The sequence below is a fragment of the Neltuma alba genome, unplaced genomic scaffold (genome assembly GCF_004799145.2).
Source record: "Neltuma alba isolate B1F8T4 unplaced genomic scaffold, ASM479914v2 tig00011507_pilon, whole genome shotgun sequence".
NCBI lineage: Eukaryota > Viridiplantae > Streptophyta > Magnoliopsida > Fabales > Fabaceae > Neltuma > Neltuma alba.
Genome location: NW_021636175.1, coordinates 6,042 through 78,130, shown reverse-complemented (window position 1 = coordinate 78,130; position 72,089 = coordinate 6,042). Strand labels below are relative to the sequence as shown.

Sequence of the window (72,089 nt, the reverse complement as noted above, 5' to 3'; positions counted from 1 at the left end):
TTGTGTTTTTCTTTTGGGAATCTCTCTTGCTTGATTAGTGATCCTTTTAACAAGATAATCAAATATCCCCCAGCTGTCCTCTTCTGCTATGAATTACACGCTTGCGTGGTGAGCCAAAGATTTCGTTATATTTATATATCATTATATATGCTCTGTCGTCAACCGCTGGTGGTCATCATGGTCAATCACTTGGGGACCGCCTTTCCCGCGTGGATGCCTGTCTCGTTGGAGTATAGACAAATATTTACATGCATCCCAAATATTAAGTGATTACTAATTATACATGTTGATATAAAATAGCCAAAATCATTAAGAAGAGTTAATCCAGTTGGTAAGGAATTTGTTTATAATCCACAAAGTCATAAGTTCGAATTTTTGTTGGTAAGCGATTAATAAGTACTTCTGTAAACGTTTTTTGAACCTGAAAGCATGTTCTAATCCTAGTAAGCTTTTGGGATCTAATTCACCTAAGTCGTTTTTTCCTATAAAAGAAAAATAGCCAACATCAACACTAATTAATGAAGATGCTACTGGGGAGATTTAATTTCAATGAGATGCGATAATGTTCAAATATAATATACTAATGATAAATACTATTTTCAGTCCTAATTATGAGATCGAATTTGTAATCTACAAACGAAATGGTATAATTAAGACTATATATAGTACTACAAACTAGATCTTATATTTACCATACTAAAAATATAATGTTTGGCAGCGCTATGTGTAAGAGGAGAGAGATGTTGTGTTTTTGGGGCTTTCTTCATGTGTACGAGGCTGAGGGTAGAGACTAGGAGAGGCAATCAATAAAGCTGTGATTTTAGATCATTTATTGCGTCTTGAAGCATTCTAAAAGACCATGAACCATATTTTTAGAGGGTATTGAAGCAGCATTCCTTAGTTTCTTGTGATTTATGTCCGTGGTTAGTGATTGTAAAATTAGTTTTATTCTGATAAATTTCTAAGATCTCCTATTTGAATATAATAATGCAGCTTGGCCGCCAAAATATAACTAAAAATCAGTCCCACTAGCTCTATATACAAGAATTAGTGAGAATGTCTGCTTTGATTCAATTTAAAAAAATGTTTGCTTTGATTTTAAATATAAAATCTCAATATATTTTGTCTTCTGAATTAATTTTTTCTAAATTATTCCTATTAATTGCATAGATAATGAGCTTTTCATTTAAAAAAGGTATTTTAAAGAATCTAACACCTAATTATTACAAATAAGTAACTTAACTATTTTTTAAATATTTGTATACTAATTATTAGGACCTATGTTTAGAATCCGCGGAAGTACAAGCTAACTATTTTTTGACACTTCAAATAGTTGATTGCCTTGGTATTAGTTTAATTACTATTACTTTCGATCATAATTATAAGATCTAGTTGACTAATTTGAGGAGATTAAGGAAAGAAATTAAGTTAGTTATTTGTAATAAATAGGTATTGTCTTTCCTAAAATATCCTTATTAATCAAATGTATTGGCTAAAACTATCATTATTAAAAAGATTACCTTGGAAAAAATATATAAACATGAGAAACAAAATAGATTGATATCTTATATTTAGGACCAAAATAAAATTCAAATAAGGTCTTAATAGCCGGAGGTAGTACTTACTATTTTTCTTTTGTAAATAGATTGTTCTTCTTCATTTAATTGAATTTGCGTTTGATAAAAATTAGTTAACCTTGCTAAGACAAACTTTTAGCTTTCAGCATTCAATGTCTATTATTAGTATAGTTGCGTACACTAGCAAGATTGATCAGTCCCTTTTTTTGATTTTTTTTGGGCTACAAAATTGATCAGTCCTTCGTTTAGTTCACATCTCTCCCTTCTAAAAATGGCAGAATTCAAAGGGATTATTAATATTAAAATTCATCCCTTCTATAAGATCCCACTAGCCGCCTCCCCCTCGCATGCTCAATGAAACAACACTAGGTAAAATGAATTGATCCTTATGATTACGTAAAAGAAAAAGAGATTAAATGATTATCATAATAATTATTGGATCATACAGAGGAAGAAGCACTATGACCCGAAGTTGACCATGCTGATGGTCCTGTTCGGAAGCGCTTTCCGGACCCGTTTCCGGCACGACCCAACCCGGAAACGGCAAACCTCCTTGCTGGGAGCTAATAGAAGATGCCAACGTAGAAGACGAAGCCGATGACGACGATGACAAAGCTGACGGCAACGTCGACGACTCAAAATGATGAGGCATTGAAGATGACATAATCATCGGATCATAAAAGTTCATGGGAAACTCCGAAAACTGCGACGGCGTATAAAAATCACCAGAAAACGCCGGCTGAGAACTCAGGAGAGAATGGTGGTGAAGAGCTTCGGCATGAACAATCGGCTCGGTGGTCAACGGAATGGACAAAAGGGTACTTGCAGAACCCGAACCACTCAAATGGGTCGCCGCCGTCGTGGTCGCAGGTTGCCGGAGCCTGACGTTTTCTGGGAAATTGAGCTTGGCCTTGTTTCCTCTGAAACGCAGGGCAGCTTCGTCGTAAGCACGGGCCGCCGCCTCCGCCGTCTCGAAAGTGCCCAGCCAAACTCTGGCGGCTTTAAAAGGATCTCTGATTTCAGCTGCCCACTTGCCCCATGGCCTCTGTCTCACTCCTCGGTACTTCCTTCTTCCTTCTTCTGAACCTCTCACATTCTCTGTATCACAGCTATATTCATACACTGCATTTCCCATTTGAACTCTCTCTCCTCTTGAACCTTCTCCTGCAACTGCACGTGTTCATTCACACAATCTTATTATTTCCACTTCTTAATCACTAATAAGACAGGATCGTTTTTTTTTTTTTTTTGGTTATTGCATTGTGAATGCATTCACAACATTCTCGAGATCCAGTCAAATTCAATCAATATGCACCCAAAAATCCCAAGCAGAATATTACTACAGAATTCTCAGAACTGACAGAAACATGCAATTATCTTGGTTGCAAGATTTGCTTGTTTCTATATTCTCATGGAATGTATTGTTTAATATATTCTGAAAATTCTGATGAGAGTTTAGGAATTTTCAAGCAAAAAATGAACCAAGTTGTGTTTCTAACATCTATAAGCTTCTGTTGACTGTTGCAAACACTTCCAGAAACTTTGTTTTTCTTAATTTATAAGCATAAAAACAGGCACGGGGCTATCAACCTCCCAGATTGGAATAAAAATAATAACAAAAAAAACATCAGAATTTATGAGTTTAAATAAAGGGAAAGAATTATTAGAAGTGAATTAATGTATTGCATCACCAACCTGTTTGAATAATAGAAGTGGAAGAGCCTCTAATGATATCTTCTCTACTTCTCTTCAAAACAGAGCTACCACCGTAAGACGAAGAACACGAAGACGGCGTTGTTGAATCCGACGGCGAGTTTAATGTAACAGAGCCACCTTCGCCTCCACCTCCACCGCCACCGCCACCGCCACCGCCAGAAATTTCTCTGGAATCACCAGGAATATCTCCCGTGACAACGTGGGTCAAAGCAGAGACCATAGCAGACATCTCTCTGTCCCTATCCATACCGGGGAAGACGATTGGAAGAGACGAAGAAACAGTAGGGTTTGTTATTCTAACGTTTGTGTGTTCATCAACAACGTTGTGGGAGGTCTGCACAGGATTCCCCGCCTTTAAGAAACACATGAAACAATTAAGGAAGAGGAAGAGTTTGTGTGGGATTACTCTGTTAGATTGCGGCAAAATGAAAACGATGGGAAGAGCAAATCAGTACGCAGATGAAGATTCGATATTTATAAACAGAGGAATCATGGAAATGGAAACATTCAAATTGGTTACCATGATTGAAGAAGAGTCGGTGTCAAAAGGGGGAGAGAGCTTGCATCGTTTGCTTCAAGGAACCTCATTTTTAAATTAATAAGTTAAATTTAGATTAAATATCATGCTATAGGCGGTTTGAAAAATTCCTTTTGCCTTTCTTTGTCTGTATTATATTGTGTGTGTGTGTGTGTGTGTGTGTGTAACCCAAATTATTATTCTGGGATATGATAATATTCGGTTAAATTCATTTAATTAGGGTGGCTTTCTCAATATGATTTTTTTTTTCATTTATAATTCAAACTATTAAATCTTAACCAAGGAGAATTAACTCATTAACTGAGCTCCTTCCACTTGAGTCAATTATTGTTGATCTTTTCTTTATCCAAATAAAATAAATATAACCATTATTAAAAATAAATTGTCTTACATATACTTTGGATTTCAAATCAGCCTAAATATTTTTTGTGTGAGAATTATATGGGTTATTATACAATATCATATGAACCGCATGCGACCAAAGAAAATTAAAAAAAAAAACACAATATCACTACGAATAAATAGTTTGATGTTCTATAAATTTATATCAACGTATATTTAATATATGTATGATATAAAATTTATAAGAAGTGCTAATATTCAGAAGCAATAAATAGATAGGTGATAAAATGATAGCAACAAATTGATTGAGAAGCAAGACTATCGACATCTTTTGCATGTGGTTTGGCAGATGTTCCCTTTAAACCAAAAAAAAAAAAAGTATTGAATTTAACTCTCAAAATAAAGAATATTATTATTATGAGAAAATCGCATAATGCGTATTACAATTTTTCGCGTGGCAGAGGAAACTCACATATCAATCATATTCACACAGAGTTGACTTAAATCAAGATATTTAAAGAGTTACTTTTGCGCCAGATGATTCGAACAATTTTAATCTTTTTTTTAATTAATCTTAAATTTTATGAGATAGAACTCCACTAAGATATTTGTTTCATCAAGCGTAATTATTTTGAGAATGGGTTAGGAGATAGCAAACAAAGGAGAAAAAGTTGAAGGGTCAAAAAAGCTCAAAAGCTCTGGGTGCGGATATAACCAAATTGGCGGTTGGCAGCTGAAGCTAACCATCTCGTCGGCGTTGACATCAACTGGAGATTTCACGGCCGACAAATCGACATCCTTCCTCTTTTTTCCTCTTTTTTTTCGTCATTTTTCTGGGTAATTATGTTACGTTATCACATTAATAGAAGTTAAGCCTAGCCGAAGGGATTCAGATTTCACATTATGAAGCCAAAATATGATTTTTTTTTTTTTTTAACTCAGAGTATTATCTTCAGCCGCTTTAAACTTGAAACTAATTTTTATTAGCTACCTTTCTAAAAAGTGCGCTTCTTGATGGAAAAAAAAACTCATATTTAATATCTAATATAATAGTGCCTTTACAGGCTTGTCATGAAAGAATACTTGTCCTTGGTTTGAAAAAAAAAAAAAAAGGTAAAGAAAGAAACCTTTGACTTCCGTTAATATATGTTCATCATACTCAATAGCAATGGATCCTCGATCTTCACATACGAATCTCTCCTTCACCTCGATTAATCATTTTTGTTAATTTTTAATTATATATATTGTAGAGTTGGAATATAATTCTAGTTAACGTCCGAGCATGTCCTACCATCCTTATCATCTTAAGATAGTTGAGCCACCTTTTTTTCTGCCAATAAAAGAACATTTTATAAATATATATCACAAGGATTACATCCAATGATGAAATACAGATCCCTGCATAGTGCATATTACAACCATGCATAACAGTCATCATCTTTGTCTGAGTCAACTCCTTACATATATATATATATATACATATATATAATTATTATATGCATATATTTACAACTATACGTGCCGTCTACGTTTTCAACTTTCAAAACCAGAAGCCTTTTTCATATAATATAACGATCTTTTTTTTTTTCCAGCCATAAAATATTACGATCTACTGTGATGAGTCTGATCTTGACTGTTACGTACTTTGCTATGAGGGGAGAGATTAATTTATATTTTTGTCTCAATAATATAACATGTTTGCTTAACACTTTTTTTTTTTTTAATCACAATGAGAAGACATTTTGTTGGAGTTTTTTTTTTTTTTTTTTTGGCCAACGTTTGTTGAAGTTCTTGCTTAATAAGGACCATAAGTGCGGAGATTTAGATATCTTTTTGTTCATATCTATCAATATCACGGGATAAATTTGTTATGAAATTCGAAAGAAAAGTATAATAAAAAAAAGTATGCGTGTGCTAATTTTGAATTTTGAATTTCTTTTACTCCTTCCATTTTGGAACATCTAACTCCACGATATAAAAGGAAATAAGAGAGCTTTCGATTTGAAGCTTGAGAAATAGTCAACCAAAGCAAATACGTACATAATAGAATGGCATAAAGAGGATTTTTTTTTTTTTCTGGTGGTCAAACAGGTTGGAGGGAGCTGATATGGTAAGAGAAACAATGGCATGCAACGACCCTGGAATATTTTTTTAGTGTTATATTTTTCTCAGCTCCTTCATTCTCTCAAGTAAGAAGATCGTTGACAATTTTAAATAGAAATTGAATTTTTCTTTTAATAATAAAAAATATTCCTTTTTTGGTGGGTTTGTCCAGTCAAACAGGGTTACTTAAATAGGATGACGAATTTAAATTCAAGTTATTTTTTAAGGTGGGTATGTGAATAAAGGGATCAATTTCTATTGCAAGTTTGGTTGACCAAAATAACTTTAAAGTTTCACCCAATTAACGGGGTACTGCTTTTTGGTGTTAAGCTGTGGTTGGTTACAAACTTACAATTCAACCATCTAGTGTTGCCCTTTTAGTGACTCATGCCTAATTTGGATAAATTCTAACAATAATACTTAGATGAAATTTCTTATATTTATTATGTCAAGTTTTTTAATTATGAATGAATAATTGTGTATTTTGTTATGTGGGTTTACATATAATTAAATGATAATATTTCAAGTTTAGGATACATAGTCATGTATTGAAGAATTTGGCATACTAAATATAATAAGCTTGATGTAAGTATTTTCCAGAAATCAAACTATATTATTCATAATTTTTTTAATAATAGTACAACTTTCTATAATTTTTATAAATACTTTTGCCGATGCTTTAATAAAAGAGTTTCTACAAAATCTCGGTGGTCCTAAACATAGAACACTTTGCAAAAATTTAATAGCATTAAATTATCATCCGTCACAAATGACATTGTTAATTTTATTCAAAAATAAAATAAAATCTCAAATTGAATAGCATTAAATTATCATCCTTCACAAATGACATTGTCAATTTTATTCAAAAATAAAATAAAATCCCAAATTTTACTAGCATAAGTTACATTCTTCCTTTCTTTTTTTCCCATGACCATAAGTTACATTCAATAAATCAAAGAAGTTGTAATTAATGAGATTTTAAATAAGAATTAAACAATCTTTGCGAAAATGTAATTAATATCACCTAATAACTTATAATAAGGCATATCTATTTGTTTCCGGAAGTTAACTCATATAATAAAAAGGTGAGTGGTATATTAGTAATGATGATTCATGGGGATAACTAGTAAGTTTTCTCTCTCTATATATCATTGTGTAATATTTAATTAATATTATTGAGGCAAACTTGATTATCATTGAATGTAATTGGAGGCAGATTTTTTAATATTATTACAAGGTTCAAACATTCAAACGTATATAAGAGGAATGAAATTCCCTTTTTTTATGACCCAATCATTGCAGTAATGAAATAAGTTTTTTGGGTGACACCCCAAACCATGGTTTGGGGACCCAAACCATGATTTGGGGTGTCAATCACCCAAACACCCCCTCTAAAAACCAAAACCATGGTTTTGGAAAAAGCAAAATTTTTTTGCTTTTGGAGAAAAAAGGGAGAGTGTGAGAGCCTATATGATATATATCTTGTTATTTTTTTTATAAAATATTTTTTGATAAACATATTTAATCTTATATTTTATAAATATATATACACATTAATTATTTATTAATTATATTATCTTATGTATTATTAATTATGTTGGTAAAAATATATTATTAACAATTTTATTCCTTCAAATTAAAATATATCATAAAATCTATTTTTTCTGTAATTATCATATTAACTTATGTCTTTTTTTTAGTAATTTGTATATATAAAAAATGCTTCTGATAACAACTATCTAAACACTCTCACTTCTCATAATCACTTTTTTACAAAATCTATTCTTCACAGAATCTATTCTACCCAGAATCTATTCTTCAGAATCACTTTTCCAAACCACGGTTTGGTTTCATCCAAACACACCCTTAATTTCTTATGTTAAACTAGGTAATATAAAACCGTTTTGTAAATTGTAATATAAGGAATTTACAATATGAGCTGTATTATTTGTGATTTATAAATAACAAAATTTATTATAGGTTTTGCATTTGAAGTAACTAAAAATATGATTAAGCAATACTAATCAATATATATCCTCTCAAGAACCTCCTTTGAGAAATCAAGTCGCTATCATCTCCCAATTCAACTCAAGGGACAGCAATTGAGAACCGTTTCCAGTGCAGATTTGGATTATGTGCTTTTTTTGGGAAAAAAAAATTCTGGAGTTAATTTTATTTTTCTTCCTTTTTCTTTTCTACCTAGTGTGGTTTTGCTCCTTTAATTAATATAATTTTTTTAAAATGTTTATTATATGTTTCTCTATATACGTGGTATCTTAAATTGGCCTTATAGTTAAAGAGAAATTCCAAAATCGTTTCTTGAGTTTTCTTCTACTATTCATGCAGTTTTAACAACATTTAAGAAATACATATTTAGAAAAATAATTATTATTGTATGTTTTGAAAATAAAATAATGCATATAATACACACACACACAGAATGGCATATGAGTGAGACTATACATGAACTTTGTGTTATTATTTTAACACTATCTCAACAATTCACTTTATAAATGAATATAGATAAAATTTTAAAAAATATCAAAAATGTATGGCTTATTAAAATTTAGAGCATGTATGTATGATTTTCTAGTGGGGAAAACAATAGCATATGCCATATGTTGAGATGAGAAGGACTGACCAATTTCTTGTCGGTTTGTGGATGGGGATGGCACGAAGATGTCCAGAACATTATCAATAAGGTCAAAAGTCAACTCTCCGTTGGTCAAACTGTCATATCGTCCACGCGGGATCACATGTTCTCGTACTTCAATCTCTGAAAATATAAATCAAACTGCGTGCCACCCCGTTAATCTTTTCTATTTTTTTTTTTGCAAATAATATTAAAATATAAATTACATAAATGTTTTAAATGGATTTAAAATTTATTCAGTCACATTATTAGACAGCGGGCTTCTGCTTCTTTTTTTTTTTTGGGTATGAAAATGAAAATATAATCATATCCTTCGACGGGAATAAAGGTAAAAGGCTGTGTTTTTAGACCAGAATAAATTAACAGGCGACGGTCAATGTGTGTTGGTAGTGACAGTAACCTCATTTCAGTGTGCTTACCATAATGGAAATTTTCATGCCAAGACAAAAACATGCTCTCTTGAAAATTAGTGAATAAAATATTTCAATTCGTTTCATCTTTTAAATTTTTATTCTTTTTAAAATTCTGTCAATTTATTATAGAGGTTTTCATATCACCAAAAAAAAAATTATTTTTTAATTGAGAATGTAGTTTTTAATGTAAATTATAAAAAAATGTACTCTTTCTCAACGTCTAATAGGTGGGTTAGAGAGACAAAGATCACTAAGCCAAGTGGTCAGCAACTTTGTCGGTAATCAAAGTTTACTTATTTTTGTTAGATCAAATACCCATTATATCTTTTACAAAGAATTTAAATTCACAACCTTGCTCGTTTTAAAAAGATTTAAAAGAAATATTTAGTGTTATTGGATTACAAGGTTCTGGCACGATTAAAATGTTTAGTTTAGAAAGATCATCAACACATTTTTTTTTTCGTAAATAAGTTGTGAAAACCAAATAAAATCACGTGAAATGAAGAGGTGAAAGGCCCATGATGTGTGCTATTGAAAATAACAACAAAGTTAGGGAAAAGGAAAGAAAAAGAAACCCTAAATTGAATTTGTTAGTAAAAGGAGGGAGAGAGAGACATTAATTGTAAGAGGAAGAAGAAGTCAATATGATAGCACAAGTAGTGCAATTTGCAGCTTGGGGAGGGTAAGTGAATAGTACTTTTATACCGTTCTTCACTTTTGAATTGAAACAACACAACCTTCAGCACGTACACAAATATTCAAAGTTTCAACTATCAAGTGTAATTAATTCATCTCAATTCATTGAAAAATGTCAAATTAAAACTATAACCGTGTTACTTTGTTATTTAGACTTTATTCAAATGGCCCAATTATTCCAGAGATTTAAATGTCAACTTAATTAAGCATGCAAGCATTCAACTTTCAACAAAACGTCATATAAATTTCTGCCCTCACACGATTGTCCTTTGAATCTTAGATGATATATATATATATATATATATTTTTCCTGTTTTCTTCAAAATTTATATTTTTCATCCTTAAACTATAAAAAATGTATGGTATAGTATTTTTGTATAACAAAAAATGCTAAAATTGTCAACAACGTTTGGATCGGGCAAAAGAGACTCGATTTTTTTAACTCAAAATCGAGAATTTAAATTGCAGATAAAAAAATAAGTCTGAGAACAGTTATTTTCAATTAAATTGATAATATTTAAATACTTCTATAGTTATATAGAAATGTATAAAAAAATTAGTCTAATAACAGTTATTTTCAATTAAATTGATAATATTTACACACTTCTGTAGTTATATAGAAATGTGTTAAAATTAGACCATTAAATAATAAATAGTATAGATGTATTTGAAATATAAAGGTAATTAATTGCTTTTTTTTTTCAGAAGTAATTGATTGTTTATATTTATATTTCGAACACAAAATAAAAGCTATGGTACCATAAAAGAAGAGGCCATCGAAATTTCTATTCCAAAGAGATTGTATAAGCAGCATGTAGTAATGGAAACATAATATACTTGCATATTTTTAATTATAATAAAAGCTGAATATATACATAATTAATCAATATGAATATTATTAAATTTTTTAAAGGTCCCTAAGGTTTCTGCCGTGAGAAGATTCTGCGTTAAGTAATGAGTAAATTATGCCTGTATTTTACCTAATCAAGATCACACTTGCGTTTTATTTATATTTTAAGAAAAATCACCATTTTTTATTTACTAGGTTGACTCTTCCTTAAATTCCCACCATAGGAAAATTTACTAGGTTGACTCTTCCTCAATAAAAGATGAGTTACACACCCTAAAATATCATTATTTAATACCAACCCCTCTCTAATATAAGAGCTAATTAGGAGTTTAATTTAGTTTCAAATATAAGACCTCAACCCATTTTGTTCCCCTTATTTATCCAAACTAACCATATTGATTGCATATATTAAGGGAGTTTATATCAAAAGTTAGTTTCAATCCAAATGATTTAAGGGGATATTTTAGAAAAATCAAGACATATTTTTGAGAAATAACTAATTTATTATTTTTCTTAATCTATCCAAATTAGTTAAGTAGATCTTATATTAAGAGTCAAATATAGTAATTCACTTAAGCAAATAGTTGTGATTTTGAGTCTTAGAATGCTATCTTCGGTCCTTAATATAAGAGTTAGTTGACTAATTTAAATATATTAATAAAGTTTGTTAAGTTAGTTATTTGTAATAAATAGGTATTGTCTCTCTTAAAATACTCTTGCTAATTATATGTATTAGATAGAACTACCATTTTATGAAATTTTTACATATACAACTACTACAAGAAGTATTTTAAAAAATGGATAAATATGATAAACAAAGTGAATTGAAATATTATATTTATGACCAAATTAAAAATAAAAATAGTTCTTATATTAAGGACCAGAGATAGTGGATAATAGCATGGTTATGTGGGGGTTATTCTTTGTTCTCGGAAGTTATGAGACATTAAACTTTATTGTCAATAGAGTATAATCTTCGCATCTCACAAAACTTTATTTTTTTAATCATATAAAAACATATATTTTCATTTAAACAAACAATAAATTAACTTTGATTTTAAGTTCAAAAATAAATACTTCTCATATCCTTAACATGAGAAATATTTAATTAATTTGAATAGATTGAGAAGTTAAATGAATTAATTAATTTTAACAACAACTATGATATAATCTCCCTAAAAAACGCCCCTACATAATATTATATTGTATATCAGTTTATAAGTTAGATAAATTAGTATGAAAAAAATTATAAAATCATAAATATAATAAATAAAACGGATTAACATCTTACATTTAGTATAAAAATCAATTCCCTAACTAACTCTTATATTTAAAACCAGAATATCACTGTATCAAACAATTAACGTTATTCACTAAAGCATTTCGGTCAAAAATAATTTAGATATATTTGAACGACCCCAGAAAAGAGTTGATTTGAATCATTTCATAAGGAAAAGTATGTAACCTTTCCATCATGTTACTACGAAATGAAAATCAAATCATTCGGTGAATGGTTTATTATATTTGTTGATGGAAAGTTTCCATTGATTAGTGCTATAATTTCTGCTGAGTATTGGCCTTTGATTTAGTTTATGGTTTTGGGGTTTAGTTTGCTTTAATAATTAATTCTCGACTAATTATTGCGTGGCTTTGACATTTTGAATTTGAACTATACGTTATGTTGAAAAGCACTGTTGGATTCATAACATTGACCCACCAGAATCAGAACAGGCAAGCGAAGAAGAATGAGCTAAAACTAATTATGGCGGTGATTAATTCTCAAGTTGATGCTTCAATTAATTAATTACGTGTATATAATCCCAAACCAAACTCTACCTTAATCTTGGATTCATTTGTTTCTTTTAGGGTTAATATTACTGTTAGTTAATATAGTTTGATTGAATTTTGATTTTATTCGTTGTAATTTAATTTCAAATTATTAGTTTTGATCCTATAGTTTATAATTTTGTGGTCTGAGATTAACAAATAGTCTCTATATTTTTAGCAAGTAGTTTTGGTTTTGGTCTTTATATTTAAATTCATACAAAATTCTTATAAAATTATAGAAATCAAAATCAAAATTAGATCAAACTATGAGGGTCAACAACAATATTAACCATTTTTTGTCAATTGATAATATTAAGTTCTTTACCTAAATTAAGAGAACTATGGCTGACTCGAGTTTAAATAAACTTAATTTTTCATAAGCATATAAAGAGATTTAATATTGTAAATGAAAACAAAATCACATTAAGAAAACTGAAAATGAGAGGAAGGTCTCTTGTGAAAAGATTTCACTGGTAATACTCTTCTTGTTTTAAATAAGTTTTACATTTAGGACTAAAGAGGTATCATACTCATACTTCATATGTACAAACGTCACGAAGTATCAGTACTTTTCATATATAAAAATTGATCGGGTCATTCTCAACCATAAAATTTTTAATATGTTCTCTAATTTTCCTTTAAGAAAATCATCCTGGTTAAGTATGATAATATTGGAATTTCTTATGAAATTTAGGAGTTTGGTATCCCTAGTTAATAGCTCACCTAATTATTATATATAAGCTACATCTAAGGGCGGTAGGCATGTTGGGGAGTTCGGTGCTCCCTTTGAATGAGAGAGCTGAGGAGGAAAAAAATGCCAACCATACAACCAAAATAATTATTTAAAAAAAGAGAGTACTTTTTGAAAAATAAAAGTACATTATTCGTGTCCATTGACCCTTGGAGAGTATGAGAAAAGAAGAGTGAAAATTAATATTTATAATATTCAAAGCGGCACCGGAAAAACGGAGAATTGTGCATCCTATGCTATTATTATATTATGGATGGTTTCGCAAAAGAACATATATTTAATGTGTTATATTTATTTTTTTTCCTTTTAGTATACTAGATGTTTACTGATACATAATATCATATGAAAATTTTTAACTTATCTTGCTTTTGTTAAATCATATCTTTATAATTTGGGTGGTAGTGAGTCATCGGATGCATCATAAAATCATGTATCAATTAATGTTATACTAACTTTGATCTTAAATATAAATATAAGATCTAAAAAATTTACACTACAAATTAGATTTTATATTAAAAAACTAAAGATAGTATGATAGAAAGAACAAGGAATTTCTTTTTTTTTTCTTTTTTGCTAAGCACATTTATTTCCTTTGGTGACAATTTTATCATAGGCATTATCAACACTAAATGTGAGCATACGGGATCCAACCAGGGTTTGGTAAAACAAGGATTGTGGCTTTATGTAACCCGTTATTTAATATTTTTTCTCTCCTAAATATAAGATCTATTTTACAATATAAATTAAAGATAAAATAAGTTTTATGTTTAGAATCAGAAGAATATTTTAATAAGAATGGTCAGCCCAACAAAGTCGGGCCAGCTCAATTAGCAGCAGTTTTGTAGGTTAGTTTGAAATTATGAAACTTGACCCAGTACAGAACTGAGCCAAGTCCAAAAAGAACCATTAAAAAAATATCACTAAATTCTAAATATTCTAGTCCAAGATTCCGTTCGGGCAAATGCACAGTATTCCAACGGATTTAAATTCCTTTGTTGCAAGAAATTTGTAAAGTTTTTTTAGCCAGCAGAATTTGTAAAATTTACACACAAGAAGTTAGGCTAAATTATATCAAGTAAAACTATCAAGTTGTATGTCACATATAAATAATCTTTTATAATTCTTGAAATTTTACAAGAAATCTCCCCAAATTTTCACATTTATGCAGGAAACTCCCATCCTATTAGTTTTGTTTATTATTTCTCTGTAAATAGCTTAAAATTTATGGGCTTTAGTTGCGTATAACTCAAAGTTTGAGAGAGGTTATACACATTAAAAATATATAGTTTAAAAGGAATAAAAGTGATTAGTTTTGAGTTATCTTCATAGACTTGAAAATTTAGAGAGTTTATTTAGTAAGGGAAAAAATTATCAGTATAGTTAAAAAAAAAAAACTATTTACACCTCATTCCAAATTCAGAAAAATTTTATGTAATTTGGCCGAAACTTTATCTCATGTCAACCAGGCTCTCATGTTTTAACTTTTAAGTAAGTAATTGAGAGTTTGTTTATTAAATTTTACCTGGAAAACAGCCTAATTAGGATATATTACGATTTCCTCATAGCATGTCAAGATTTTTTGGGTTAAGCATGCCAAGAAATGTTAGTTTCTAGTATAAACATATTGTTGTACTCCTTTAATCCTTAATATAAGACCTAATTATTGAGTTGATTGTAGTCCTAAATATAATATCTATATCTCATATTTGTCAATTTTTTTCCTAAATTATCCTTATTGATACTTCCTCAATCATAATGAAGTAGAAGAAGGGATGATTTAAGAAGATAATTATATTATTTCAGGAAAAACATGTAATATTTCTTATGATTAACTAACTTATCTAATTTTCTTAATATAATCAAATTAGTTAAATACTCCCTTCCTCCATTATTATAAGATTCAATTTTTTAAATGGGTCTGTTTCTTTTATAAAATCCTCTTTGAGTCTGTCTAAACATTAATACATTATACCTTTTTATTATTTACACTCCTAATTTAATACATTTAATACATTCTCTTTCTTCATTTATCTCACTATTACTCTCTCACACTTATCCATTTATATATAGGGATATATTTGGGAAAAAATATATTTACTACATATTAATTGCTTTTATTGATTTTAACTGTTTTCTTAAACCGCTTAATTTAGTTAAAAGGATCTTATAATAAAGATGGAGGAGTAATGTTTTATATTAAAAACCGAAGAATATAAGTTAGGATAACATGCCACGATAGGGATAAGTTTTCATATATATATATATATATATATATAATAACTCAATGATTAATCTTCATCACATGATATCATTCTGAGACTTCGACTAATCCAATGACTCATTATAAATCCCTATTTCAAAAGATTTATAACGCATTTGGACAGATAAATTTGACATTTAAATCTCGCACTTAACACTACGCATTCAAAATCTTTAGCTTGGGTAGCACAAGAAATTCTAAATTCTAATACTTTAAAATCCTTTACTATAGTTCACATTTGAAATAACCAGGTTAAAGTTTTTGAGATAATAATGTTAAATTGAGGATTTATAATTCAAAAAAATAAAAATAATATAATTTACTTGTTTATCTTCTAAATAATGGGTTTAATCCAAATCCAAATTCAAATTTAAATCGATTTTTCAACCTTTGATTTGTTGGTCAAAACTCAAAAACAAACCTGCCATTCTGCTTATTTACATATATTTGAATATTTCCCTTAAAGAATAATTGTAAACTAATTCATGCCCATGGCTTGCCGCCGTCAAACTCGCCGCCGTCAACTTGCAATAACAGCTTCCTCCCCCTATCCGGTACACACTTGCTCCCCCCCCCCAAAAAAAAAAAGATTTTCTGCGGAATCTAGAATTTAATTGTCATGTTTTCTTATCCTTAATCCTAAACGTATGAATTAGATAAGAATTTAATTTTGATTTTAAATGCACGATCTTAGTCTATTTTTTCCCCCCTCATATTTATCAATTTTTCAAACAAATTTATTTAATTTATAAATTGATTTGTAATCTAATGTTAAAGAGAAATATTTTAAAAGCATAAGTTAATCTTGTTAGAATCATATAATTCTATTAACTTTTTTAATGTCCCAAATTAATTAAATAATTATCATGCAAAGCTCCAGTTTGATAGATAATGTTCTGAGACATCAGTTTAATGTGCACAATTTTATTTATTATTATTCTTTGTTTTCAATATAAGATGTAGTTTCTGGTGCAATTTGCATTACAAACTAAATCATTATTTATAACCAAAGGTAGTGCTTAGACATCACTACGAAGAAAATAACTATAGCACTAAACATAAATTATCCGAGAAGCACCAATAATTAACCAGCGAAACTGATATATACATACAAAGGGTTAAAAACATGTTGAGCTACAAACAAGTACATAGTATTTGACTAGTGAATCAAATAAGGTAGATCCTCGGACGTAGTGTCATTCTGTAATGATCGAAAGGTAATGGCTGTTGTTGTCAGGACGATGCCGTTCGAATGTAGGATTCTTCTTAACTTCCACAAGCCAAACACTCTTCACGGTTTGTCAGAGAGCATACCATTTGTGCCATCTTGGTTCCATCATCCTCCTGTTCCTGTTCCTGTTCCTGTTCCTCCCCTCCACCTTTGGATTTTCCTACATTTGCAAACAGAAATCTTTCTTATCAACATGATCATTAAACAAAATGAAATATAGATCATAATGAATTTCCATACCTTGAGAGCAGAGGTATCAACGGTGAACTTGATGCATCTGCTGCGGCTTGTGATCGGAGATAATACATTCCAGTCTTTAGACCCTATACCCAGACAGATGTCAATAACAATTAAAAAAATAAAATAGATGAGAATGACAAGTTGCTCTAGTGACAGCACAAGCCGTCACGCTTGGACAAGATCCTAAGCTCAGCCTAATGTTAACATATTTATGGAAGTGCAAGTATTAAATTGTATAACAATAAAAAAAAAATACCAGTAAAAAAGCAATCAATCTACAACCCATGGACTCTAGCCGGAAATTTCTAATAATTTGATCCAGGTTTTGAACTTCTGAAAAGTAGAATTACATACCTTGGACCATGCAATAGAAGTGTAAGAAGTAAGCTTTCCAAAGTTAGGTTGATCCATGTGAATGTTAAGCTCTGACTCTGATCTATGTAGCACCCACGATCAACAGCCATATCAACCAATGTCCTTTGCTTTATCTCCCAAACAGTTCTGAACAATACAAATTATGTCGGTAAGAACGCATTATCACCACATTTGGGTGGGTTAAAATAATGCAAGTCTCATACTTGTATATGAGCTTCAGCTCACTGGGTATTTCTGGGAGTTTCTGAACGGAACCATTCTCATAGATGATCTTATTCTTGATCGTGGGAGACCATAGTCCCATCTCAGTCAAGTCATGAAGAAAGGTGCTTGTTCACCCACAACAAATTCACCACTGAGAAATAAACAAGCATAACTTAGAAGGCGAGATAGGGCATTAACAAGACATGGGAAGCTGACAACACAAACCTTATGACCCTTCGACTATAGATATTAGAAGTATATGGCTCAAAACACTCATTGTTTCCAAGAATCTGGCTGGTAGATGCTGTTGGCATAGGGGCTACGAGAAGTGAATTTCTCACTCCATGCTTCGATATCATAATCCTGAGAGCATCCCAGTCCCAAAGCTTTGAGGGTGTCTCACCCCACATGTCTGGCTGGAGGATTCCCTGAGCAATACAAAAAATAATTCAAGACATTTGAAACTTAATAACAATGACTTTTTCTCAAAATGAGAAAAACTGAAAATGATTTCACAATTAGGTATATTATGTATGTATGTACCTTGCTCACAGGACTCCCACTATATGTTTCGTAGGGACCTTCCTTCACAGCCAAATCAGAAGAAGTTTTCAAAGCATGGTAATATATGGTTGCAAAAATCTCCTTGTTCAACTGCTGAGCCTGCATTTCACATCCAAGTAAACTATCAAATCAATGTACATCTCACTCAAAGTTGAGATGACAACCAGCCCCAACAAAATGATTTACCTCTGGTGAATCAAATGCCATGCCAAGCAGTATGAAAGTATCAGCAAGACCCTGAACTCCTATACCAATAGGTCTGTGACGCAAGTTTGATGTCCTTGCAGTTTCAACTGGATAGTGATTAACATCAATTATTTTGTTAAGATTGGTCGTCACCACTGCAGTAACCTGACATCAGCCAAAAGCCCATACAACCATTAAATTAAAATTCAAGTAAAGAAATGTCAGTACAAGGAAGTACAAAGGTTTTTTTCTTTCTTTTTTTGCTTGCCGCTAAAGCACTCAGCTCAAAGCTCAATTAAAGAACTTTAGGAAGATGTGATTTATTTAACAGTAAATGGTACCTCTGCCAGTTTATCAAAGTCAAAATAACGATTCCTAGAGCCTCTGCTCCCAACAAGCTTTGATGGATGAGACTCCATTGGCACACCCTACAGCAAGCAAGATAATGAATTCCAAATTGGAAGTAACCTTGAACAAAAACCAAATAAAAAATCAGTCTTATACATAAAGCATGCTAGAGATGCCCCACCTTCTCTCTTACAAACCGAGGGAGAGCAATTGACGCCAAATTGCATACAGCAGTTTCTGTTGGACTGGTATACTCAATTATCTCGGTACACAAGTTTGAAGACTTAATTGTACCTAAATTTTGCTGATTACTTTTCCTATTGCAAGAGTCCTAGGAAGAATATAAGAGTTTCAGCAAGAGCGGACATTACAAGAGGGACTAAAGCAGAATACTGCAGTAGAAATTTAACGAGTCATGGTAGACGACCTTAAAAAGCATGTAAGGGGTTCCAGTTTCAATCTGGGATTTTAGGATTTCAAACCAAAGATTCTGAGCCTGAACAACCTTTTTTGCTTTTCCCTGTGTTAAGATAAAAGCACACATGATAAGCATCACAGAAATAAACCGGAAAGGTGCAGTCAAAGCATACAATAAATATCCTACACAAACGAAGAGTGAACTTACTTCTCTTTCATAATGAAGATATAGTTTCTCAAATTCCTCACCCCAGCAATCTGCCAGACCAGGTGCTTCATTGGGACAAAACAATGACCATTCTCCATTACTCTGAACTCTTTCCATGAAGAGATCAGGTACCCATAGAGCATAGAACAAATCTCGAGCACGGTGCTCTTCCTGTAATAATAGCACCAGTTTATAAATAATACATATTTGAAGTAAAGTAGTATATGTACAACAAACTACTAATAATAGTTTGGACCATTTTCCCCTGATAGAAATTAAAGAATGCCATCCAATTTCTCTTTAGATCGTTCATACCTTTCCATGATTTTTTCGTAACTCCAAAAACTCAAATATATCAGCATGCCATGGCTCCAAGTACACAGCAAATGCACCTGCAAGTGCAAAGTTTATAAAGAAAAGGCATTTTACAAGAACATGAAAAAATGAATTATTTCCATAGAAAATATACCTTTCCGCTTGCCTCCCCCTTGATCAACATAACGAGCAGTGTCATTGTACACACGCAACATTGGAACAATACCATTGGATGTCCCATTAGTTCCACGAATATAACTACCTGTGGCTCGAATATTGTGAACAGAGACTCCAATTCCTCCAGCTGACTTGCTGATGACAGCACACTCTTTCAAAGTATCAAATATACCTTCTATGCTATCATCTTTCATGCACAGAAGGAAGCAACTACTCAACTGCCAAAACACATAAAGCCAATTTTAACAACTTATTGCTATACTTACGCAAGTAAATAGCATAAAAAAACATGACCAAGGGTTCATAGAACAATGAGATAAATGAATTGATGGGTGGCAGAAGCTTAAGTACTAATCATACTTGAGGTCTTGGAGTTCCAGCATTGAAAAGAGTAGGAGATGCATGAGTGAACCATCGCTGAGACATCAAATGGTATGTTCGGACAGCAGACTCTATGTCATCCTTGTGAATTCCAACAGCAACCCTCATTAGCATGTGCTGAGGCCTTTCCACAACCTTCCCTTGAACCTTTAGTAGATAGGATCTCTCAAGGGTTTTGAAACCAAAATAATCATAGTCAAAATCTCTGTCATAGATAATCTCACTGTCTAAACGAGCAGCATTCTGCAACCAGAAAGGAAACATGACAAACATAAGAACATGACTTGTGTTGAGATATTAACAGCCATGAACAAACTTAAATTGCACTTCCCAACCAATGATACGCACTGCATATAAACGAGCAGCGATCGGAAATGATACCTTCATGATCAATTCATAGACATCATCAGCTATAAGAGGAGCCTTCAAACCAGATCTCTCATTGAAATGATTGTACATGATTTTGACCCTGGAACCACCAGATTGACACTATAGTAAACAACAGATCTGCAAGCCTGGATAACGTAAACAAATATACCATTTGCAGAGATGCTTACGTCTCAGAAAATGACTTTTTAGTGTTCTTGTGGAGATTAGAAACGGCAATCCTAGCAGCCAACTGCAGATATGATCATGGAGAGCGAACATGTAAGAATAAACAGGCAGCAATAAGACCTTTTAAACCATTGATCCATCAGGAAAGCATATTCTCAAGTCCTTTTTCAGTATCCAGGCCCACAGAGCAAGGATTACATATTAACTAAAAGCGATGCAGACAAATCCCATCATCAAAGTCACAGAACTAGGGAAATCAAATTGAATGCAAATCTACAGGCACTCAAGACGTACTTCCCCCAAGATCTAAAATCAACACCGAAACCATAACGAAGGAGAAGAAAAACTCACACAAGCATAGTCAGGGTGGTTGGCAGTCATCGCAGCGGCGGTTTCAGCAGCCAATTCATCGAGTTGGCTGGTAGTGACACCCTTGTAAACACCAGCGCATACTTTTTGCGCCACCATGACGGGATCACAGTGCTCGGTACTCAGCCCATAACTGAGCTTCTTCAACCGAGCAGTTATCTTGTCGAAATGGACCGCTTCTTGGCGTCCATCTCTCTTCACGACATACATCTCTCACGAACCGAAGATAAGCGTTTCTCTGAAGAATTTCTTCGAACAGGTTAAGCGCACAAAGGCACAAGCTGGGTGAGAAGATAAGGCGCCAATAAATAGTAGATAATGGCGGGTGAGGCGTGGGGTTAGATGCTCAATTCAGCTTCCTGTGGAAGTTTGCAATTTGAAATTTTCCCGCCAGATTGTCCTTAGTTTCGAATTGGAGCAGCTGGCTCTTATCCCTTTGCCCTTTTGGACTGTTGACTGTGGTGGCGGGTAAATGGGAAGGGAGCTGGCAGTGCCCGGCCTCGCGAGGGGACCACTAATATAAAGGAGTTAAATGAGCTTAAAAAATGGTTAAAAATTAGTAAATCTAACATTAAAAAAGTGCTTAGATGAATATGAAACCATAATTTTAAAAGTGATTTTTTGAAGTATAAAATAAATATGTGAAAGCGTTTATCTTGGTTTAGAGAAAAGTGTTTTTTAAAAACATTTTTACCACTCGCCAAACACTCCCTAAGTTTAGTAACAATATTTTATTCGGTGTTAATAATACTAAATTTGTAAATAAAAACAAATTTTATTAATATTTTGTATTAACATTTAGTAATTTTCAGTTTTTTTGTTATTTAAAAAAAAAAATAAAGCAAGTTGCAGATATTTTTGGCAAAATATCACAATGATAATTACACTGATCAGGACATCTTCTGGAAAGTATTTTTAATTTTTTTTATAAGATTGTTTACGGTTTCAATGACTATTAAATTTTTTTTATACACGCCCATATTTAATAAGGGTAGTCAAAAAAGTAGAAACTAAAATGATGATAAAATTTAGCATACTTAATAAGAGAAATATTAAAAATTGTTTGAATTTAATGATAACCTTAATGGTTTTTTGTCCTCAATAAATGAATAATTTTTTATTGATATATGTGAATTAATTATAAGTATCTTCTCCTGAACACTAAGAGTACAAATGGAGATTACGGAATGAAATTATAGAAAACTCAAATTGTGAAAAATCCATGATATATTCTATTTCAATTATTCAAAATTGATTTAACCAATGAAAATAAAAAAGATAAAATTAACAATGATAAAAATAAAACAATAAAGAAACACTGACATTTAAAAAAAATAAAAGCTAATGTAACAACTTCTATCATGAAAATAATAAATTAACCCCGCCTTTCATACCCTGTCGATTCATGCTGCTCCCACGGTTCCAATTAGCTTGGAACCTCTCTTCTTCCTTTCTCATCATCTTCCTTTTTCTTTCTTTTTTTCTAACAATTAGATTAACATATTTCAATAGTTTAGATTTTAATTTTTTATAAACTATTTATAAAAAGATTTTAAAACCATTTAGTGCATTTGCAAACTATTAAGATTAAATTTTAATATAGTTTGTAATTATTTTTTTATTAATTTTTATAATTTAATATTTTAATAATAGTTTTTAAAAGATTTAAATTTGAATCATTAAAATATTAATCTAACAGTTAAAAAAAAAGAGAAGAAAATAAGATGTGAAAGAAAGAGGAGATGTTCTGAACAGTAGTCCGAACCCATTCCTCTTCAAAAATATTACCTCAATTTTTTCTCTAAAACAGTATAGTCAATTCTTATATATATATATATATATATATATATATAAAGACAATTTTATATAACATAGTAAAATGAGTAAATAAAAATCGACTAGTCACATTCGATCAATTTGAACAAAGTTCAAATGAATCGAGTGAGAAGCAAGGCTAGAACATCTGCAACATGAAAATAACAAAGAAAATAACAATTAACAAAAAATACAACTGAAAATAGAAAAACATAAAATAAAAAAAAACCATGCAGCAATTTTTCCTATAATATCCACATGATGATGCATAGTTAACAAAGGAGCCTGCCAACTCGCTTTACATTGCTTGCTTAGCTCTTTTAAGGTCCACCACCCATCACTTTAAGGATCCGTTTGGATCAGTGATTGGAAAAGTAGTTTATTAAAAAAAATAGCTTATGGAGAAGTGAAATTGAGTAAAAGTTAAATTGAATAACTTGAATTGTATTTGGATTGGAGTCCAGAAAAATTAGTTTGCAAAAGTAAGATTGGTAAAAAGTTGTTTGGATTATGATTGAGTAAAAGTATGTTTGGTTGTAAAATAACCAAAATGGGTATGAGTTTTAATAAATAATGAAACATGATAAAAAAATTTTATAATATAATGAATTTAAATTAATTTAATATGAAGAAGTGAAATTTAATGGGTGATTTAAAATTTAAAATTTTAAAAAAAAAAATATTTTAAAAACCAGGCTCCTTGGGCAGCAGAGTAATGAGCTTTTATGTTAATATGAGAGGGGTCATGGGTGATGAAAGCTTGGTAAAAAAAAAAAAACAAAGTGAATAGGGAATAATGGTAGAAGTGGGAGAACAATAAAGGAGGAAATTTAAAAAACAAAAAAAAGGACCCTCTAACAGCAGCGCAGTCGTGGGAGAGCTAAGGTGAAAAAAAAAACGAAGAAAGTTGAAATGAGAAAATATGGCAGAAGTGAGAGAAAAAAAACTCTGGCAAAAAATTAGAACATTGGCCCTAACACATCACAGCGGTTAAAAGCCATAATAAGCTCTTCAATAAGCTACAAAACTTAGCTTGAGCCACAACATACGTTTGTCAGCTTAAATTCCATAAGTTCTTTTTTTTTTTTAAAGCCCAACCAAACACCGTGATTTTTCCAATCGGGCTTATACTACAAATAAGTTAGTTTTGAGCCCCCCAAAAGCCCTGCCAAACGGACCCTAAATGGACTAAAAAGGGCTTGGCCACTTTTAACCATCTAGCAAATACAATAGTAACTACTTATACTAGCATGACTAAGTTTAACAAAAAGTACTCATTTATCACAATGTAATTTTTGTTGAAAAATATATTTAGTGCTCGACAATGGTTCGAATAAAATTGTCTCTAATAAAAAGATACAAATGCCTGGCAAAATAATAATAATAATGATAATAATAACTACTTACAATAAGCAAATTTATTCTAGATGTATTTAATGCAATTAGGGCCCTACACACTTGCACAATACTCCCCCTAATCCTTTTTGGGGCAAAATGATATTGTCACGACTTTGCTTCTAAACAATAAAATTCCATTGGGCCAATTGGGATTGAGTTTAGCAAAAGAGATCAATCCTTTACAATGTGACTAATTAAAGTTCGAATCCCCTATTAAGAGAGGTGCCTATATTTAGGGGTGTTTGGATAAAATCAAATCATGGTTTGGAGAATAGCTTCTGGAGAATAGATTTCTAGGAGAATAGATTCAGTGAAAAAGTGATTCTGATAAAGTAAGAGTGTTTGGATAGTTATTATCAAAAACACTTTTTATATGTACAAATTACTAAAAAGGGCATAAGTTAATATGATAATTACATAAAATATAGATTTTATGATATATTTTAATTTAAAGGACTAAAATTGTGAATAATATTTTTTTTACCAACATAATTAAGAACATATAAGAAAATATAATTAATAACAATTAATATGTGTATATATATTTATAAAATATGAGATTAAAAATGTTTTTGTAAAAAATGAATATTTTTTACCAATAGAAAAATATTATTTTATTTTAAAGATTATACATATAAAATACCATGATATTTTTTGACAAAATTAAATAAGCTCACATAAAACAATTTATTATTTATTGTAGTAATTAATAATAAACACACAACACATATATATGATTCTCTCAGGCTCTCCCTCGTACTGCGTCTGAAACAATGAGAAAGAGATGAATAATTGGGGAGGGGTATATCTGTTTGGGCCCAAGAAAACAACAAGACACATATCTTATAGGCTCTCACACTCTCCCTTTTTCCTCCAAAAGCAGAAAATTTTTGCTTTTGCCAAAACCATGGTTTTGGTTTTTTTTATGGTGTTTGGGTAATTCTTTCCCCAAACCATGGTTTGGATCATCACCCAAACACCCCCTTAGTACCTTACAATATCTTGAATAGAATTGCCTTTAATATAAAGATAGTAAGACACGTGTCTGGGGAAAAAAACCTCAATTAGTGAGGGCAATCAATTAGTCGAGGCAACCTTTAAATCTGCTAGTAAGGATCCTGGTAATGTTTTTTAGGCTAATATTGCCGAGCGAGGCAGGTTTAAATTCTTTTATTGGAATTGGGTGGTCCACTTTAGGGAGAAGATCAATGTATTTACCATTCTCTCATGTTGTTTAAAAACAAATTACATAATGTTGCATATTTTTCACTAATCAAGTTCCTTTGAGAATAGAATAAAACGAGGTTGTAAATCATATAGGCTTTGCATTTTTCATTTTGAGCATTATGATGTCACTTTAGATCATGTGAGAACCTCATCACTCAAAGTAGAGAAATTAGCAATCAAGCTTTCTTAACAAGTTTGACTATATTTATTGTCAAAGTTTCTTATGCCACACTGTTGCCAATTTTTGATATCCCCTGGAATGGTGAGTGGAGGTGTGTCTGGGAGCCTGTCTGGAGGAGATGCAAGGCTGCCACCTTCTACAAAGGAGGCCGATGCCTTGGATCAGAGTAGGAAGAAGGCTCGAAAAGATGAAGGAAAATTCTGGTGCCGCGAGTAAAGGATTGGATGGAGGATGGGTTAACCAGTGCTAAGAAAGATGTCGTTATGGGTGACTCGGCGGGACAGGTGCCACCGTTAAAGGAAGCAGGGAGCAAGAAGTTGTATAAGGATGCATTTGTGCAGAATGCCACTACTGATGAGGACAAGGAGGATTGGGAGGATGAAGATGAAGAATAGTGGAGTGATGAGAGATGAAAGGAGAAAATCAAGGTGGAACCAACAGAATAAGGACCGAATGTTATAATTTTCTTGGATGTTAAACAATGTTTGGCTAAAAAGTGGGGGAAGGCAGTAATCATTAAGCTTCTAATGCATATGATTAGAGAGGAATATTTGCACATGAAGCTTATCCAAATCTGGAAATTGCAAGAGGAGATGTTTGACATTATTGACATTAGGTCTAGGTTCTACTTGGTGAAGTTCAAGAAACATGCAGATTATGACTTTGCACAACCAAGGGACCATGGATGATCATGGATCACCATCTAGCAGTGCAACCATGGAGAGAGGATTTTGACTCAGAAAGAGAAACATTAAACGGATTGTGGCCTGGATACGGATTTCACGGTTACCATTAGACTACTATGACGAAGGCATTTTGCATGTCTTGGGGAGTTAGGTAGGGAAGGTCTTAAGAATCAAAAAAGCCACATTAGGTCGTAATAAGGGTTGATTTGCCAGAATCTAGGTTGAGATCAATCTCGTGAAGCCTCTCCTTCCACTCATACTGATTAATGGAATCGAGAAACAAGTGGAATATGAGGGTACATCTAATATGTTTCTTTTATGGATGTTTTTGGCATGACCACGATCATTGCCCCTATCACACAAACTAGTCAAAAGCAATTGATGCACGAAGACTGCGAGATAATAATAAGAAAGAGGGTAACTTTGGCAACATAACAAAATAAGGGACGTTAGAGAAAGGCACAAACTCGTCGGCAAACAACTTTGGCAAGGAGGGAGCCAAGTACGGGGAATGGATGATAGTGCAATAGGGAAGAGTAAGGAAACCGCATTCATGTGATACTAGGAGCGAGAAAGTCATGAAAGATCCTTGGAAGGAAGGCGGCACAAGAATCTCGGGATCTTGATTTAAGGCACTATCTGATGATGCAGGGGAAAATGAAGGAGTGAGCATTCAAGGGCAAATAATCTAGGCACCATTGACAGATATTTCAAATCAAGATAGAGCGTACAATCATAGGCATAAAAAAATAAAAGGGTGTCTGATAATATAAAGGAGCCAAGACAATAAAACACAATGACTGTTTATCAACAGAAAAAAGATGAATTGGGCCTCGATAAAGGTGAGCATTAGGAGTTGGGCCAAGTGGGTACCCAGGAAGAAAAGTCTAACTATATGGCTTTGGTGGTCAATGGAGATCAATCTATTAATGAAAAGGTAATCCTATTGGGCTCGATAACCCAAGAAGCAGATGACCCAATGGATCCAGGAGAAACAAACAAATGTGGCTTTATGATTCATCATAATCCTCTCTCTGTTGCGTAGGCCCCAGTTGATAAGATTGGTCAGAACGAGTCCTCAGATGAGGACATGAAGCTCTAAGCTTGTCTACATGCCCTTTTGCTTTTTCCATGTGTTGTTTTATGGATTGCCTAATATGGAATTGTAGGGGAGTTGGAGGCCATGCATTCCCTCGACTCTTGGAAGATTTGCTAAAGATGCACAAGTTTCAGTTTCTTGTGCTGTTAGAACCGCAACAATGTGTAGATAAGGCTATCAAAATTAGTAAATGTTTGAAGTTCAAGAATTTCATATTGATTGATGCTCAAGATTTTAGTGGTGGAATATGGTGTTTCTAAGGAGATGATGCTACCTTTCGGGTACTCTTAAAAACAAACCAGGCTCTACATGGGGTTCTCCATGAAGGAGATATGAATGAGTATCTCTTGACAGTAGCGTATGGTAGCCCAAGGTTCAGTAATAGAAGAAAGTTGTGGGATGATTTGTGACAGATTAGCTCGAACATCTTGGCTCTTTAGTGTGTTTTGGGTAACTTTAACATTGCCCTTCATGAAAATGAACGAGTCTCCAAAGCTCTCCAAAACACAGGCATTGATACCCTGTTTAGATGTTGTGTAGCCAATTGTGGACTCTCAAATTTAGAATTCTATGGGCCCTCCTTCACTTGGAGTAGTAAGGAGAGTTTTAGCAAAATTGATCATGCACTGGTTAACAATACGTGGAGACAGAAGTTCCTTCACAGCCGAGCAATTCACCTACCCAGGTGCAAATCTGATCATACTCCCTTACTTTTGAAGTTTGACGAGTGCTCTCCTTAAGTGCAGAAAAAGGATTGCCCTTTTCGTTTCTTCACTACATGGATCACACATAAGAGGTTTGGGGACTTCGTGAAGAGCTCTTGGGGTGATGCTACATGGTGTGACAATGTAGGTGCATTCACTAAACAAGTGTTGCAGTGGAGCAAGGAGGTGTTCATGCATATTGGACACTAGAAAATAAGGTTGAACAAACAACTTCAGGCGTTAGAACGTCGTACAGCTCACCAACCGAACTGTAATGGGTTAATCTTGGAACGTTTGGAAGCAGCTTGAAGAGCTCCTGCTTTAGGAGGAAATCATGTGGCTCCAAAAGTCCAAGTGCAACTGTTGTTCCTTCAGAGATAGGAATACTCACTATTTTTACTCAATGGTGAGTAGTCGATAGAAAGGGAACTGCATTGAGGCCCTCAAGCTAAATACTAAAGAGTGGTCATATGATATTGATGAGATTATGAAGCCAGGAATGAAATATTTTGCTAACCTTTACAAGGAGGAAGGTGCTAATCCACTTTCAATCATCTTTGATATTACATACCCGCGAATCAATGATGAGATGATGTACTAGCTCAACAGTAGAGTCTCGACGGTGGAAATTAAACAAGCATTATTTGATATGGGTCCTTTGAAGCCCCAGGTCTGGATGGGCTAAACCCACTATATTTTCAGAGCCAATAGGAAGTAGTGGGACATTCGGTTATCGATATGGTTAGCGGGATCATGGTTGACCCGAAAGAAGTTCATCATATTAATAATACTTCGATTATTGTTATCCTAAAAGTTGATTCTTCTGAATCCTTTCACGACTTTAGACTAATCAATCTCTATAATATTATCTATAAGGTGGTGACTAAGGCTCTATCCAATTGACTCAAGAAAATAATTCTAAATATCATCTCTCCTAACCAGGGTAGTTTTGTCTCTAGTAGACATGGTATAGATAATATTATCCTTGCACAGGAAATCATTCACTCCATGAGCCATAAGGGAGGAAAGAAGTGTTTTATAGCCCTCAAAATCGACCTAGAGAAGGCTTATGACTAGTTGAGATGAGGTTTTATTATATAGTGCTTGGAGGAAGTGAGGCTTCCCTCTTAGATGGTTAGGATTATTAAGGAATGCATATCTTCTCCCTCAATGAGTTTGATGTGGAATGGGGAAAGAGCTAATGCTTTCTCCCTAATATAAGGTATTAGATAGGGAGACCCGCTATCTCCTTACATGTTTGTTATTTTAATGGAGCGATTGGCCCATTTGATGCAGGTTAACATAGGAACGACAATTTCTCATTTATTCTTTACTGACGATCTCTTTCTTTTTATGGAAGCCAATTTAGAGCAAGCAGGTGTTGTTAAAGCATGCCTTGGTGATTTCTGTGAGTTATCTAGAGAGAAAGTTAATGCTCAGAAGTCCAGGATCTTTTTCTCTGCTAACGTTAATCATACTAGGAAACAGGAGATCAGTGGTTTTCTTGGTTTTACTTTGACGAGTGACTTGGGAAAATACCTGGGATGCCCTTTCACCATAAGAGAGTCACCAAACAGACTTACCAGTGTATTCTGGATAAAATGGATAGTTGTTTATCGAGTTGGAAAGCAACATCTTGTCCTTTACGACTAGACATACCCTTGTATCTACGGTGGTCTCCACTATCCCATTGTATGCTATGCAAACTTCTCCGCTCCCCTACTCAGTTTGCGATGGTATTGAGAAACGTGGTAGATCATTCCTCTAGGGTAATACAGACCATAACAAAAAGCCATATTTAGTGGCTTAAGAGGATATATGCCATGGTAAAAACGAAGGTGGGCTAGGGCTTTGGGAAGCAAAATGAGGCTCATATGATAAAGTTAGGGTGGAATATGATTCGGTATCCAGATGCTCTATGGGTGCGTTTCCTTAAAGAAAAAAACAAATACAGCAATGACATCATTCCAAAGATAAAGGAGGGATGGAAGGGGTCATAGTCTTGGAAAGGGATTAAATGAAGCTAGAAGGACATGTTGTGGGGTCTAGAATGGGACGTGGGAGATAGAATGAAGATAAGTTTTTAGAATGACAAATGGGTACCCAATTTAGAACCCTTAGTCAATTACGTCATGGCTTGAATACCAGATAGTATGTCGAAGTGTATGGTCAGGGACTTTATCACAACAAATGGTGAATTGTGTTGTGCTTAAGTGTGTAAGTATTTGCCTCTACAAATCATTCAGGAAATAGAAAAGGTCCTGATTATTGGTCCTGGCCTGCGAGGTGATGTACCGAGGTGGTGTTGGTCGAGCACTAGTGAGTTTACTATTAAATCCATGTATTCCAGTATCTCGACTTCTTTGAATCACGTCTCTACTGGACTCTGGAGGAGTATCTAGAAGGTAAAGGCCCTTTAGAGATGCAAATCCTTCATGTGGCTTGCATCACACCGATGACTACTTACGAATGCTTTTAGATTCGATTGTGACTTCTTGGATACGGATAGGTGTCCTTTATGTCAGGAGGAACGTGAAACTTGCATGTTTGCACTATGCACATATAAGTTTGCCTAAGAAAGTTAGCAAGCCATGATTCCAAGTAGCTTGCAAGGTGAGTTCTTTCGGCAAGACGACGTAGATCTATGGTTCCAATAGAACCTACAACAAAGTGTAAAATCCAATAGTATGGCCTGGAGTTCATTATTTGTGATCGGATGTCGTAATATTTGGCTTGCACATAATAGGTTGGTGTTTCAGGGCCAACTAGAGCCTCCAGGTACTTTGAAGGCAAGAACACTAGCATGTGCGACATGGGCTAGTGTGGTATGAGCGTGTTTCGGGGGACTCGTGAATGAAATGTAAGATGGTACACCCCAAAGGAAAGTTGGGTGAAGGTTAGTGTTGATGGAGCACGAAGTATTGTCACACAAATGGCAGCATGTGGGGGAGCAGTGAGAGATCATCGGGAGCAGTTGATGCAAGGCTTTATGGTGAATCTAAGTACCAAAAGTTGCACCTTTGCAGAGCTTAGTGGAATACTTTGGGGACTCAAGTTGGCCTGGGATTTTGGAGCTGGGAAAGTCGAAGTAAAAGTGATTGTGAAGAGGTGATCATGTGGATTAATGGCAACATGCAACTAAATAATGAGAACGCAGTACTGCTTCAAGAAGTACACCGGTTCACACAAAGGGATTGGTTACTGAGAATCACTTTGTGTGCAAAGGAAGCAAATGTGGTGGCTGATCTGTTAGCTAAAAGAGCCCTGGATATGCTTTTAGGACTAACTTGCTTTGGAGAACTAGTAGATTGCATTAGTCATGCTTTACGGGAGGATGAGAGGCACTGTATGAATACTAAGAGTAGTTCTCTGGATAGTGGCTAATACAGCCTGAGCGTCGTGTACTTGATGCTATAAAAAAAAAGTTTCTTATGCCATGTTTGGTACAATGGAATTAATTAAGATGAAAATGGAAATGGACATGAATATGGAAACGGTAATGAAGAAGGATATGTGACCTGATAATGTGTTTGGCATGTACATGGAATTTTTGTATAAAAATATTGAAATACCCTCTTTTTAGAAAACTCATCCACTCTATTGAAATATTTATAAAAACTCATTCTCCTCCCTTAAACCCAGAAAATCACACACAACAGGGACAATAACCTTGCATTATTAGCTAGAAATCATGAAGCCATACTAATAATAATAAGGAAAAGAAATGGAATCATGAAGCCAAGCAATGGAACAATGGAAAATTCTAAGAACTTAAAAGAAATACTTCAACCAATCCCTACACCTAATCATATAGTTACATAACCTGAAAAAGTGAATTGTTTCATGATTCATCCCATTTGTCACCATCAGGTTTGGCTCCCACAAATGATTTAGTCAATATAGTTTGAAGTCTTCCATCAATGATCTCTGAATGGACTATGATTAACGATGAGTAATTCTGCAAAGGTAAAAGGGGTCACTGTGAAGCTAGATCACAAAGGTGGAGGTGGAGAAGACAGAAGAGGTGAAGAAAGCTTAGTAAAGTCGATTGAGATGGTCATCGATAAAGGAGTTTAATGGCGGCGGCGGTGTTAATGAGTAGAGAGGGGTTTATTTTGGTGGCAGACTAAGCCATGACTCAGAATGATGAAGGGCTTGAAGATCTATGACCTTGCCATCAAAGAAAATTGTTGTCGACAGGTTGGCCTCCACTGTTGAAATTGTGAGCACAAGCCGCCAATAAACCTTGATGCTAATGGAAGGGCAAGGAAGATGGTGTTATGAAGATTCAAAAGGGAGAGGCAAATGTTGTAACACCTTAATTTTAGACCATATGTAGAGCCAAAACAAGTCAATTGGAATAGCATTATATGACATTAAACTTGGAAAACCTTGTTTTGGAAAAAAATTTATTCTTGAGTTACTATTCACTTGGTAACCCTAAAATTTTGTCAACTTTAAAAATTCATAAATAACACTAGAAAAATTGAAACAAAGTGGTTCTAAGTTTTATTTGAAGCTTTCTGAGTGATCTTCAAACAAAAAATACTCTTTGCTCAAAAATCTATTTTGGTTGACCCTGGTTTTCCCACAAATATGTACTATTCATATGGTAAATTTTTAATTTTTTAGAATTTATACCTAACTTTTGTTAGGCATAACTTTTTGTACAAAAATCCAATTTTAGTGAATAAAGCTAAAAATGAGATCTATTATGCTACCAAGTTTCAACATCAAATTCACTCATTTGCTCAAAATCAGGTGAACTCCAAAATAAGTGCAAATTAGGTCATTTTCATCCCTCTTACACTCCATTCTTACAACATTACGTCACATCATTTCATAGGAATCATTTACTATGCCAAATAGCATATAATCATACTCTAATTATGCTGTAAAACATATAAAAATCATCCAACCATAGTTATTACATAATTACATAACATTATCCAAATAGTCCATAATAAGTAATTCTTCAAGCAATTGCCACCTCCTTGCCTTTCCCTTTAACACTTCCATCTCCTAAATGTTTATGATTTAAACATAATTGGGGTGAGCAGAGATTATCAATCATAGTATCAAAATGCAATGTTAGTTCATTTCATTGCAAGCATTTAACTTACACATTATTATGCCGTTAACATGCCATCAACATGCCATTGAAAAAGAGCACATATAACATCATTAAACACAGTCCAACATTTATAACTCAACCACATCATGGCACATACACATAACATAAATAACCAATGTAATTCAATACTAAAATATTAAGTTCTTGCTACCTCTTGACAAATTTGATTCCTTGATTCCTTCCTCTTGTTCTTGAGCTCTTTCTTGTTCAGTGTCAATGCCTATCAAGTAAACAATAGTGGCATTCCAATCAACTTAATAATTCTATTAAATACTTTAACCTAAAATCCTAACCCTCTAACCTTTATTTTAGGGTTTAGTATCATCTTCCTTAACTTAACTTCCACATGCTTTTCCTACATGATTTTTCATGTAGAATCTATATATAGACTTAGACTTATCAAAATTCAATTCCTTCCCCCATAAACATACTTGGATGAGAGGTACCCTTACAAAGTCAAAAATCTCATTTTCAATTTTAATGCTTCCAAACAAATGTTCTTTTTATATCCCTACATAATTTCATCTTCTAAACTCACTGGAAGTATCAAAATAACAAAAATTGAATCCTAGCTCAATGAACTAGGTCTGGCTGAAACATAACATAAGTTTCACAACTTAAAATTCTTCCATGGATAAAGTTTAAACACTATTTTCCAACGATTCTCTAGCCCTTAATCTATATACAAACTTTAAATCATTCATATCTCATCATAAACCAAATTGAACAGCACCAAACCTTAGGGTTTCTAACCTTTAACTTCCATCAAAATGATATTTCAAACCATAGAACGGCACAAACTAAAGGAAAATCCAAGCTCTGACCTTGGTTTAACACTTGATTTGACCTAGGTTTTGTTTGAACATCTCTTCCTCCTTCTTCCTACCTTGGCTGAAATATTCTCCTCTCCTTTCACTCTTGAACTTGCCAAAACTTTGGCCATGAAGGAGGGAGTGGAGTATTTATAATACAAGCTAGTTTACCTTATGGTAATCTTCCAAAATCACCATTAACTTTTACCTTAACACACTTGTACACATCTTGCTCCTTCTTGTCTCAAGATCACGCCACCTTAGCCCTTTAAGTGTCCTCCTCATTTAATTCCCAAGCCACCTCATAGGACACCTCATATACCATCTATCACACATGCGGAAAAATAACCATTTTTTATTCAACAATTTCATTCTTCCAAGCTTAACCTTTAACAATGTATATTATTCCATTCATATCCTCTCTCCCCTCATTTGGAAACATTTTGATGTAGAAGAATTGGAAAAAAATTTGACCCACCAAGTATAAGACTATCACACTGTATAATCTCATAATGTCGGTTGAATTTTTCTTGAATCCTGTTAAATCCAGTGCTTCTAAAAATTCATTTCTCTATGCTAATAGCTTCCTTTTAATGAGAAGAGGTTTTGCTAATTTTATCAGATTTTATTTGACCAATAACTCCTTCAATTAAATTTTTCCTGAAATCAGCTTTTTACTAATATAATTTAGCTTTAAATATTTTAAAGCTAACCTCTATAATTTTCAGAGGCCAAAAATAATTTTAAAATTCATAATAAATTTTTAAATAAATTTTCTCATTTTTTCATGAATTATTGAGGCATCTAAATATTTTAAATAATTCAATTTGACTAATTTTTTCTTAATTAGCTAAAATTTCTTGAAATTACAAAAAATTCCAAAATAAATATTTTTCATGTTATTTTCATCTTTTAAGCCTCAAACATTATCCTCAACCCTTTATTCTATTTTTCTTGAATTTTTGAGAATTTTTAGAATTTTCAAGCATAATTTTCAATTCTATCCTTCCTTGACAAATTTTTTTCAAAATGACGGTCAAGTCCTTCCCCAGGTTTCACTTTAAAAGTTGTTTTATCTACATTTTTGCTACACTACCTGACTCTCAGTCCATCCTAAATTCTTATGAGAATAGGGACATGAAACTGGAAATCTTTAGGTCACAGCAGGGAAACCATTTCCATCACTTTTGAGGGATATGGAAATGGAATTTTTCCATATTCCATGCTGCCAAAAATGCTCAAAGCATGTAATTAGATTCTATTTCCATCTCTATGTGCCTAATTCCATCATACCAAACAGGCTAAAGAAGTTAAAAGCCATGTCTTGATCATTTAAAAAGAGCTTCAAAACTTTATTTCCTCAAATAATGGTTAGTGAGTGAAGACATTGTGTTTTTATCTATAAATTGAAGCTAATTTTGGGTAGCTTTTTGCAACCAAATCAACTCCATCGAGCAACAAGTTTATTCTAATTAATGAATTGAAAATAGAATTGGTAATTTAACTTATCAAGACGATGATTTAAAGGTTAAGGGTCTAACAGTAATTGAATTAGAATTAATCCAATCATGCTTAAATTGATATAATTTAATTAAAACATATGAAAATATTCACATAACCTTAAAAGAGTATTAATTCACAAAAAAAAATCGTATATTCAACATATAATCTAACAAAATAGAGTTACTAAAATACAAATATGATGAAGTATTTTTTTTAAAACTTAAAACGATGTCATTTCAGACTCAATAAGAGGGAAAAATAAATCTAATTCAATTGACCTGTTTGAAACTTTAAACTAGATTAGTTAAGGGATTAGTTCACATAATTTAACTAACTAGCTTTTAATACTATGATTATAGTTATTCTATAGAGAATATTTAAGTCTTTTCAATCTATTTTTATCATTAGCACGCTTTGCCTTGTCAATGCCTTCAAGGTGTTCCATGATCTCTCCTTTCCTTTTTAGAATATTACTGAGATTTTGTTCATTGAATTGGGCAACATAAATTTTAAAGTGGAAAACTTTCTCAAGAGTGTTAAATATGATAGTTTTAATGATGTGAAATATTGGAAAAAAGTTTGAATAGTATATATATATCTCATTATATTTAATGTGATTATCTTGTGTAGTTTGGTTAGTAAAAGAAAAGAGCTATCATATTGAACTTTAGAGACTATCATGTTGGGTTATGGAGAATGATCAAGAAGAAGAAGAAGAAGAGAGATTGAAGAAAGAACTTGCAAGATCAAATGAGAGTATTAGGACTCGAGTTTTGGAAGCTAAAGTGCCTCTCTATTCTACTATGGTTTTCAACTTTCATATGTGTTGGGTATTTCTGAAACACCTCATAAAACAAAAAAATCGTTTGTGGATAAACTTGATTCATATGAAACTAGACTCATAATGTACTACCTCTGATCCTTAATATAAGACCTTGTTTAACTTTGATTTTGGTCCTAAATATAAGATTCTAATCTATCTTGTCTCTCATATTTATATATTTTTTCGAAGGAAGTCCTTCTAATAATGATAGTTTTAGCCAATACACTTGATTAGTAAGGATATTTTAGGAAAGATAACACTTATTCATCATAAATAACTAACTAAATTTATTTCCTTAATCTCCTCAAATTAGTCAACTAGCTCTTTTAATTAAGACCGGAAGTAGTAGTTCATGGACACGAGAACCACCCTCAAATAGTATTATATGAAGGAGATATGCTTTTTGAAACATAGTATTTGGATTTCACACCTTGATCCTGATCTTCAGAAAGTATATTAACCATATTTCTAAGACTATAATGAACTTCAGAATGATTCATGTTGCATTGAAAAGTAGACTTAAGGAGCTTTTCAAAGATAAGCCATTTGTCAAATTTGGAGTTGGATTGAAGAAGTCGTGACTAACCCAAAGTTGACCATTGTGCTAGACTATTTTAAATATCAAATTTGCATATACTCCAAATTTAGTACAGGTAAAAAAATGAGTCCAATCTAATTTGAGTCGATAAGCACTCTTTATATTATAATCATTTTAAGCTAACTAAAAATACTAACGATTTACTCCCAGTCAAGTCTAACTCTAATCTCATCCAAGTCAGAAGCTTCAGAAGTTCATCCTAATTATTTAAGCATATGCTTATGAGTTGGAAATCAAGCCAAAACTTCTCCTATACATGGCAAACATCATTAAAAGTATATTATAATGACATATTTCGTAGGAGATTAGACAAATATTGGAGCTCAACTGATATATAATGTTCTTTTTATCAAAAGTTTCAGACAGATAACTACAATGGTCATATTTTCAACAACAAGAAGAAAAGCTCAGCCAAAAAAAAAAAAAAGCTCAATGGTCATTTGCCCCACATTATGTTGGCGACAGCACCTAGATTCTTTAAAAATTCGACGGATATTCCAACTCCTTTATAATGCTATACAAATCTTGTTGATGGTAACACTTGCAGAGAAATGATAAATCCAAGTCGTGTCCTATGGACACTGGCTTTAAGAGTTATTTCGTAATTACCAGCAAAGTAAGAAGTGGCTAGGATTTAATGAATTCTTCCTATAAGAATAAGGTGAGTAGAATAGCGCAAGATAAAAGAACTCAGCAAGGCATAACACTAGATGAGGTAAGAGAGTTGCATGAAAGCTCAGAGCACGGTGGTACACTTTGAACTTTGGTTTCATACCCTTTTTATAGGTTGCGGATCACAATACCATTAGATAATTAACTCGTCAATAAATAGTCATGAACACATTTAAATGAGCAATTTTAATTAATGATTAACTAGTTCGATGACTATTTAAAAACCTTCAGTTACAGATGTTGAAAACATATTAATTAGACAAATATTTCTTATAAAAATGCCTAGTACCGTGTTTGGCTCGTGCACAAAAGTTGAGGGAAAATTGCTAGATTTGTCTCCGATGGCCCGTTGTAGTCCAAGATCAATTACTACTTAGATCCCCACAATCCCAAACGATGTGGGACTCTTCCTTTAACACACCCACACATATTATTTACAACATATTATCTATAAATAGAAGAGCAGTCAAAACCAAAAGAGAGAGAGTCAGTGCTTTAAAGTGCCAACATGCTGAATAGCTCCAAAACAAAACTCCCTTACTGTGCTGTAGAAATTGTGCACATGTATTTATGAGTGAGAAAAGAGTTTCTAAATGTGTTTAAGTGTTTAATCACTTATAGGAGAGGAGATCAGTACACCTTAATGTATTTATCAAAGAGGTTGTTACATTACAAATTGTAAGGGATAAAGATTGCCTCTAGTGAATAGGTATTGCCTTCGGTTTTGAAGCGGTTATAATGGTTCTCAAGTACTCGTGTTAAAACTTGAGGGATACAGTGGATTGAAAGTCTTAGAGGTGGTCTGAAGATCAGACGTGGATTTGTGAAAAGGCTGAATTAGGATAAATCATAATTTGCATCTTTTTTTTACCTCTTTATATTTTTGAGCTAATCCGTTTTACTTCTTTAATTGAGCTTTTGGTGTTCGTTATTTTTTATATTTAGAGTTGCTTATGATTTATACTTTATTGTCAAAAAGTTTTAAATTCTATTTCGCACCTAGCGTGCGCGCGCGTGTGTGAGAGAGTTTCATCCTGCTCATCTTTGTTGTCCTGCTCATCTTTGTTGTCTAGCTAGATATGGGCCAATCTTAGTTTGTTCTTTTTTCCCAAGAGTTGTTTGGACTTTGGACCAAAACAGACTCGGCCCTGGCAAGAAAAGTCGAACCAGTGTTATGATTGGGGGTATGTTGGGCCTTTGAGTCAGATTTTTAAAATTTTTTTTTCTTTTTTAAAAATAAATGAGCACGAAAGAGTTTTTCGCCCCTCCTCGTTTTAGTGGTCTTGTTTAGGCTCTTAACATTTGCTCCAAAAACACATCTATGCGTCCGAGGCGACGGATCTTCTAGACTAGACGGACGGATGTATCCAGTTGAAGTATCAAACCCTTAATTACGTTCTATCCGAGAAAACCCCCAAAACCCTAGAATTCCCGATTTCTGAAGCCCACACTGTCTTCGTCTTCTCCTCAAACAAGGGGTGAGCTTGAGATTGCGAACTCGAACAAATTATGGACTTTGACGAGTACGATTACTTGGAGAAGACAGTGGAGGAGCAGGGAGATCAGGATTTGACGAAGAGCAAGGAGAAAAACGATAAGAGCGAGAGGGCTTACAGGAAGCGTGACGTCGACGATGATGTTGACGGTGAAGACAAGAAGAGCAAGAGGTCCAGGGGCGACGACGAGAATGGGTCGAGGAAAGATCGTGAGGACCGCGACAGAGAACGCTCTAGTCGAGAAAAGGAACGGCGTAGGAGTAGCAGAGACAGAGAGAGGGACGGTGACAGGGAGCGAGAGAGGAGGAGTAGTAGGGAGAGAGATAGGGAGAAGGAGAGAGACAAGGAGAGGGAAAGAGAGAGAAGGGATAAAGAGAGGGAGAGGGAGAGAAGAGAGAGGGACAAGGAGAGGGAAAAAGAACGGGAGAGAAGGGAGAGAGAGAGGGAGAAGGAAAGGGAGAGGGAGAGGGAGGAGAGAGAGAGGTCCAGGAGAAGCAAAAGTCGTTCCGACCGAGACAGAGAAAGAGAACGAGAATTGGAGGCTAGAGATAGCCGGTAATGGTCTTTATTGCTTCATCTTGTTGGTGAATTTTGTTCTTCTTGCTACTTTATTCTTGGTCGAAAGTCCATACGAGTCATTTGTGTTCCTTGCCATCCATCTGATGAGCCCCATTAGTTGATGACGCGAACTGTAAACAACTACTTCTCGAATTGTTTCAGACAGCTCAACAAGTAGTTCAGCCTCTGTTTTGTTTAACATAGCTATTTTTTCCCTGCATCTGTGATGACTTCACTTTGTAAACCACTCGAGGGATTGATTAGGCTAAATTAACTCGTCCTGAATTTCTTATTTTGAACGAATGAATGGATGCATCCTTTTACCTGCAGTGCCTTGACTAAATTCTGAAGGCTATTGGCTAATCAAGGCAATGAGTTTGTTCACCCTCCCCGCCATCCATGTTTTTTCATAGTTTATAATTTTAGATTTTAGATTTTGGCTAGCAGTTAAAGTGGCGCTGCAGACTCTTTGAGTTTTGGTTTTACTCTATTGTAGTTCCCCTTGTCCCCTTCAGATATATATCATTCAGATTGAAATGGTCATATTCTATTAGGTAATGCATTTTGTAAGCTTGACCCTCAAGTACTGGGATTTTGAAGTTATTGTTGAGCAATTTTGTTTATCTTATGTTTGTGCTGTTGATAACATCCGATTTTTTTCCAATTAACATATGTTGTTTGCACTTTGTTGCCATTCTTTCCACTTTTTTCCTTATCCAAGGACGGGGTAAATGTTCTCTCTATCTGGTTGGAAGAAGCACCTTAAAGGGCGCCTCTGTTTTTTTTTTTTCCTTTTTTGTTTTTAAATCTGAATTATCTTAGCATCAAAACTTCGTAAATCAGATCGCTTTGCATGCGTGAAATTGAAACGTGCACCCTATTACTTGAGGATGATGTATATTATCTCATCCATGACATTTCTTGGGTAAGTGTTGGCGACTCTATCTTTCTTGTCTGTTTGAGACTTACACATTTGTGTTGAAATTTCCTGATATGAACTTATTGTTCGATCAATAACTAGGATTTTTTTAGTTTGATCTTCATCATTGAGTTTTATTTTGAATAATAGGACAGGATTTCAACATGAACAACTCTGAATAAATTTTCTCACAAAAATTCTTGGTCGATAGCTCTGATTGGTATGCAGTTATTTGTTTGAGTTCTGTTTTGAACTTGAATGTTTGAGTCATTGAGATGTTATAACCTCTCAGATTAAGTGCCATCTTGAACTCTAGTATATGTGATTTAGAATTTCAACTTTATAATATCCTTGTCCTATATAAACATCGTCTCTGGCGAGGCTCATTTTTTTCTATATAATTTGTTGTATACACTAAATTTTATTTATATTGCAGGAGATTTAGGGATAAGAAAGACGCTGTGGAACCTGAGGCAGATCCAGAAAGGGACCAGAGAACTGTTTTTGCATACCAGGTTGCGGGGTTTGCATTCTCTCTTATTATGGTTAAATTTTGGCCTACGCAGGTTTTTTTAAGATCCTTGATATACATGACTGATGTTTCCCTTATGATAATCATAGATGCCTCTAAAAGCAACTGAGAGAGATGTTTATGAATTCTTCTCGAAAGCTGGCAAGGTTAGATTTATTTTTTCGTAATGCATACTTTCATGACATTCTGTTGTGTTGTGTTAATCACTTCACTGGGAATCCTATTGTTGCTAACTTGCTATTAAAACTATTGTTGCGTCTGATTTCCCAATTTAGGTCTGTTGGTTTTAATTGATGATTGAGGGTATGAACATCATAGCGTTTGAGATGGTGTTAAAGTGTTTTAAATATAAATTACTTAGCCGAATTTGGTTGCTGTTGCATTTAGTTTTCCTTCGCCTTCAGTTTCTAGTGGTATGATGACTTTCCTTGAGTCTCAACATTCTATTTTTGCCGATTGAGTTGGCTTGAATCGAGATTAGTCAAAGTCCAATGTGGCTTAAGGTACCGGATTGTGTGGCACTTAGAAACAAAAGAAATTATGTATGTTACTGAGCATACCGTATGTGAAGAAGTAATGGGTGAATTTTTTATGTGCACCTCTGTTGTTTGATAATTCTTAGGTTATATTCTGTTCTAATGTTTTCATTTTCAGGTGAGGGATGTCCGTTTGATTATGGATAGGAATTCAAGGCGGTCTAAAGGAGTTGGGTATGTGCCATCTAATTAATAGATTTAGTCTATATGTATGTGATATTATGGTATCAGGATATCAAATGTGAAGAATCATATTTAACTGTATTCTTAAATGAACTAGCATTGCGATATGATGAGGGATGATGGGAATACCTTGCTCTCATGTTTAGTCAATTCATGCTGCGTGCTCAAGGTAGTAACATGACCCTTTTTTTCCTTTCCCAATTTTTGTCCTCTATGTCTGCCATGCAATGAGGATATCAATCTTATACTGATGAGCCTTCTCATTATTTTGCGTCTCTTATGATTTGAAGGCCATCTGTGCAAATTATAGGGTGGGATTTTAATAAAGTTGATGATAAATCTCATATTGGAGGAATTCCTATGTTTATTTTTTGCTGATTTATTGTTGGATGTGCGACTGATGGTAGGTTTCTAGATGATGTATGTGGGGATTTTGTGATGTTGCCTTGGTTTATCTCTTGGAATTAGTGGACCATTAATTTGTCATACGAGGCCAACTGCTTCTCAATAGGGAGCCTTTTTTTGGGATTTGATCTGCACGTCAGCATAATCAAGTGGAGACGACTTGCTACCTAGGACTTTCTAGGTCTATGGTTATTGATGGTGTCACCAATCTCATGATATGACATAATTGAATTACTTTAATGTCATTGTAATTTATGCTCTAGGTTTTTTAACTTCTGTTATCTCACTGACCAATACTTTCTTTGCATGAGTCAGATAAACAAAAGAAACTCAGTTAGAACTACTGCACTAGAGTTCATGTTTCTCTACATCTCTCTGCTTTATGCATTGTAAGTCTTAATTTCAACTTTTTGAATGGTAATGGTATGTAAGGTAATGTAAGTTCGTGGTGAGAATGCAGGTACATTGAATTTTATGATGTGATGTCAGTGCCAATGGCAATTGCTCTTTCTGGCCAACTGCTTCTTGGACAACCTGTAATGGTTAAACCTTCAGAGGCTGAAAAAAATCTTGTTCAGTCTAATACTACCAGTGGAGCTGCAGGGGTAGCAGGACCATATGGAGCAGTGGATAGGAAACTGTATGTGGGGAACCTTCACTTTAACATGACTGAGGCTCAGCTGAGAGAGGTAATCGGTTTTTTTCATCATTTTTTCTGTACATTGACTTAGGGAGGAGCAATGAGATGTATTTGACATGAATTCTCTTACTGTGGGTAAGGAGTAGAGAGGACTGATGTTTATTGAACTATTTTTAACATAACAAAGTTCACATCCCGTCATAACCAATGAATTAGTTTTCTTGAAACTGGAACAGTGCATCAACAATGATATGTTAAGTAGCTTTTTAAGAAGTGGAATCTTGATTTATCACTCATTAACTTTTGTTGTTTCTTTGCTGGTTTAGATTTTTGAGCCGTTTGGTCCAGTGGAGCTTGTTCAGCTACCCCTTGACATGGAGACAGGGCATTGCAAGGGTTTTGGCTTTGTGCAAGTTAGTTATCAACTTTGACAGATTACTAAAATTGACTTTGTGGATATAGTAGTGTTATTTATCCATTTCATTTATTTGGACAGTTTGCTAATCTCGAACATGCCAAGGCAGCTCAGAGTTTAAATGGCAAATTAGAGATTGCTGGCAGGACTATCAAGGTGACAATCCTTATCCCTCTTGTGTGTGTTCTTATGTGTTGATGATCATTTTGCTAGGTCTTGTTTGATTATGTCTTTCATGCACAGGTTTCATCAGTGACAGATCATGTTGGAGGCCAAGATACAACTGCAAAATCTGCAGATTTGGATGATGATGAGGGTGGATTGGTAAGTTTAAACTTAATTGTATGAAGTACTGCAGAATTGCTTCACACTGGAGGAATATAATTGGAATCTTGCCAAAAAATATTGCAGTCTTAGTTAATACTGAGAAACTGAAAATGTTAGTATCTTCTTGATGCTGCTTGGCTGGGTGGGATTGTGTTTTGATATTACTTGAGTGGCTACGATTATTTGAAGATTTGAATTAAATGTGGGCAGATTGCCATGACGGTTGCCGTATTTCTGACAAGTTTAATGAAGTTTTGGTGTTTTCCAGAATTGATGCCTTATTTTTTGGTGTTAAAATCGCACAATATTTTTCTTTGCTGTCCTCCGTAATTGAATATATTAGACGAGTGCTAAGAATGTTTTAACAAATTAGTGTTGTATTTTCCCCTTCTCTCCATGTTCATTAGGCTTAGGTTTGACATAGCTAGCGTTACTTCCAGCATTCCCTCTTCCTGGTCTGGTTACCTGTCAGATTTCCTTTTATGCCTTATCTTTAAGTTCGGGCCATGAGTAGGAGCCCATTGTCCTGTTTCTTCTTTTCCTCCTTTGGTGTTCATTTAACAGTGGCCTTTTTTATGGGGGGAAAAAGTAATTGACTGATATATTATGCTTTTTATATGCAGTCATTGAATGCTCAATCAAGAGCGATGCTTATGGCAAAGTTGGATCGCTCTGGTATTGCTACAAGGTTTGTCTATACCTACATATATATGCATGCGACTATGCATTTCTATCTGGTCATCTTCTTTATCAATTTAACAAATATGAAATGCTGCAGCATTGCAGGGTCTATGGGTGGTGTGCCTCTTGTGAATGGCTCAGCCCCTGCGCAGCAGGCTGTTAGTTTGCCAGTTGGGGGTCCGGGTATAGTACCTGCATCAGCTCTTCCAACAGCCATTATGCCTACCCCAGGAGCAGAGCCAGTTGGAACCCCCAGTGAGTGTTTGCTGCTGAAGAATATGTTTGATCCAACTACTGAGGTTTGCTTTTTCATGATATGCCGTTTCAGTTGTGCAATAATGTTGCTTTTGCTTGCTAATACTGATCTATTTTTATAAACAGACGGAACCAGATTTTGATGAGGATATTAAGGAGGATGTAGCAGAAGAATGTTCTAAATTTGGTCGGGTTAAGCATATTTATGTTGACAAGTAAGTATCTGAATGCATGGTAGTCATCCGCATGAATCTATTTTGTTCTTCTATTTTGAATGGCAAATGCAAATTGTGCGCAACTCATTAATTGGTCCATCTTTCATGCAGAAATAGTGCAGGTTTTGTGTATCTACGGTTTGAAACAGTGCAAGCAGCTAGTGCTGCTCAACAGGCAATGCACATGAGATGGTTTGCCCGCAGGTTGATTTCAGCGCTGTTCATGGTAATACCATACTGCCTTTATTTGGTTTTCTTGCTTGGCATTTTAGAACTGTTGTGATGTAGAACAATAACTAGAATGGGGAGAAGAAAAAGAAAGAGGGAGAAACAAAGGAAAAGATAGGGAAGTTGGGGGACAGAACTGAATTTTTCTAATGCTGAAAATTTTCTATTCCTGCGAAGTATAGATGATAAATAATAAAGCATCACTGGTCAATCGAAGCAGGTTCTGACTAGCAGTAAGCCAGCTATAACTTGGTTTATTCTGGGGGCATAATCCATGCTTTTGGTTTATTCTGGGGGCATAATCCATGCTTGAATTGATATGCCCCTTTGTTGGGTGTCTTTGTTTTCATCATGTGTTGCTGATCATTTCATAGATGGATAAAAATATAGACGAGTCTTAAAAATCTTGGTATTGTGTCATTTCCAGCAACCTCAGGCATATGAAGCGAAGTTTAAAGGAGAAGCTTGAAGAAGTGCTCAACATTTTAGTACTTCAACGAGTGCTCACAAATTGAGTTATAGTTTTGGTAGACTGACTCATGAATTGTATTCGATGTAGCAAATTGTGATTTCTATTGGCCAAGAATCCATTGTGTTATCTACCGGTGATATTAAGAATCGTTTTGGTATAGCCCGTTTCTGTAATTACACTATCGTGCTCCTCTTCATTTTATTTATACTTCTGGAAAATTAGGTATAGGTTGAGTGAGAGAACGCGGTAAATATGAACTGTATCATGGGATGTTCAGTGGTGGGTCAAAATCACAGCTTTTAAGGTTTCTAGTACGAGTTCTAATTTTAAGTTATCTTGACTTGGGCGCGTGAATAATTTGTGCTCAATAATTGAAGTTCCTGGAAATAACAATTTAGTTGATAACAAACTCATGGAGTCTGTCTCTTCATTTTTCTGGAGAAACATCATCAAAGGTGAATCATGGACCTGTAGTAGGTTGAATCCTTATCCCAAGAAGGTGATGATCAATTGCTTTTTGTATTCCAAATGCCCAATACCAATGGATTGTTATGCCATTTGGGCTTATAAGGATCTCCTTGTAGGTCGTATGATAATGTTTTTTTGAATTTTTGAATTGTTCGCAAAATCTCTTTCCATCGATTTGATTTTTTGCAGATAAAAATTTAATTATTATTTACATATAACTAAGTTGTCATCAATGTTATTTATGAAAGCCCGAGTTATTCAAAGTGTCACTTATAATTAAGTTTGTTTTCCTTCCTAATGGTGTTATTTACAGAAAACTCAAATGTTACCATGGTAAATTCAACTTGGTACTTATAGATGCCTGTATTGTTATTTAGTGGAGCGCATTTTGTTATTCATCAAAACCCAAATCGTTACTTGCCCAAAATTAAGTTGTTATTTACAGGCAACTAGTTAAGTTGTTATTTACTAATACCTAAATTTTCATCTACTTCAAGCTGCCTTTTACCTAAGTTATTATTTCTGTAAATCTTAATTATTTATATATAACCAAGTTGTTATTTACATAAATTCAAATTGTTATTTGCTAAAAATTTTGTTGTTTATTTAAACCCAAAGTGTAAGCTAAATTGTTATTTACAAATATTCAAGTTGTTGTTCTTGTTTTGGACATGGTTATTACTCATAGATGATATTGTATATTATCATCATTTCACAAGGTAACTCTAGGTCCGAACTTAAAAGGGCAATGCAACCGTGAGTCCAAATCTATATTCTTTATAAAAGGATTTAAGTTTGAAAAAATATCGAGTAGTTAAAGTTATATATTTAATGAATTTTTTAATTAATGCAATTTAAACATATGTACACCCACAAATATATCAATGTTGAGTTCAGGATCTCATCTAAACATGGCGTGTGGGGTTGTCGCGAGGGTAATTAGCTGTTGCAAATGGATTTTTTTTAATTAAATCAAAACAGTGCAACATTATATTTTTAAAATATGTTAATGTAATTAATTATATGGAAAACAATGGGTAGGAATCATTTGTTTTAATTTCATTGGAAAAACTCAAATAAAAGTGGGTAGAGATTTGTTTTGTAAATTCGATTTTATTTTCTTGAAATATATTACAAATTTAATTTTTTGTATTTTTATTAGAGGTAATTTTGTTTGAAGTGTTGTTATATACGGATACCTCTTTCGAGTGGGTTTTTTTTCCCCCATCACTCTCGAGTGGATTTGCAAATTTGTTTTTTGTTTTTTGTTTTTTCCACCAGCTACAAATTTGCTTTTATATGCATAGATGATAGAACATTCGAATTTTTTGGAAGTACAATTAATTTAAACATAATAAAGTTGGGCAATCAAAAGTAGCCCAAATGTGTGGGTTAGGTCCATTAGGCCCATTTCTTGGTTTTGCTTGGCGGCCACCTCGGCGATAAGACAGCGATCTCATAGCCCTACTCCATTGGTGTGGGACGAAGCTTTCGGAGTCTAATTTCAAATCCACAGTGAATCTCACAAGGATCGAAGGAGTGAGTGGTACTGTCGTCTCCTGTGGTCGAATCTTCAAGCGTTCGCTTCCAACCTGCGCGCACAAAAACGGTAAGAATAACTTGTAAATCCTAGAAGGCATGCTTTAATTTTGTTCGTATTTGGAGATTCTAGAACGTTGTTTAACACCTCATTTCTGAAACTAGCGATTTTGCTGTTTGTGTTTTTGGCGCTGGGGAACAGATGGATAGATATCAGAGGGTCGAGAAGCCCAGGGCTGAGACTCCTATAAACGAGAATGAGATACGCATTACAACTCAAGGCAGGATGAGAAACTATATTACTTATGCTACCACTCTCCTACAGGTATTTCCTTTATCCGCATCCAAAGAGCTAACTTTAAGGTCAATGGTTTTTTCTTGGGGAAGAAGAACTTTTCTAGTGTCTGGGTTTTAAGATACCGATAGTTTTATGTGCCATATTTATGCTTTGGAGAGAGAGATCAAATATATTTATTATATTTGATTTATTTTAGTCTCTAGAAAACTTATCCCCCGCAGTTTTATTTCCTTTGCGGGTAGTTGCACCCCCCCACCCCGGGGCGGCCAAAAATAAAAAAGATTGGGCTGATTTAGCTATTATGTTATCTTCTCCATTTTACTCCTCTTGAATTTTCTGCAGGAAAAAGGATCTGATGAAATTGTTCTAAAAGCAATGGGCAGGGCTATCAATAAGACTGTTATGATCGCTGAACTGATCAAGGTGGGACGGCAGGCGTCTCTATATTTATGTTACTGCATGGTGCTATGTTAATCAGTTTCTCTTGCTTGGAGAGTAATCTGTTTCCTTGTTTCAGCGAAGGATTGTGGGTCTACACCAAAATAATGCAATTGGTTCAACTGACATCACAGACATGTGGGAGCCTCTTGAAGAAGGCTTACTTCCGTATGGAATTGTTTTTTGTCCCTCCCTTATCAAATGATTTTTTTTATTTTTGGGTAGAGAGTAGTGACCCTTCTGATTTCCCTTTATCCCACAGTTTGGAGACTATTCGCCATGTTTCTATGATCACAATTACTTTGTCAAAGAAGCAGCTGGACACCTCCTCCTCTGGGTAAGAAATTGTTTAATATCCTCTGATACGACTAAAATTACTGTTAGATGCTCTTTTGTATGGATAATTTATAATGGCTTAAATGTTTCAAAGCTGTAGGCAATACATCATAAGTTAAGATCATCTGTGTTAATTTCAGTTAGGAATCATGATGATGGCTTGAGCTTATATGTAAAATATCTTTTTGGCTGCTTCTGACATCTAGTGATGGATGTTGTAATTGTTGCTTTGCTTCGTGAGCTTGCAATATAATTTTTATTGTTTAATTCTTCTGTCATTAAAATAGTTGGAGCATATATGCACAATAGTCCATCCTGTTGTGTTGAGTTAATTTTTCCAGAAAAAAGTATTGAACAAACAGCAACTGCTGCGCCACTACTTTGTTTCTGAGTTAGTGATGTTTGATGCTCCAATGTGTTAGCCATATCTTACTATGGATGTCCGATATAATATGACTGCTTTAATGGTTTGGCATGTTTGGGATTGGAGATCCCTTTTGAAAATATGGTTGACTAAAATAATTTACCCTAGTTCAAATAAGTTCATGGACTTATTTTTTTTCAGAATTCATCAGATCTCCAATTTTAATAAGGTCCTTTTCTAAAATTTATAGAACCTTCTGTATTGTATTTTCAGAAATGGCTGATTGTCCCCTTGATTTTATGTTAAGTTTTAAATATTGGAGGCGTGTGTTATTCTATAATTATTACAAGTGAGATTCTTAATTGACCATTAATTTTTTCTGTCTTTCTAGTCCTGTGTTGGGGAGTAGATGCGATGTCCTAGATATTGATTTTAAGAAACAGCAAAAGAATGTCTGATAATACTGACCCGCCCATTTATATTTTCTCAATGTCCTCTGGTTCTAATTTTCTTGTAGAGATAAAACGCCTCAATTCCAAACATTTGGCAGTGTTCTGGTCTTTGGTGTTTGTTCTTTGTCATTTTACAATGTCCTCTGTCTCTATGTTTCTTGTAGAAATAAAACACTTCAATTCCAAACATTTTGCAGTGTTCTGGTTTTTGATGTTTGCTCATTGTCACTTTACAATGCTGCTTTCTGTTTTATTGATTCCCCTGCTGGATTGTCATTCGTCTTTTGTGCATGAATAAAAATTAGTGATGGTCATCGTTTGATCTTTAATTTTTATCATCTCCTATGAGAAAATATTTTGGAAGATGCTAGCTCGCAATCCATTTGTCCTTCTGTTAATCTGTGATGACAGAAGACTTATCCTATTGGATGAGAAGGATGGTTTCTTATTTTGTTTATATATTGGATTATGGCATTATCATTTAGGTTTTGTAATTAGTTGCTTGAGGTAACTTAGATATTAATTAGGGATTCAAACAAAGGCATTTTGCATGGGGATTTTTCATATCGTCGTATCTCCGGGTTTTCTTGCATTCTTTCTGGTTATGCAGCATCATGTAAGGTCTTCCGTGCTTCTTACATGAGTACTGTTTTTGTGACCTTTTCCTAACATTTTAAGGATCCCCTCTCATGCAGATACCAGCCTCCGCTTCCAGCTGATCAAGTAAAACCTTTAAATGAATATGAAGAGGAAGGAGGTGAATTGATAGCTGTTTTGCTTAAAACGTAGAATGCTTATTTGGATACTATGCCATGAGTTACTTAAATTTGATCTCATGCAGAAAGCGCACCAATGGGTAGAGGAAGGGGTCGGGGTCGGAGTCGTGGAAGGGGCAGGGGTAGAGGTATTACCAACCACTTTAACTGTAGTTGGCTTATGGCTGTAGCCTAGAATTATAGAAACTCTCTTGTTGATCTTATTATTGTTGGTTTTAGCTTGATTCATTTGTTTTGTTTGTTGGAGTTAGCTTAAATTGCTCGCTAGAGTGATTATGTTTCATGTACTTAGGACATTACAATGGAGGCATAGAATATTATGGAGATGGATGGGATGGTGGGAGAAGCTATGGTGGAGGTTATGGTGGCAGAGGCCGTGGCCGTGCTAGGGGTCGTGGGAGAGGACGTGGCTATGGGGGCCCATCTGTTGGGTACTATGATTATGCTGAATACGATGCACCACCCGCACCACGTGGTAAGCTTACATATTGATGGTGTCGAGTCTCCGACACATGGAAGATATATGTTGTGCCTAGATTGCAATTTTATTGTATTATCAATATAATTTTGTTTTCAGCCAAAAAAATTGTTTATGCGAGGTGGATTCTGGGATAACAAACGGTTGTTATTGTTGCAAGTCAATGTCATGATGAATGGATGTGTTCGTATTAAGTCAATGTCATGTAAATTATGGTTCTGTTTGCTTTACAGAGGCATCTCTGACGTCAAGCTTCTGATGAAAAGGACCAAAATTTTTCTGATCTTATTCCACAAGCTTTTTCCATTTTCATATTCTATTCTTTCTTATCACATAAAAATGACATTTCTTGTCCTCGTACTCTCATAGGGACTTAGTGTGCACAGTGGTAATTCTTATTGCTGGTGGTTTTGCAGGGCGTGGCCGTGGAAGGGGAAGGGGCCGTGGACGTGGTCGTAATAATAGATTAGATGGAGCAGGTCGTGGTGCTGCTGCATGATCATGTGGGCTGCTTATTATCGTGTATATTTTCAGTTGGAAGTTGGTTTTCTTCTGCCTAGTTCCTTGTGAGATTTGCTGATATTTTGGTATTTATTTGGGGTCTAGTGTTAGAGCCTGGTCCTTTGCAGTTTTGCCCAAGTAATTTTTTTCCCCCCTTACCTTCTCTTTTGTAATCACTAAGTTATAAATTTTGTCCCAATTTTCAGTAGTTTGCAGGTTAGGCTTATTTACTTTGTGTTAGAAGATGGAAAGTGTACAATTTCTTTTTTAATAGGAGGAATTATGTTAGTGAATTCTTTCAATTTTTACATAAGTGGATGTTGCATTTACAAAGTGTAGTCTGTACCCATAGCATAGGATTGATAGTTTTGATCAACTTTGAATAATCGTTATGGAGTCTTTGGTGTGCTTCTAACTTGAAAGCCATTCCAGCTAAGCAAGTTCAGTTGCTGAATGAAAGGTAAAACTAGAAATGAAATCTTGTAAACATTAAAAAAAATATTAACCTGCCGCCAATAGATGCAGGCTCAAAAGAGCATTTTTGGATCAGCGTTCCGTTCATCCTTCCCAAGTCCAAGTTCGAGAGCAGAAAATCACGTTCAACTTGGGGAGCCAAACCAGATGCCATGGTCAATGAACAAGGTTTGTGAGAGGTTTCACTTCGCAAACGCGTTTTTTATTGGATTAACGTTGATGGGAAAATACTCTCGTTTTTCAGAAGACCAAAAGAAGCTTTTGCAAATATAAACAAGTCATTTTTGCTTGGTTTTATGGGTCTCCAATTTCCACCACATACTTTCATTTGAATAAGGTGACCTGACTTGCCCCTGTGGAATGTAAAAGTATAAGGTAAGGCCAATGTCTTTGTCTCGATCCTCTCAACTCAGTCTCACTTCCATCCAAAGAATATGCAAAGCAGCAGAGAAAGTTCAGTCGTAAATTACCCCAATTTGTTGGAAGGTGAATTCAATAAATTCAAACATTCACCTTGAAATCTTAGCTCACCATGTCGTTTTATAGGCTCTCCAGATTACTCTTTCTTTGTCAAAACCTTTTGTTTCTTTTTCTCTTAGTACAAGAATTAAATAATTAATTTATGAATATTAAAAAAAATTAGTTAAGTATATTATTTCTGAGAAATACATGCCATTTTCTCTATAAAATACTTGTTTTAATCATGTGTATTAGAATTAACTTTGACGAAAATTCTTTTAATTTGTGTAATCAATAATGATAATTTGAAAAAAAATAATTATAAATTTGAAAGATAAAGTGAATTGAAATATAATATTTAAGATCAAAATATAATTTTTATTTATTTCTTATAGTTTGGATTAGAGGGAGTATTATGTGCATAAATAACATCTTGGGCGATAAAACTCAATCATCATTGAGCTCGTTGGTTCGATTGATAAATGGTGACTTAAATGTTGATCTGTTCTATAATATTTTAAAACCAACTCAACAGAAATAGTTAAATGTATTATAAGTGAAAACAAGTCAAAAATAACAACAATCAACAAAGCTTAGTATTTTTATTTTTATATAATTTTTCATACAAAATATCAAATAATTACAGTCGATTATACACCAATTTGGCTACGGTTGAATAATAAATTCTGAACTAAGCAAAACTTAGCATTTTTATTTTCACAACAATTTGATTCGATCAATAAGCAAGGGTTGCCTGTCCCATTTTGACAAACAACTCAACTTATATTTCTTTGACTGCATTATTACATTGTGCGTTACGTTGATAGTACTTTACATGAAACATAAGTTTGAGTTGTACTATTCGTTATTTGTAAGCAAGAAAATCCATGGGTTCTTAAGAACAAAAATAATGGACATCAGTATTGTAAATCTAAACTGGGATGGGATTTGTTCAAATGAATCCTGCAGAAAGTGAGATTGTAATAGAAGCTTGCTGATTTACACACCAAAATCTAGCTTGGGCTGAAGTAACAATAATAAGTCAATTGGATATTAATTTAGCCTGCTAATTAGGCTTATATCATAATCAAAATATAATGGATAGAAAGAAGATAAAGAGAAAATTACATGAGGTTTTAGTTCAGAAGTTGGCCTTGATGATTCTGTTTTTATCAGCTTCAACAACAACAGGCATGGTGGTTTTGTAAATACTCTCAAGCGATCGATATTTCTTCTGCTCCTTCATGCGCCGAACAACGACAACCTCGTCATTCCCGAAAATCTCATGAATTTTCGCACAAGTCGCAGCATCGCTCAAGCTTCCACTTTCGTCCACCTCTTCTTCTTCGTCTGCGATTCTCTCCCTCTCCCTCTTCTTCTTCTGGTGGTGGTCGTCGTCTTCGTCACGGTGCTGCCGACGATCGGCCGCTGCGACGTCGTTTCTCACTGTAAAACCTTTCTGGGTTTTGCTTTTGCATGAAGCAGACGCTTCTGCCATTGCCATTAATCTGTGTTTTGCTTGGTAATAATTAGCACTGAGAAATTTTGGTGGTGTATATATATTGTGTGTGCGTGTACGTGTGTGTATGTATTATATATATGTGTGGGTGGGTGTGGGGGAGCGTGTTCTTGAGGGTACGAACGCGTTATTTCGGAAATGGCTAATAATGAGAAAGTGCGACGTTGGTTCGCTGAACATGGCAAAACGTGCTCCAAGAATCATTAATAATAATTAAAGTTTTACTTAGCCTCGGCAAATTCTAATTAGTCAAAGAGAAATGAAATAGGAAAAAAGAATTACTGTATGGATTTCGGAATAATGCTTTAGGTGTATATGTGTGCATAAATCCTAGATAATATATAAAATTAACCTACTTTTTTTTTGGTCGGCATATAAAATTAACCTACTCACTGTTAAGTTTACTAAATAATCCTTTTTATATGAAAATATGGAGCTTAATTAATTAATTAATTGCAAGGGTTTCACACAATCAAGATTGTCCACTAATAATATACATTAGACATTGTGCTATTCATGAATTTTTTTTATATCTAATGCAATGTGAAAAAAAAAATATTGTGTAATTAATATAAAATCTCAATAACTCGTTTATAGAGTGACTGATTCCATTAATTAGCAAATATTGATTTGAACGTGAGACTTGATTATGAGACAATTCGTTATGAATTGGATTAATATTTATTGACCCAGCATGGATACTTTGCCACATTAACAAATAATTAAATACTGGCTATTTAATTTATTGAATAGAATTGATTCATATTATGAATGCGAATACAAGTCTTTAATTTCTTGGGCATCTTGCCTTTTCAAGCTGACCCCTATTCAGCCATGAATTGAAATAATCAAAGCATACATGTTTTGTTGTCTTGTGGTGTGGATATATATATAATGAACCCCAACAGGACTGCGAAAAAGTCCATATAGACTATGTCTTCATTATTTCTATATATATATGATTTACGGTTTTTATCAAGTTCTGAGAAGATTGAAATAATTGTTTTTATCTATCTATTTATGAATTAATATAATCTTTAGTCTCTCAAATTGATCTCGGTCCTTCAAGTTTCAAACTATAGGTTTTGGTCCCTTTAGTTTTTTTTCATTTAAAATATATTTTCATTTAAAACATGGGTCCTTATAATCTAATAAAAATTTCATCTAAAACATTAATCCCTATAATCTAATAAAAACTTAAACCATTTTACCCCGTGAGGGACTAAAATCTATAGTTTGAAACTTGAGGGACCAAAACATGTGATTTGAAATTTGAGAGATTAAAACCAAAATAAGGACAAACTTAATGGACCAAAGATTATATTAACCTTTTATTTATTCCTTCCCATCTTTCTATTAATAAGAGAATTTGGTTGGAACTACTTAATTAGTGTATACCCAATGCATCTTTCGTTCTTTGCTCATTTATCTTGAGGAGGAGTTTTTAAGCGATTAAGCTCATGGTTAAAGAGAGGTGGCTTAATTAATTATACTTTATCAGAGAGAAATTTCAAATACATCAGAATTAGAGTTTGAGATCCTTAGACAGAAATTTAATCCTAGTTGATACGTTAGTTCATTTTCAAAGTACTTTTATCATACGTGACGAAGGAGAATCTGGACGTTTACTTTGACCAGTCAAATTAATTAATTAAACACAGTACGTTCGTAGTAATGTACTCTGGTCCTATTTACAGGACAGAGAGAAAAAGTTTTTTTTGATTCTATTTATAAGTCACTTTATTAAATTTTTAGTATGAAGGTGTTATTTTGTTTTTCATTTATTATAGTGTAAATAGTTTTTTTTTTTAAAGATGTATATATTAAATATGGGTAAAGTTAAAAAATTACTATATTTTAATAGAGAGTTAATACATTTTAAAATTTTCCTTGATCAATGTAAAACATATTAAAAATACCTTATAAATAGGACAAAAGAAATATATAACACACATATAACTGTTCAATTTAATTGGCATCCCAATCAAACGACTTTGACTGGACTCCAAAACATCGTAAAAATAAACAAAAGCTCAACTAACTGGGACATCTTCAATCAAATTAAGCAAGCTCTCCCGTGTGGGCTCCTTTTCAAGAATTTGACTATTTTAAAGACAAATGCTCGCCAGTTTTATGTTAGTCTCACGTACACGTGAAGACTTTCATGACGACCATCATATCGAGGAGATCCAATATCAGACAAAACAACACAATTGGTTTCTATTATATTTGGTCATTATATATATGTATATATTTATATCATGGTACCAGAGTTAACACATATTTTGAATAAAATATTTCTAAGCAAGCGCTGTTTCAGACATTCAGTAGTGTTACGATTAATATAAGGAAATAAAAATCCAAAATGCGTAATATATTCTAGATTTTGCAGAGGGAAGCTAATAATAATATTATATATGTCGGTGTATGTGTGAATATATTCTTCATTTCTGATGGTTGAAGAAATATATTAATATAAAACTGATACTACTTCCGGTCCTTAATATAAGACCCTATTTGACTTTTATTTTGGTCATAAATATAAGACCCCAATCCACTTTGTCTCTCATATTTATACATTTTTTTTCCAAAATAGCACTTCTAATAATGATAGTTTTAATTAATACACTTGATTAGTAAGGATATTTTAGGAAAGACAACACTTATTTAGAACAAATAACTAACTCAACTTATTTTATTAATCTCCTCAAATTAGTCAACTGGCTCTTATAATTAGGACCGGAGGTAGTATAAACTAAATGCATCATTATTGATTGAATAGTGATAATGGAGTTCTGGAACTAGCGAGGCATCTAATTACACAGGTTCTGATACATCATATTGCACGGTTACGCTGTTCACCTTCGCTGCGAGCGCGGTGTCTTCATCAGGGGGAAACTATACTGTTATATGCCACTATAGAATATTTAATTATTAGCTAAGGTCACTTGACAACTGGCCTATTAGCTCAGTTGGTTAGAGCGTCGTGCTAATAACGCGAAGGTCGCAGGTTCGAGACCTGCATGGGCCATTTGATGTGTTATTTTATATTTTTCAATGTTCAGCTTTCCTCCCTGGTTTCACGGTTCACGCCTCCTTGGCATTACGCAACATTTTATTATCTATTTTTAGTCAATGTACTTTTGTTGAAGTTTATCTTCTTGTTTTTCTTTTTTTTCCTATTTCCAATATCCCTACCCAACGTTATGTTATCTTCTCCATTTATTCTATATCTTTTTCTCAGTTCTCATTCCCTACGCAACATTTTATTCCAAACAACTTTTAAATTATTCATCAAATGCGGTCATTAATATGTTGGCAAAAAAAAAAGATAATACAATAACTGATAACTTACTTTCCCTATATTTAGCCACCTATATATACTACGAATTTTTCAGTTAAAAAAAAAAAACTACCAAGTACCAAACGGAACCAATACACACACACACACAAAAATAAGAAGCAGCTTTTTGTTAATAGGATTGAATAATAATGCAGATAATTATAACAAGAATAAAATAATGAAGAAATCATATCTTTTAATCATGAAAGAGCACTAAGCTCATACATAACAACTCATAATAAACAGCTCTTGACAGTGATGAACAAACCCCAAGCCTATGTGGGTGACACGGTGAGGAAGTAACACTCCAACAAACTCCTCATACATATAAATAATCCATAAACTAAGACCCTCTTTATATAAAGCCTTAAAATGATTAAGGCAACTAATTGTGATATTAATTACTTAATTTTTAATATAAGATTTAGTTCGTAGTTAAAATATATTAAGAATAGAAGCTAGTATATCATATCTCCAACACGTTTTATTCATCAGAACAAATCACACATAAATATCCCAAGTAGGTGAAACATCAGTGAGGTTTGTGAAGAACTCTAATTCCCTTCCAATGAGATTCCATGTAGGAAGAAGAGTCATCCTGAGAATAAACTCCAAATTTGAAGTAATGGGAGGTTCCTCCTTGCCCAGGAGATTCATAAACCAGAACTCTATCTATATAAATCTTCACTGTCGAAGCTTCCACGTCATGGATCACATTTAACTGGAACCACCTGTCCCATATATATGGAACTAGAACAGGCCTCCTATAATAAGTAAGAGAACCATCAAACGTTAAAATCATCAAAGTCGTCGCACGTTTACGATGTGCCCCGAACACTTGCATAATGCAAAACCCTGAAGTACCACTAGGTACGTATCCATGCCCTTCAAATTGCCACACCCGTGAAGAATAATCATAACCCTGAAAAAGAGAACACGAGACGTCACATTAAATTCTTTAATTTTTCACACAAAACACAAGCACAATGACACACACATACACACAAGAGGCTTACGTGGATTCGAATTTCAGATCGAGGGTTGGTGGGGCTATTTTTGCTGAGAGGTTTGTCAGTAGAATATACCCAAAATTTGTGTACTCCGCCATGGAAGCTGTACCTCGAGCTTACGGGTAAGTTATAACTTATAAGGCTTGTGGTGTCTGAAATTGGAGGTGTTTAGTGGGAGTTCAGGGAAACCTAGGGTTAGGTCCCCGTGGGATTGGCTTCTCACACTAAGCAATGAACAAAATCAGACCAGTAAGCTCAAAACATTAATCTGATGGATAGATCCCATGTTGAACTAAGGGCCAAGATATGGGGTAATGAGATGACCTGAATCTGCGTGTATTTATATTTGCTGTTGAAGGTTTAGAAGCATAATCATAATTGAGAAAACTTCCTTCGTTACAGATACGTAGTAAATTTTGGTAGATTGAAAAGGTCAAATAAATTAATTAATCATATAACAAATATAATGTGACATCTCCTTAGAAAAATACATTTATGTAACATTAGATTATAAGTTGGGCAAATTATTTTAGTAAAAAATGATAAACATGAGAAACTAGATAAATTGAAGTTTTATATTTAGGACCAAATTTAACTCTCAAACAAATATCTCTTATTTCTTAATAAATACACTTAGAAATGCTACATAGGATGACACCAAGTCACCAACTAAAATACGAGTTTCTTATGGAAGTTATCATTTAAAAATAAAAATTTATTTTAATACAAATTTCAGTTAAAAATAATGTCATTAGAATCTTCTTAACGATGTTAACTTATTGAATTAAACTGTATATTTATAAAATAAAAAGAAGGTTTGTATAATTGATGCAAACTAGAAGAGTAGTAAGAGTATTTTACTCATAAAATAAAAGATGTTTCCGCTATATATGTCACCTTCGTTTATAATTAAGATGTAAGATAAAGTTCTAATAGATGCGTTCATAAAGAAAAGGCCAAGGGTATTAACAAACAAACATATAGTAAGAGTAGTAGTAATAATAGTAATAATAATAATAATAATAATAATTTTTTAGAAACAAGAAAAGGTCAAGGGTGGTGCCTCGCGTTATACGTTGAAAATTGATCGCCAGATAACGATTTGAGAAAACATTAAAACTTCACCAAAAAAAGTTCTTTAAAAAAAAAATTAGTACCACTTCCGCAAGCATTTGTGCATGTGAAGACAAGAAGATCACAAAGCTCTAAATATAAGGTCAAAACTAATGAAAGCTTATTATGACCTACTACAGCCTGCCATGCGTAAGTCACAAGATCAAAACCTCGACGTGTATCCTTCCAAGAGATCCCAATCAACTTTAATTTCTCTGTGCAGGGACTATTTTCTAAAGATATTAGTCTCTCTCTAAATTCAAGGATATCAAAATTTAAGATGAATATGCAACGGACTCATTATGTTAAAATAAAATTTTTATTTTTACTTTTATTATTTTAATCCATTTCAATTTCATTCATTCTTTTCAGCAACCAAATGGCCTTTTAATTAATTAATGTCAATTCGGATACCAAAATTTGTAAGGTAGTTATGTTAAATATGCATAAAAAATAAATGCATGTAATATATTCAAAAAATAAATAAAAAAGGAAAAATAATAAACATGAAAATTAAATATTAATTTTCTTTTTAAAATAACTTATGTAAAGACGGATGTCAAGTATAACATAGCCATTCTGTTAGATAAATTATATTGTTCTATAAAGTTATTATATTCTCTTATTTAGTGGAAGGCCAAAAAGCAGACAACAGTATCTCAGTCTTCATCTGAAGCAAAGTACCGTGCTCTGGCTTTGACAACTTGTGAAATTCAGTGGTTGCTTTATCTCTTGATTGATTTTGATGTCTCACATTTGGCTGCAGCTCCTCTATCTCGTGACAATCAATCTGCTACCCAGATCACAACAAATCCAACATTTCATGAAAGGACCAGGCATATATTGAGCTTAACTGTCAGTTAGTAACTAAAACCATACACCTTCTTCCTGTCAAGTCAGGAGACCAATTGGCTAAAGTATTCACCAGATCACCCCATCCTACACGCTTTCATGATCCCATTTCCAAGCTTGGCATGAAAAACATACTTGCTCAAGCCTGTGGGAGTGTCAAGTATATATAACATAGCCATTTTGTTATATAAATTATATTGTCGTATAAAGTGATTATATTATGTTATGTAAAGCTTTCCAGACTCGTGTGTGTGTGTCCACACCTCATTTGATCAATAAGAATTCAAGTCATTTTTCCATATTCAGTTTCAACATATTCTAATGGATGCTTTCAGAAAGAAAACGTCAAAGGTGGTCTTGCGTATCGGATAGAATTAAAGTTCATTGTGGTTGGTAATGATTGAATAAAACTTCACCAAAATATTTTAAAGAAAAAAACAGATCAGAGAGACAATGATTGCTATATAAATAATATTATCTTCAAAAGCAGTTATATATATACACACACAAACGACATATCACAAAAAGTAAATTGAGTATAAGGTCATTTGACTAATGGCTGAGAGCTTATCCTAGTACAGCTAGCCAAAAAAAAAAAGGGAATCCTAGTACAGCTAGCCAGCTGCTAGTTCAAGGAATAATTACCTACGAATAAGATTACAGGTATGCAAGAAATTAAAAGTCTTGGAAATTTTACAGTTTTTATCTTTTAAGTCATAGTGTCTCTTGCAAATGAGTCTTAATTAGGAGATTTTTATTTGTGTATGAAAACTAGTTTTACAAATGATTTTAATGAAGTTAATACACTTTGGTAAATACTGCCTTCTATCTTAAGCATAAGAATTAGTTAGAGATTTATTTTGGTCTTAAATATAATACCTCAATCAACTTTATCTCTCATATTTATTCTTTGTTTTCAAAATAGTTCTCATGATGATTAATTTTCATTTTAATGCATATGATTAATAAGATTATTTTATTAAGGAAGACAACACTCATTTATTAGAAATAATTAACTTAACTAACTTTCTTAATATTCATAAATTAGTTATCTAATTTTTATATTGAAAAGTGTTTTTAACATTACAATCCTACTTCACGCATTAACATTTCATTGCCTAACGTGTTAATTGTGTTTCCGCCGCTCTTGTTCTTCCAATTAACGTGTCAATTCTTACACTTAACTACAGCATTTAACACGTTAAGCGACTTTGTTAAAACTTGTTTCACATTTCTAAATTCCTATTTAACTCGTTAATTCATCATTATGTCGTCGACTAATTTAATACATTGAAAAATTCGTAACACGTTAATCTCTGTGCTTAACGTGTTAATGAGTCTCACTGTCAAAGTCCAGTTTTGTGGAAGCATTCCTTAACGTGTTAGTCTCTCTACCCAATTTATCAACTGTGCTTCCAATGTCTCAAGTTCGTCTCTGAAAAATACTTATCATGTTAATAATAATGACCTTCAATGTGCAATCCAGTCTTGGAAAAAAATTCTTCTTAAAGTATTACTCTGACACTTTGTTCCTAGCTTTCGGGAAAAACTTGGTTTACACTTTACATTGGATTTAATGAGTTAATCACTTTATTTAATGTGTGAAGTTCGCCTCCAGTTCTTCTGGGTCAAATTCTGTTGGTAATGATTATTGAAGTTCACCAAAATATTAAAACAAACACCCACAACCCAACAGATACACAGTGATGGCTATATAATAAATAATACTCTTCCGGTCCTAAATATAAGACTCATTTTGTAATGTAAATTATATTACAAAATGGATCTTATATTTAAGACTGGAGTAGTATTATCTTCACAAGCTTTATACACACACCCTCGCTCACACAAAATATCACAAGATACCAAAGGTAAAATAAATATACTATCTCCTGTCCTTAATATAAAAGTTAGTTTGACATTCAATTTGGTTTTAAATATAAGATTCCAATATACTTTTATCTCTTATATTTATTTATTTTTTTAAAGTAGTTATTATAGTAATTGTACATGTTAAATGTTCTATCAAATAACAGTTCTAGCTAATATACATGATTAGCAAGGATATTCTATGAAAGAAAAAACTTATTTATTATAAATAACTAATTCAACAAACCTTCTTAATCTATTTAAATTAGTCAACTAGTTTTTATATTAAATATCAAAAGTAGTATGAGGCTTGACTAATGATTAATAAGAGCTTAACCTAGCACAGCTAACTACCCTGCTTGGCGCTTCTAAGGACTAATTACCCATCAATAAGACATCTTATATAGATAATAAAATTCAAACACAAACTCTTAAAGATTACAAGTCATATACTACCTCCGATCTTTAATATAAGAGCTAATTTAATATTCAATTTGGTTCTGAGTATAAGACCTCAATTTACTTTGTCTCTTATATTTATCCTTTTTTTTTCAAAGTAATTCTTATAATAATTATACATGTTAAATATTTCATTAAAGGGTATTTTAGAGAAAACAATACCTATTTATTATAAATAACTTAATTAACTTTTTTAATCTATACAAATTAGTCAATTAGCTTTTTTATTAAAGATCAGGGGTAGTATTAACCAAATATGGGATCAACTTCGATTCAATCCAAATCCTGAACTCTGATAACAAAATACACATCGAACTAAATCCTAAAGCTCACCTCTCTAATCAATATAATCATTACTTCTCAGAATTTAATATATCTGACGTCTCCTCATGGACGATACAATCATACAAATTAAACAAGCACAAAAATAACCCAGCTACAATGGCTATATCATTAGTAGTGAATTTTATGAAGAACTCTAATTCCCTTCCAACGAGACTCCATGTAGTAAGAAGGATCGTTTTGTGTGTAGACTCCAAATTTGAAGTAATGGGAGTGACCTCCACGCCCAGGAGCTTCATAAACCAGAAGCCTATCTATATAAACCCTCACAATGGAAGCTTCCACATCGTGAATCACATTTAACTGGAACCATCTGTCCCATATATATGGAACCAGAACTGGCCTTCTGTAATACGTAAGCGAATCATTATAAGTCCTAATCATCAAAGTGGTTGCGTGTGGAGAATCTGCACCAAAAAGTTGCATAATGCAAACCCCTGAAGTACCACTAGGTGCGTATCCATGTCCTTCAAACTGCCAAACTCCTGAAGAATAATCATAACCCTAAAAAACAGATAGCATGCAAAACATCACATTTTGGATTCTTCATAATCAGATATAGTCGAAAAGAGAGTGGTGCAAAAGTGATTATATTATATAGTAGGCTTACCTGAATTTTAATTTCTGATCGAGGCTTCGTAGGGCTACTTTTGCTAAGAGGTTTGTCAGTAGAGTATACCCAAAATTTGTGTACTCCGCCATGGAAGCTGTATCTTGAGCTTACGGGTAAGTTATAAGGGTTGTGGTGTTTGAAATTGGAGGCGTTTAGTGGGAGTTCAGTGAAACCTAGGGTTAGGTCCTCATGAAATTGGCTTCTCACACTAAGGAATGAACAAAAACAAACCTGTAAGCTCAACAAAGTAATCTGATGCACAGATCCCATGTTGAAGTAAGGGTCCAGATATGGAGGTAATGAGATGATTAACCCGAATCTGGGTGTATTTACATTTGTTGTCGAGAAGGCTGACAAGCACAATCATAATTGAGAATAATGTACTATTATAGGATGTAGGTGTTTTGAGATCTTGTGTTTTTTTTTTTTTGGCCTTTTGGGCACCAACAAATAATTGAAAATAATAATAAAAATATACGAACTCATGAGGATGTTTAAGGGCCGGTCACCAGAAAGTACGTAGTTGGAGGGTCATTTGAAAATGGAATGCTAATAAGTCAGATGAGACCAACCCATGAGACAATTTTTCTATCGGAGTTATCGTTCAAAAACGGAGAAGGACGCTTTCATAAGGAAATGGTCAAGGGCAGTGCTGGGTCTGCGGCATACAAAATTATTCATTGCCGGTTAATAATGATTGAATAAACATTAAAGATTAAGTTTCATCTACTGTTTTCTCAGCTTCTAGCAACCAGAAGTATTTAATTTGTAGTGTTTATCGAGCACCTTAAAATATTTTTTTCATATACATCCAGTACTTTAAAATATTTTATAATGTATTCAATATTTTTTTAAGTGTATTCAATATCATAAAATAGAAAAAAAAATACTTTAGAGTATTTGATGCACATTCATTTAATAGACTTTTTGAAGGGTTAATGGCAAGGTTAAAATTGCTTCCGAAAGAAAAAGTTAAGGGCAAAATTGCTTGTAGAAAATATTAATGCTTCAAAGGTAAGATTGTATCACAAAATAGTTTGAGGTGCTGAACACACCTAAATGATATGGGATGAATTACAAAATACTTTATAATACCAGACATATTTGGAAAAATACTCCAAAGTACTAGATGTATCTCAACCCAACATTAAAACTTCATGAGAAATAATGTTTTAGAAAAATTACGATGATATAAAATAAATATTATTACTTTCAAAAGTTGTATGCATATTAAGACAAGAAACATCACAAGGTCCCAATTATATATGGTCATAACTAATGAGAGCTTAATCTATATAGCACGGCCTGCGCACTAGCTACTTTTTTAATTGTAAAGGCTAAAGAATTCTTTCTTGTCCGAATTAATTATTTTAAGCGAGGATGTCATATCAGCACTTGAAAAGCCATTTCATAAACAGAATATTGAAACAAATGAAAAATACTTTGATATGCCACATTACACACACTCTCTCTCTCTCTCTCTCTCTCTCGATTTGAGAATGACAATTCGACTAATAAAATTTACAAGGACTACTTTAGTCTTTGGAGTAAGGCATTCATCTTCAATATACACAGAAAACAATAATGTTTCTACCAAAAAAAATGCACATATTATAATCGCAACGAAATGAATAAGAAATAAATAATAAAAATAAAGATGAGGATAATCTTTTGTGTATATATATGTAAAATTATATCACTTTTTTTTCTTAAAAGATGTTGGAATATTTGAATGTAGAAGTTTGATTTGTTGTTTGATTCAACTTGAAAATGATTCATTATCAGCAAAAATCTTATTGTAGGGAGAAGGAATTGAAGAACAAAAGTTTTACCCGTTGGTTTCAACATTCAAACATCGAGACCCTTCAACATTTTATCTTTTCCGTGATTAATCTTTTCTGGAATATTTTTTGGGGTTAAATTTAAATTAATTGAAATACAAAGCCACATCAATATTAGGGCATTTATCAACCCTTATTACTTTGAAAATTGCGGAAATACTTACAAATTTTTCTCGTTGGAATCTTTGCACCCACTATAACAGTTGAACTCACTCGTTTAGGATATGAGGAATTGGATCAATCTTTGTTACTTTGGCTCCTTTTTTTTTTAACTCCAATAAACCTATCTTTTTATATATCCGTTAAATCCAATCATTACTTTCAAAATTAATATATATCCAACGTCGCCGAAGGAACAGAACAGTCATTGCCACAATAAAAATAATATTTTCTCATATTTATTTCACTCATAATTAAAAAAAAGTGACATCCATGGAGCTAAATGTCCCAAAATCATCAATAATTGTGAGGCTTACGGAGGACTCTAATTCCTTTCCAACGAGACTCCATGTAGTAAGAAGAATCATTCTGTTTATAAACTCCAAATTTGAAGTAATGGGAGTGACCTCCATGTCCAGGAGCTTCATAAACTAGAAGCCTATCTATATAAACCCTCACAATGGAAGCTTCCACATCATGGATCACATTTAACTGAAACCATCTTTCCCATACATATGGAACCAGAACTGGCCTCCTGTAATATGTAAGTGAGCCATTGTAAGTCCTAATCATCAAAGTCGTCGCTCGTGGAGGATCCGCTCCGAAAAGTTGCATAATGCACACTCCTGAAGTACCTCTAGGTACGTATCCCTGGCCTTCAAATTGCCACACTCCTGAAGAATAATCATAACCCTAAAAAAATTTCATTAAACACTACATTCGCAAACAAAATGATACTCTTTTCGATTCTTAATACAAGAGTTACATAACTAATTTGTATTATAGACTGATGTTTTATATTTAGCATCAATTCAACCCTTCAACTAACTTCTATATTAAGAACTGGCAGAAGTATATAGAAATGGAATTATATGTATAGGAGGCTTACTTGGATTCGGATTTCAGATCGAGAACCACGGCTTTTCTTGATGAAAGGTTTGTCAGTGGAGTACACCCAAAGCCTGTGCACTCCATCTTGGAAGCTGTACCTTGAGCTAACGGGTAAGTCATAAGGCGTATGAAGTTTGAAATTGGAAGTGTTAAGAAGGGAGTTCAGTGAAACCTAGGGTTAGGTCTAAAAGATGGGAGGTTGTAACACTTACGAATAAATAACAACAAAGAAGCAAAATCAACACAGCACTGCTCTGATAAACAGATCCTCCCATGTTTAAAAAAAGCAGCCAGATATTTACGAAGTGGTGAGAATTATGGGATAGCTAGCCTAAATCTGCTTGTATTTATATAATGTGTTGAAGGCCAGAAGCAGCAGCATAATTGAGAATATTCTAGGCTGAAAGAGCAGAGTAGTTAAAGTGACGTTAAGAATTGAGACAAGCTAACTACCTTCGGAAATTATATTATTATGAGAAAAATATGTTTATGTTATGGTTTGTGTCTTGTAATGGGTGTCATCTTCGTTTTGAGGATAATGTAAGATCAAATTCTAATGGATATACTTCGATAAAGAGAAGTTCATCGGCTCATCGCCGGTAAATAATTAATGATATATTATATAAAACTTCACCGAAATATTAAATTATAACAACGATATATAAATATACATTACTTTCACACAAGCTGTTATAAAAATTACGACAAGAAAGATCACCACAAGATCCCAAAAATTATAGTTAAGGTCATAACTAATAATGAGAGCTTATGAATCTAGTAAGGCCTGTCTCAGATAGCTTGCCGTGGGTGGCATTAGACAAAAGAGAACTACTTTCTGAAAAGTTTGATATCCTTCCAACGAGATTCCATGCAATGGGAAGGATTATTCTGTGTATAAATTCCAAACTTGAAGTAATGAGAGGCGTGTGGCCGACCAGATCCTTCGAACTTGAGAACTCCGTCGATGTAAACCTTAACAATGGAGGCGTCGGCGTCATGAATGACGTTGAGTCAGAACCATCTGTTGTTGTGAAGGAGGACAGAGGATCTGTAATATGTGAGAGAAGAATCATAAACCCTAAGCTGAAGGGTTGAGGCAGAAGGAGGCCTTGCTCCAAACACTTGCATTATGGATACCCCACTTGTTCCACTTGGCACGTATCCATACCCTTCAAATTGCCACACCCCAGATGTGTAATCATGTCCCTTCAAATTTCAAAACAAATTAAATATTCATTTGTGAGTTACTACTTTGTGATATAATGAGATTTTGCTAATACAGTTTGCAATTGATTGTGCTTTTGAGTTATTTTCCCCTTTTAAATAGTTGGAAAGATATATTTTGATACTTAATATTCACAACAAATATATAACACCACATTATCAGTATGCTTCTCTGTCTTCTATCTAATTATTTATGGGATACTTTCAACTGTTGAACAGGAAAATTAAGAAAAGTACTAAACATCATTAACTTTATTTGTTTCAAACTTTAATAATTTTTTAACTTTACCCCTATTTAATATATTCTATTCCTCTTGTCTTTTTAGAAGATATTCAAGGGTTAAGGGGTATTCAATACTCCAAAGTATTTTCTTTAGTGCCTCCAGTATCTTGAAGTATTTTCTGGTGCATCTAGTATTTCAAAATATTTTTTAGGTGCATCTATCATCTCAAAGTTTTTTTTTTTTTGCCTTGGTGTTGGGTGCACCAAAAAATATTTTTGAGTGTCGGATGTATTTAAAAAAATACTTCAATGTGCTAGATGCACCAAAAAAAATACTTTAGATGCAAAATGCATTTAAAAAAATATTTCAGGATACTGAATGCATCATAAAATACTTAAGGATGCTAGATGTACATGAGAAAATATTTCACTGTGCTAGATGCATCTTAACCTGATATTTTTTTTATCCTTTTTATAAGGCATCTGATAGTTTTAAGGAGTGTTCTATATTTTTTCTATCTATGCTCATATTTATTTAATAAGGTAATAAGAGAGAGTAGAAATTGATACTATGATGTTGAAGTTTAGAGTAGTTGATAAGGGTAATTTTGAAAATCACTTTAAATTTAATGAATTAACTATCATTTTCTTGGTTCATGTGAATTAGTTAGAAGTGATTTATAATAGGAATTATAAGAAGTATGCTTTAATGGCCTGTTTCCATGAATAATAAATGAATGATATGATTCCACATTCCGGTGAAAAAAATTAATAATATGAATTATAAAAAGAATTTTTGTTTTTCCAGAGAATTATGGACAGAAGAGAAAACACTCTTTGTACCTTATAAATAGTAGAACAAAAGAAGTATATATAACAAAGTGCATCAACGTGTCACTGTTGAATATTATCAACCAGCTGTCTTTTAGTAGTCAATGGTTTTGTACCACAAAAGTCTAACCATATGAGAAAAAAAGAGAGTATTTTATAATATTAATTGATTGTATTGAATTAATTAATTTTATAGAGAAAGGATTATAATAGTTTTTTAACCACAATCCAAATTTTTTTCCTGATCACATCTTGTTTTATAGATCTTTGAGTGAAAATCAAATTATAATTTAAAAAGTAATTACCGTAGAAAATCTCAATTTATATAAAAGTATTTTTTAAAATTGTTTTTTGTTTTATTCAAACACTCCCACTGTAATTAACTAAGGTGGGGATCAACTGGGTTGTCTCATACTCTGCTGATCAATCATGGGGTCCATCATCAGGTACGCATATTCTTTTCATAATTGACTTTAATTAATCATTAACAAAAGAAATTATAAAACACAGAAAAAGAAATGGAAACTAAAAAAAAAAATTGTGATGATGGAGAGCTCACTGTTACTCGGATCTCAGTACGAGGTAAGGTGTGGCTGTCAGGGCTGAGAGGCTTGTCTGTAGAGTACACCCATAATCTGTGAACTCCATTCACAAAGCTGTAACGCTTGTTCACTGCCACATCATAGGGCTTCTGTACCTTAAAATTTGAGTTGTGCAAAGGAACAGGGGGGAATCCTTGGGTTGGATCCCGTGCTTCGGACCTCACAGAAACTAGAAGGATTATCAGTTTCAGACCAATCAGATGAAAAATCCATATTTGCCCCATGGCTCCAGCTTGCAGATGTATTATATCGCTAAGTTCTTCAATATATCATATGTCTACGTACGTGAATGAGAAAATATAGGATATAAGAAAAGAGTCGATTTTTTTTTTTTGGAAATATTGCCGGATGATAAAACATATTATGACAAAAGAACGATCATAAGTTTCCAAATTTAAGATGACAACCAGTGAATGAAAGCTTAGTTAATCTAGTAGAGACTACTAGGTATACTTTGTTATTCTTTTTCAATGATAAATAGTTCTTTTTTGTATGTATTATTTGGAGAGGGGGTATCGATCGTATCAGCACCTGAAAACAGTACCCCAAAAAACAAAAATCATTAATTTCAGTGACCGTGCTTTCTTTAAGATGCCATTTAATAATCACTATAAAGAAACAAATGAAAAACTAGGTTTTGGAAACCTTGGCGTGTGTATGTGAGTCTATATACTTCCAAGAGTTCCCAAAATTTAACGTCTCTCTGTAAGCATCTATGTATTGCACACATTTATATGTCCCAAAAGCTTTCACTACAAAAAAATATGTTAATTCTAGCGGTTATGGTGTTACATTTCTAGCGGTTTTAACCGCTACAAATAACATTTGTAGCGGTTAACGAAACCGCTAGAAAAACAGGTGTTAGAAAAAATTTCTAGCGGTTATCTCAACCGCTACACATCATGGTCAAAACGATAGAACATTTCTAGCGGTTACGAACCGCTAGAAATTATCTGAAGGAGACACATTACTAGCGGTTACAAAACCGCTAGAAATTTTTTCCGGGGAAACGTTTCTAGCGGTTTTATAACCGCTAGAAAAGTTTCCCCGGAAAAAATTTCTAGCGGTTTTGTAACCGCTAGAAACCTGCTAAACGGGAATTAAATAATTTCAGTAGCGCGCGAAAATTACTAGCGGTTATAGAACCGCTAGAAATCTTTGGGAAATTAAATTTTCACACCAATTGAATTTTTAGAATGGCGGGAAAATTTTCTAGCGGTTCTTAACCGCTAGAAAGTTTGGCGCGAAATTTAAATTTGACGAAATATTTCTAGCGGTTCTGAACCGCTAGAAATGTTTACCGTGCCAGAAAAAAAAATTTATGGTTTTTCATATTATAATTTTAAAAACCATTAAATAAATTATTTTGAAGAATTTTTGTTAATTTGTATAATTAGTTATATGTTACATTTTATATATTCAAATTTTGTAATAAAAAATATGTAATTAAATTATGAATGTGTTAAAAGAAGTGAATTTAATCTAACAAGATAATTTAATTGAATATTTAATAAGATAGTTGAATTGAAGATGATATATTTTGGAATATTGAACCTATAGTATTAAGTTGATGAGTATTTGAATCAGTTGAGGAGGGCATGACAAATGTGGAGAAGAAAAATCTGAAAGGAAAGGAGAAATAAATATGTTAGTAAATTTTAAATAAAAACAAATAAAAGATACAATGAATTATAAAATAAAATTCACTTACCATAGAGTAAAGAGAAAAAAATCACAATATGAGATAGTAAGAAAAAAGAGAGAATTATGAAGAAGAATAGGAGAGGAAGGAAAAGAGATGGAGTAAATGAATGTAGAGAAGATATGGTATTTATAGAGATCAGCGACACATTTGTAGCGGTGTTTTTGTAGCGTTTTATAACATTTTGTAGCTGTTATTCATTTTCTAGCGTATATAAAAGCGCTAGTAATTAGTAGCGGTTACATATGTAGCGGTTATTAACCGCTAGAAAGTTAGTATTTTTTATTTTTAAAATCTGAACGAATTTTAATTTACAGGTATGTATTTTGTAGCGGTTCATAACCGCTACAAATTTTTTCACGATATTGTAATTTGTAGCGGTTATTAACCGCTACAAATTACAATTTTCACGAAATTGTAATTTGTAGCGGTTAATAACCGCTACAAAGTACAATTTCGTGGAAAAATTTGTAGCGGTTAATAACCGCTACAAATGAAAATTTTTTTATTTTTAAAAAAATTTTACGAATTTTAATTTATACATATGTATTTATGGACGAAAAATTTGTTAAATAATTTATTTTGGATGCTGCTACTCTCCATCATCATCCGGCCTGAAAGGACATATTTTAAAAAAATTTGTTAAATTTATGTTGTATTTGGAAAAAATTAGTAATTAGTAGTTAATTATTTAAATAATTTAAGAAAAGACGTGTACCTGATAAGTGGCAAATTATCATCTCCTTGAGGAAAGAAGTCTTCAAAATTCGAGGGTTGGAAGGGTTCACTGTCGTAAATAATGTCACCATCACCCATATCGTAAAGATCCCGTGGCTTGAGGTGAACGACCATATTCCAGTCTTTATGTTTCTCGTCCTCGACATAGTAAATTTGGTGTGCCTCAGAAGCAAGGATATATGGCTCATCATCTTCAGATGCCCCCGTATGAATAAGTCTTGAGAAATTGACTGAGGTGATGCCCAAATGGTCAGTAGCGAGTCCCCGTGAAGTTGTCGTATTTGCCCAGGAGCATTTGAACAGTGTCACGGTGAAAAGCTGGTAAGTCAACTCAATAATGTCAATTAGCTTTCCATAGTAAGTGA

General features: G+C 33.4%; 4 protein-coding genes, 1 non-coding gene and 4 pseudogenes across 6 annotated transcripts; 3 read left to right on the top strand and 6 right to left on the bottom strand.

Annotated features, from left to right (window-relative positions):
• Positions 1-1,989: 1,989 nt before the first annotated feature.
• Positions 1,990-3,843, bottom strand: LOC114714472 (ethylene-responsive transcription factor ABR1-like). Its single transcript, XM_028899213.1, has 2 exons — positions 3,273-3,843; positions 1,990-2,747 (listed from the first exon to the last, which is right to left on the bottom strand). Exons 1-2 carry the CDS (start codon positions 3,658-3,660, stop codon positions 1,990-1,992), a joined length of 1,146 nt encoding a protein of 381 aa, XP_028755046.1. The 5' UTR covers positions 3,661-3,843.
• A 12,909-nt stretch (positions 3,844-16,752) lies between these two features.
• LOC114714467 (ribonucleoside-diphosphate reductase large subunit-like) lies at positions 16,753-21,739 on the bottom strand (annotated as a pseudogene).
• A 17,567-nt stretch (positions 21,740-39,306) lies between these two features.
• On the top strand, positions 39,307-46,117 carry LOC114714474 (RNA-binding protein 39). The gene is made up of 13 exons (XM_028899215.1): positions 39,307-39,999; positions 41,358-41,436; positions 41,543-41,599; positions 42,108-42,163; positions 43,038-43,266; positions 43,544-43,630; positions 43,714-43,788; positions 43,876-43,956; positions 44,583-44,647; positions 44,738-44,939; positions 45,022-45,110; positions 45,222-45,336; positions 45,766-46,117. The coding sequence occupies exons 1-13, from the start codon at positions 39,458-39,460 to the stop codon at positions 45,805-45,807; spliced, it is 1,719 nt and encodes a 572-aa protein (XP_028755048.1). The 5' UTR covers positions 39,307-39,457; the 3' UTR covers positions 45,808-46,117.
• A 1,634-nt stretch (positions 46,118-47,751) lies between these two features.
• On the top strand, positions 47,752-51,844 carry LOC114714476 (ribonuclease P protein subunit p25-like protein). 2 transcript variants are annotated; one of them, XM_028899216.1, is made up of 9 exons: positions 47,752-47,887; positions 48,020-48,142; positions 48,458-48,538; positions 48,633-48,721; positions 48,816-48,890; positions 50,401-50,462; positions 50,547-50,609; positions 50,774-50,956; positions 51,376-51,844. In XM_028899216.1, exons 2-9 carry the CDS (start codon positions 48,020-48,022, stop codon positions 51,456-51,458), a joined length of 759 nt encoding a protein of 252 aa, XP_028755049.1. In that variant the 5' UTR covers positions 47,752-47,887; the 3' UTR covers positions 51,459-51,844. The 2 variants fall into 2 exon arrangements, with proteins under 2 accessions (XP_028755049.1, XP_028755050.1); XM_028899217.1 differs by having other exon boundaries at positions 47,983-48,142.
• Positions 51,845-56,869: 5,025 nt separating this feature from the next.
• TRNAI-AAU (transfer RNA isoleucine (anticodon AAU)) lies at positions 56,870-56,943 on the top strand. Its single transcript has one exon. It is a non-coding gene; the product is annotated as a tRNA-Ile (tRNA).
• Positions 56,944-57,787: 844 nt separating this feature from the next.
• Positions 57,788-60,409, bottom strand: LOC114714471 (citrate-binding protein-like; annotated as a pseudogene).
• Positions 60,410-63,011: 2,602 nt separating this feature from the next.
• Positions 63,012-63,783, bottom strand: LOC114714470 (citrate-binding protein-like). The gene is made up of 2 exons (XM_028899212.1): positions 63,511-63,783; positions 63,012-63,404 (listed from the first exon to the last, which is right to left on the bottom strand). The coding sequence occupies exons 1-2, from the start codon at positions 63,781-63,783 to the stop codon at positions 63,012-63,014; spliced, it is 666 nt and encodes a 221-aa protein (XP_028755045.1).
• A 2,027-nt stretch (positions 63,784-65,810) lies between these two features.
• Positions 65,811-66,679, bottom strand: LOC114714480 (citrate-binding protein-like; annotated as a pseudogene).
• A 553-nt stretch (positions 66,680-67,232) lies between these two features.
• On the bottom strand, positions 67,233-69,508 carry LOC114714468 (citrate-binding protein-like; annotated as a pseudogene).
• Positions 69,509-72,089: the final 2,581 nt, after the last annotated feature.

Bases quoted from the DNA above. Each gene is read 5' to 3' on its own strand.
- LOC114714472 (XM_028899213.1), bottom strand. From the start codon at position 3,660: ATGTGTTTCTTAAAGGCGGGGAATCCTGTGCAGACCTCCCACAACGTT. The intron at 2,748-3,272 runs GTTGGTGATGCA...GAACACGTGCAG, and splicing joins CACTTCTATTATTCAAACAG to TTGCAGGAGAAGGTTCAAGA.
- LOC114714474 (XM_028899215.1), top strand. From the start codon at position 39,458: ATGGACTTTGACGAGTACGATTACTTGGAGAAGACAGTGGAGGAGCAG. The intron at 43,957-44,582 runs GTAAGTTTAAAC...TTTTATATGCAG, and splicing joins ATGATGATGAGGGTGGATTG to TCATTGAATGCTCAATCAAG. The intron at 44,648-44,737 runs GTTTGTCTATAC...GAAATGCTGCAG, and splicing joins CGCTCTGGTATTGCTACAAG to CATTGCAGGGTCTATGGGTG.
- LOC114714476 (XM_028899216.1), top strand. From the start codon at position 48,020: ATGGATAGATATCAGAGGGTCGAGAAGCCCAGGGCTGAGACTCCTATA. The intron at 48,891-50,400 runs GTAAGAAATTGT...CCTCTCATGCAG, and splicing joins CTGGACACCTCCTCCTCTGG to ATACCAGCCTCCGCTTCCAG. The intron at 50,610-50,773 runs GTATTACCAACC...TCATGTACTTAG, and splicing joins TGGAAGGGGCAGGGGTAGAG to GACATTACAATGGAGGCATA.
- LOC114714470 (XM_028899212.1), bottom strand. From the start codon at position 63,783: ATGGGATCTGTGCATCAGATTACTTTGTTGAGCTTACAGGTTTGTTTT. The intron at 63,405-63,510 runs GTAAGCCTACTA...TCTGTTTTTTAG, and splicing joins GATCAGAAATTAAAATTCAG to GGTTATGATTATTCTTCAGG.